General features: G+C 42.8%; 1 protein-coding gene across 1 annotated transcript; it reads left to right on the top strand.

The window, feature by feature from the left end:
- Positions 1-16,872: 16,872 nt before the first annotated feature.
- Positions 16,873-59,789, top strand: ALDH1A3 (aldehyde dehydrogenase 1 family member A3). Its single transcript, XM_004717459.2, has 13 exons — positions 16,873-16,990; positions 22,022-22,126; positions 26,014-26,154; positions 30,811-30,940; positions 31,257-31,318; positions 34,683-34,811; positions 37,228-37,341; positions 38,918-39,020; positions 41,347-41,531; positions 46,457-46,621; positions 49,065-49,222; positions 50,023-50,097; positions 58,578-59,789. Exons 1-13 carry the CDS (start codon positions 16,892-16,894, stop codon positions 58,648-58,650), a joined length of 1,539 nt encoding a protein of 512 aa, XP_004717516.1. The 5' UTR covers positions 16,873-16,891; the 3' UTR covers positions 58,651-59,789.
- Positions 59,790-67,707: the final 7,918 nt, after the last annotated feature.

Here is a 67,707-nt window from a genome sequence, read left to right as displayed (position 1 = left end):
TGGGGCAACTCTTAAAATCAACTTTGGATGGGAACTTTGCTATAAGTTAGTGCCCTTTAATTTGTGTCCAAACATATAAGCGAGATACTACATAATAACAGCCAAAGTTGCACTTACTTGGGGTACCCTCAGTGAGGCTTTCTGCTCTTGTAAAGATTTAAAACATTAGAAACCCAAAAGGGCATTAAATAAAGATTATTTTATTGGGGGATCTTATAGCTCTTAGACCAATCCATACATCAACTGTATCAAGCATATTGTATCAGACCTATGGGCCTGAATTCCTCTGGACCTGACTCAGCCACAACTAACTATATCTCTGGGCAATGGCATTTGTCCCCTGGTCCAGGGTTTATTCACCTGTGAAATACATAGGTTTTGATCTGTGAGGAATTAAACAACATACTGGTACTGAATTAGGAAAGTCTGTAGCAAAGGACCTATTTAAAGTGCTATGAAACAAAAACACCACTTTGATAACTAAGGTAGATGATTTGAGCCCTGATCTTTTTAATTGTCTTGTTAGAATGTTAAAGATGAATGGCAGTGCCTAGTCCTGAACCATCCTCAAGATCACTAGTATGCTGGAATCCATGCTTGGGTCCACTTGTGTATTCTGAGTGTCTTCTAACCTAAAGGATTCACTCTTCAGCATTATACCAGATGCTCTGTTGTGATCTACAGAGTTTTTGCTGGCTAATGTTCAGAAGTAGATTTCTAGGTTTTCTTCTGTATTAGAGCATAAATTCTGTGCATGAGGACTGTGGAAACTCTAAATCCATTTTTGAGTATCCACATTCAGCCTCTATTGAGTTCTTTCACATTGTCCAGCAATGTGAAAAGCATTGCCTTCAGGTAGAGTGTGTTTCTAAGTGAATTATTACTATTCCCCTAGCTGGTTCAGGGAGGGACCTTCACTCTCAGGGATTTGCTTGGGTGTGCACTTGATGGAAACTGAGGTGCTAGGGTCATAAATCATGAGTCACACCCTGATTGCCTTGGTCAGAGGTCCCTAAATCAATCTTGTAAGCGTTTCTAATCTACAATAGTGTATATATCCCAGTCATGGTCCTTTCCCCACTTACTGTGATGAATTGATTTGCTGCCGATCATGATTTTGTGACAATTTCCTTTGATCTCCATGTCGTTTTTTAAGTGGCTGTGTGACAGGGAATCCTTGGACACCATATGGTCTTGTGTTGATAGTTTCCTGTGTCTAGACAATTTTTGTCCTATTTAGGACTTAATATCATAGTCTTATGTCCTCATAGTATATAGCTTATAAAGTGATTATGTCAGTTTGTGAGACTGTGGTAGCTTGCCTGTTGCTGTGATACTGGAAATTATGTCAAATTCACTGCTGACGCATAGCTGCCCTATAGGACCGGACAGAACTGCCCCCCTGTGAGTTTCTGAGACTAACTCTTCAGGGGAATAGAGAGCCCCATCTTTCTCCCAAGGATTGGCTAGTAGTTTCAAACTGTTAATCATATTATTAGCAGCCCAACTTGTCACCACTATCCCACCAGGGCTCCTGGAAGCTATGTCACTGGAGCCAAAACATGGTCTTGAGTATTTCCCACCTGAATTTCAAGAACTTCTCAAGAACAGATTTGATGCATTGAACACTAATAACAGAAGACCTGAAGAAAGCAAAAGGTCATTTAAAAGATGGGGGAAAAGATAGAGAAAGAAAAGATCAAAATGGATATCTGAAGAGATTTTGAAACTTGCTCATAATAATAGAATACTAAAGGCAAATGGAAGAAATGATGAAATCAAAGAGCTGAACAGAAAATTTCAAAAGGTAGCTTGAGAAGACAAAATAAAGTATAATAAAATGTGTGAAGACCTAGAAGTAGAAAACCGAAAAGGAAGAACACATGCAACATATCTTAAACTGAAAGAACTCAAGGAAAAGAAATCAAGCCCGATGTTGCAAGATTGAGAGATTCTATGGACAAAACTAGTCAACATGCCACCATTTCAAAAGGTAGCATATGAGCAAGAACCAATGGTACTGAAGGATGAAGTTCAAGCTACAGTGAAAGCAGTAGCTAAAAACAAGGCACCAGAAATTGAAGGGATTTCAATCGAAATGTTTCAACAAGCTGATGAAACACCAGAAGCACTCATCTATGTCAGGAAATGTGGAAGACAGCCACTTGGCCAGCTGACTGGAAGAGATCTTTATTTGCACATGTTCTGAAGAAAGGTGACTCAATGAAGATCATCCAACAATGGCTGCGGCCATACATTGACAGAGAGCTGCCAGAGATTTAGGCCACATTCAGAAGTGGAGGAGGAACAGGGGATATCTTGCTGATGCCAATGGGTCTTGGCTGAAAGCAGAACATACCAGAAAGTTGCTTACTTATGTTTAATTGGCTATGCCAGAGCATTCAACTGTGTGGATCATAACAAACTATGGATAGCCTGTAGAAGAATGGGAATTCCAGAACACTTCATTGTGTTCATGCAGAAGTTGTACATGGATCAAGAAGCAGTTGTACAAATAAGAGCAAAGGAATACCATAAGGTTTAAAATCAGGAAAGGTACATGGAAGGGCTATATGCTCATACCATACTTATTCAACCCTTATGATGAGCAAATAATTAGAGATGCTGGATTATATGAACAAAAATAGGGCCAACAAGCAGGAAGGTGAAGACCAAGAGAGAGAGGTTGGCTCCAGAGAGCTATATAGCTTGGTCGTACCTCTAAGTGAGGCCATCAGATTGCAACCTGATTGACAGGCTAAACTCCACCCCAACACTTTTATATATCTTCAGGTTGACATGGAATTATGTAAGTGCCACAATGTGCCTGACCCAAGCCATGGTATTTTCAGTTACCCCATAGGCATGTGAAAGCTGGACATTGATTAAAGAATCAATGCATTTGAATTATGGTGCTGATGAAGAATATTGAAAATACCCAGGGCTGCCAAAAGAACAAGCAAATTGATCTTGGAAAAAGTAAAACCAAAATGCTCCTTAGAGGAAAGGACGGTGAGAATTCATCTTACATACTTTGGACATGTTTTCAGAAAAGACCAGTCTTTGGAGAGGGACATCATACTTGGTAAAGTAGAAGGGCATTGAAAAAGAGAAAGGGCCTCAACAAGATGGATTGAAAAAGTAGCTGCAACAATGGGCTCAAGCACAGGAATAATTATAAGCAAGGTACAGGGCTGGGCAGTGTTTCTGTTGTGCATAGGGTCGCTATGGGTTGGAAACGACTCAATGGTACCTAACAACAACAAGGCCTTAATACATGCGACTCTGTAAATTATATTTGAGTTTGGGATCTCTTCTTCCCCTAGAATACTTCCCAATTTCTCTTAGTCGGGAAGCTCTACTGAAACCTGTCCACCATTGGTGATGGTATTTAAAATACCAGGAGCACAGGAGCATAATTTCAGCATCTCAGCCACCACAACAGACAAATTGGCAGGTGGGTAGTAGAAATTAAAACTCCTCCTAATAATAGTGCACTCATGTTTCTGAGATTTGATCTTATAAAACTGTGTTGATTAAGATCTTTAAAGGCATTCCTTTACAGTAGGTAGCTAGCTATCAGTAGCTGAGTGTGGGGAGTTGGGACTATGGGTGGGACACGGATTGGATTTGCCTTGGGCTCATGGGGAAATGTGATATTCTCTCCTTTTTTAAATAAATAGAGATTTAGAAAGAGAAGGACTTGTTTCCCGCATCCTGAAGAGGTGAACCACAGGATAACAATCCCAATGAGCAGAAGGCCATCCTTTCACTAAAGTCAAGGAAGAGACAGACTAGAGTCGGGAGGCCCTTCTTACTGGAATCACTGAGGGCTCTGATTAGTTGTGAGGTGGGGTGGGAACTGAGAGTCTGCGTGCCTGACAAGTTTCCAGGAAATCTGACACTGCCAGTCTGGGGACTACACTTAGAGAGTAGCTTATTGGAAGTTCAGAATCTCCCTTCCTTGGCCCTATGAATTGAATCTGTAGGTTCACAAGATCTCCGGTGATATCTGTGTACATTACAGTGTGAGAACTGCTGGTTTGGGGGCTTCCTTCTACCCCATCTACCACTAGTCCATTATTTTGTTGTGCTGTGGTAGACTGAACCATCCTATAGGGCCAGAGCTATGCAACTAGCATTTCAAATACCAGTAGGGTTACCATAGTGGACAGCTTTCATCTAAACTTTCAGACTAAGACAAATGAAGAAGAAAAGCCTAGTGATCTACTTCTGAAACTTAGCCAATGAAAATCTCATGAAGCACAAGAGAACATTGTCTGACTCTCCTACATTGAACACAATGTCATCCGAAGGGATCAACCACTGGAGAAAGGCATCATGTTTGGTGAAGTAAAGATTCAGCAAGAGCAAGAAAGACTGTGAGGTGGAAGTATACAGCAATGGACTTGAACATGTCAGTAATGTGAGAACAGACATCATTTCCTTCTGATGTACACAGGGTTGCCATGACTTGATGGGCAGCTATCTACCTATCTGCATTTCATGTCTACAACTGACATAATGAATTCACAGCATGAGTCTACGAGGATCAAGACCCTTCTCTATCCAATGCTACCACAGGCCCAGACAATCTCCCTGGAGAACGGAGAAGTCAGTCAGCCCTGATACATGACTATGAAACAGAGAGACAAGTCAAGCAAAGTAAACTTTTGGGAGCCCAAATCCAGAAATATTTTTAGCAGAAATCTAGGAAATATCTATGATACCAGATGAAGGATTTTAGGAGAGTGGGGCCTATAGTGAGTGAAAGTAGGATCTCTCTTTCTACTAGCTCAGAGTTGCTGGATTTCCCGTGTATCACAAACCAATAAGAAAAGAAAGAAACAGGTTCCAGAAGGCCTGCGGAACTGCCCATAAAGGCTGGAAGTTTGGGGCCGTGCTGAAGTCCTGTGTGTATAGGCAGGGACTGTACTTGGTTCAGCAAGTCTCACTCAAGTTTCTCAGCCAAGAGGAAATTGTTGTCAGTTGGTGCTGTCACCCAGTCAGCACTCCCTCATGGTGACCCCACACATAATGGCATAAAACAGGGACCAGTCCTATGCCACCCCCGTGATGAATTGCAAATCAGACCTTGGTGCTTTTCAGAAGCAGATCTCCAGCCATTTCTTCCTAGTCCATCTTAATCTGGAAGGTCTGCTGAAACCTATACAATGCTATCCACTGACAGACGAGTGGCCACTACTAGGACTTAAACCTGTCTCTTGTATAGAAGGTGAGCATTTTATCACTGAACCACCACATCCCTCAGGGACATCCCAGCCCCTTTATAAAGATGAGGAAGCTGAGGCCAACCAAACAAAACCTACTACTACTGAGTTGATCCTCATAGTTACCCCACAGGGAATAACTGCCACAGAGAGTTTGAAAGCCTGTAAATCTTTACAGAAGCAGATGGCTACATCTTTCTCCCACAGCAGGCTGGTGGTTAAACCACTGACCTTGGACTAGCAGATGAGTACTTTAACCAATGCACCACCAGTAAGCCAAAACTAAATTATCATCCCATCTTCTTCTTTTTAAAAAAATCATTTTATTGGGGGCTCATACAACTCTTATCACAATCCATACATATATCCATGTATGTCAAGCCATTTGTACATTTATTGCCCTCATCAGTCTCAAAACATTTGCTTTCTACTTGAGCCCTTGGTATTAGCTCCTCATTATTTCCCCCTCCCTCATGAACCCTTGATGATTTATAAATTATTATTTTGTCATATCTTATACAGTCCGATGTCTCCCTTCACCCACTTTTCTGTTGTCCCTCCCCCATGGATGAGGTTGTATGTAGATCTTGTAATCAGCTCCCCCTTTCTACCTCACTTTCCCTCCACCTTCCTGGTATTGCCACTCTCACCACTGGTCCTGAGGGGATCATCTGTCCTGGATTCCCTGTGTTTCCATTTCCTATCTGTACCAGTGTACACCCTATGATCTAGCTGGATTTGCAATATCATCCCATTTTCATCATGGCAATTTTAACTCATAGAAATCCTATAGGACAGAGTAGAATTGCCTCATAGGGTTTCTGAGGCTATAAATCATTATGGAAGCAGACAACTATACCTTTCTCCCTCAGAGAGGCTAATGGTTCAGAACCACCCACCTTTTGGTTAACAGCTGAGTAGTTTAACCCCTACATCATCAGGACTCTTTTTTTTTTTAATCATTTTATTGGGGGCTCTTACAGCTCTTATCACAATCCATATATACATCCTGTGTCAAGCACATTTGTACATATGTTGCCAGCATCATTTTCAAAACATTTTCTTTCTACTTGATCCCTTGGTATCAGCTCATTTTCCCCTCTCCGACCCTCCCTTTTTCATGAACCATTAATAAGTTTTATATATATATATATATTTTTTTTTTTCATGTCTTACACCAACTGCTGTCTCCATTCACCCACTTTTCTGTTGTCTGTCCCCTGGTACCAGTTTATATGATCTGGTCTAGCTGGATTTGTAAGGTAGAATTAGGGTCATGACAGTGGGAGGGAGGAAGCATTAAAGAACTATAGGAAAGTTGTATGTTTCTTCAGTGCTATGCTGCACCCTGACTGTCTTGTCTCTCCCTTGTGACTCTTCTGTAAGGGGATGTCCAATTGTCTACAGATGGGCTTTGGGTCTCCACTTCACCTTCCATCATGACTCTTAAATTAAGCCAAAACCAAAAAAAACACAAAACAAACCATGGCTATCTAGTGTATTCTGACTCATAGCTACCCTATTTAAGATGTCCAAGATTATAAATTTTTAAAAAGCAATCTTTCTTTTGCGAAGGGACTGATGGATTTGATCCGCTGACCTTGTGCTCAGCAGCCAAGCACCTAACCCACAGGGTCATCAGTTGTTGCTGTTAGGTGCTGTTGAATAGGTTCTGTGGTAGTTACATAATACTTTGTCAACTGGAAGATGTAAAAGTGTAGGGGTGGTGTCTAGGCTGTCAATCAGGTCACAGCCGGATGGTGCCTTCTTGTGCGTGTGGCCTTCTCATAAGGAGGCTCCAGGGAACTTCCCCTTTCTCTCTGCCTTCACCTTCCTGCTGTTGAATCACTGGGAGAGCTGCCAGAGCTCTGTGATGCTTCCACCACCATTGTAGCCACAAGACTTTGTACCACCTGGCCTATGGTCTTCCTGATTCTGGATCATTGTATGTGGCTGTGTGAGTCTGAAGAGGAATTTATGGACTAGTATCAGACTTATGGAGTAGTAGTAGACTCATGGATTTGATCTGGACTGGGCTGGGATGTTTTCTTGAGATACAATTATTTCTTACTATAAAATTCTTTCCTACACATATATGAGTGTCACTGAATTTGTTTCTCTAGTCTAGCCAGCCTAACACAGAGTTCAACACAAAACAACCTTAAGTACAACAGAACAAAATATCACCTGCCCTGTGCCATCCTTTTTTTAAAAAAAATCTTTGAGCCCATTGTTATAGCCACTGTGTTCATCTATCTCATCGAGGGTTTTCCTTTTTTTTCTCTGCACCTCCACTTTACCAAATATGATATCCTTCTCCAGGGACTGGTCTTTTCTGATAACATGTCCAAAACATGTGAAAAGGAAGTCTTGCCATCCTGTCTTCTCAGGAGCATTCTGATTGTACTGCTGCCAGGACAGGCTTGTTTGTTCTTTGGCAGTAGTCTGGTACTTTTCTTATTCTTTGTCAGCACCATAATTCAAAGGCATCAATTCTTTTTCAGTCTTCCTTATTCAGTGTCTAATTTCACATGTATATGAAGTGGTTGAAAACATCAGGTGCACCTTATTCCTCAAAGTAGCATCCTTGCTGTTCAACACTTTAACGCTGTCTTGTGCAGCAGATCTGCCTTTATCTGGGCACCTGCTAAGCTAAGTCAAGGGAGTTTGACTCAGACTACTAAATAGTGAAGCTGGATCCCTGCCTGGTCTCCCGACAAGTCTGACCCCCTAAGCTCATACAAGAGAGCTTTAAAAAAATTTTAGAGAAATTTCATTATCTTTTAATTCCATTTTCCATTCTTCCATTTGTTCATTTAAGAAAAAAACAAACAAACCTATTTCCTGAAGTCCCTTGACAAAATGTCATGAGGAGGTCCTCGGCTGTCTTGCCTGTGTGAGGGGACAAGAGGATTAGCGCCCATATGGGCACCCAGAGAGCAAGTGAGCATGTTGGCCATGCTGTGCCAGTGGCCCAAGGTAGCAGGTCAGGGCACCAGATGAGGCTTTCAGCCAAGCTAATCAGAACAGAATGTCTGGCAGCCCTGGTTTTATCTTCTGTTTTGTTGAAAATGTGTTTGGCATATACCTGTGACTTGTCAGATCTTGTTGGGCAGAAACCATTGCTCCTGTTTTCTGAAGAAGAAACAGAGGGTGACAAAGGTCAAACTCTCACTGAGCTGAGATTCACACTTCAATCTGTCTGATTAAAATGCTCAATTCACTTGAGGCTCATTATGAAGTGAATGGGATTTTGTGAGCTCATCTGGGCACTAGACATCAATTTAAGAATTGCGTCTATGATAAAACTAAGTTTGGAGGAAATCTGCTGTCACCTATCTTTACACCACCATTTATTTGTAAGTTAGGGAAGGCCTGTCTTGCCAGTTTTCCACAGTGGCAACTTCCTACTCAGTTTTGTCCACGACATCTAGTGGCCCACCGCAGAAGTACAACTTACAGGTACAAACACCAGTATTTCTCTGGATTTAAAAACTGGAAAAAAATTAAAAATAACTGAAGTATTTATGGACTGTATGATATGTGTATCTTGGCTATTTAAGATCTATAATCCTTTGTTTTCCTCCTAATTATCCATACTGATTTACTGATAATGGTTGAAAATATACCATATTCAATCTACATTTGCTACAATGCAATATATAAGGCGATATAATTACAATATAAACTCAATGCTTACAGATGTGCTTAATAATTAAAGGCATCATAAATTTGAAAAGGCAAGAGTTAAATGATTAATTCATGCCCTGAGGTAATAAAATGTTTTGGGGTCACCATACTACCATATTAAAAACTAGATGAAAGTATACATAATAGTCTTACTATATGTTCAGTCCGAACATAGGATAGGTCATGGTGAACTTTAGAGCCTTTCTGATGATGGGAAAACCTCATGGATGCTGCCTGAGTAACTTTCACACCACAAAGGCCCAAATACAAGATGAACCCCAAACAAGCTCACGAGAACACAGATCTTAACCACTTTTCATCCCTAGAATTCAAATAATGGCAAAAATCCAAGACTCGTCAGTGATTGAAGCTCATTTACAGGGAGTCTGGGCTGGAAGGTAAGAGGGGCTTCTTGATGCTGTTGGACTAGGAAGATGAGCCCAGGAGTGAGTCATCAAATTTTAACACATTCAACTTATAGTTCAAAACATTTTGGGTTTGTCAAAATGCATCTTGCTAAGACCCTTTCCTGATATTTTTTATGCCCATGTAGATTTCAAGGGACATTTAATACATATGTTTCTGATTCACGTAGGCTTAACTCAGCTCAATTGTTTAGTGAGATACACTCTGCGTCCAAAAATATCCCAGAACTTTTTCTATTATAAACTTCTTTAAATGATTTGCCTTCAAACCAGTGAGTGTGTTTTGCTTGTGTAAATTGAACTCAAACCCCCCATATATTCTAGTTTTATTCAAAATTCAGAATCCCTGAATTTTAAAGAGGCATGGAAAGTTTGAAAATAATTTCTCCTGAATGTCCTGTGGCAATATTGAGAAGTGTGCAGCCATAGGAACAAGAAGTAATGATTATATGGGGTGAAGTTTTATATGCATTCAAATAGGAAGCCTGACCTTACTGACTGAATCAAGCTCATCTTTTAGTCTGGTCCGCTCAGGAAACTGCAGTGGTATCAGGTTTCTTTCCTGCATGGATTTGAGGGTCTATCCCACAACTAACACTCACAGGTACCATGGGATGGGGATGGCCTGCCTGGCCCCAAGGTCATCTTTGCCCCAAAGGAACCCTCTGTCTTGAGTAGGGCCTCACCATCCACTGAGGCAAGGAATGCTGTGGATAAATCAATAAGCTGGCTGCATTTATTCTACCATAGGGTGAGTTTTTGTCTTTATTTGCTATAAAATTAGCATAATGTGTCCTGAGCACTCAATTATGTTCAAAATACTAGAAATAATAATAAGAACATATTTGTAAATGGTGCTGTTCTTTAGATACAAAAATGACATAATTATTCCACTTACATTTAGAATCCACCTCAACAGTACCTGTCACTCCACTTAATAGTCAAGCAAACTACGGTTGGGCCCTATGCCAGTAGTCACCTAAGAGTGGAAGGAGGGGGTGAGAAGCACCCTGAAAGAACTTCACGATGAGCCCGAATCCTGCCCTCATCTGGCTCTGGGAGAGCTGAGAGGCCTGGGGCAAGGAGATTTGAAGGGCCCTGGGCTAGTCCTGCTCTGCAGAATTAGTTCAGAAGGTCTGAAGTTCTGCAGCTCTCCTCTCTACCAGGCTGAGGTACTGAACTCGAATTGAGTAAAACGAAATGGGGTGTTTGTTATCACCATTGTAGTTAGTATTGTCTGTACTTGCTAGATAATGAAAACCAAAATCCTCTTAATTGGACCAATGGGTAACATGATAAACGGGGAAAAGATTGAAGTTGTCAAGGACTTCATCTTGCTTAGGATCCACAATCAATGCTCATGGAAGCAGCAGTCAAGAGATCAACGATGTGCTGCATTGGGTAAATCTTCTGTAGAAGACCTCTTTGGAGCGTTGAGAAGCAGGGGGGATACTTGAAGAAATAAATCTGTCTTGGAGGAAGTACAGCCAGAACACTGCTGAGAAGAAAGGAGGTTGAGGCTTCCTCTGATGTCCTTTGGGCACGTTATCAGGGGAGACCAGTCCCTGGGAAAAAGGACATCATGCTCAGTACAGAAGATGGGACGTGAGGATGACCCTTGACCAGATGGATTGAAACAGCGGCTGCTACAATGGGCTCCATCAACACTTGTGATGATGGTGCAGGACGTGGCAGCATTTCATTCTGTTGTGCATATGGTCGCTTATGAGTCAGACCTGACGGAACAGCACCTAACAACAACGACAACAGGCTGAGAATCTCTTACAAATGTCTGCGGCTTTAGATCTGGAACGAGTTTGAGCTTGACTTCTACTGTAGCTCAGTTTTTTATTTGTGCTTACTTCTACAACTTGAACACAGATCATTTTAACTCAGAGCATTAAACATGCCAAGAAGTAAAATGACAGGAAATGGTAATACCATAGAGCTAAATATGAAGTAAAACATTTTTTCACAATGAACTCAGCATAGGGACTGCTGAATAGGGGCACTCCCAGGAATAAGAAAGCCAGCAAACTCACTGGGGGACTAGTCTCCAGGAGCAAGAGGACAGTTAGCTGGCATTTAGCGTTTGCAAGGCATTCTTTCATACCGTTTTTTGTTTTTTTTTTGCTATAGCCTCTCAGAATTAAAGTTCAACGAAACCAAGTGTGCAACCCCAGGGCACAAAGCTGGTCAAGAATCTGTCACCTTGGATACTCGGACAACTACCCTCACCCCTGCTTATCAGGCAGCCAGCAACCCATTATGGTTCCTATCCCTTCTCCCAGCCCTGTGGCCACCACCTCTGAGACCTGGACTGCAGATTTGAGTCCCATGAGTGGTACAACCAGGAGGGACACTGCCACCACTTGGCACCTGTGAAGTCCTTGGTACCTTTACTGTGTTCTAGGATGGTCCGGTTACATGAGAACTCAGGATCCCTTGGTAAGGTAGGATGCATAGGAAGGTGAAGAGAAATAGTTCCTCCCACACCTGGTACCACCTCCCCTCACACCATCTGCCCTTGGTTCCTCTACTGACAGTGCTGTGTAGGGCAAGTACCAGCTTGCCTCTGTTTACTCACCTGAAAATGGGGAGAATAGCATCTTGCCATTATTCCTCCCAGTGAGCAAGGGCAGCAGAGATAGCCTACTGGTCTGAACAAGCCTGGAGCCAGACCCAGGCTGCTGAGCTGCCCTCAAGGAGTGTCCTACTATGACAAGGCCCATGGCTGAGTGTCCTCAGATCTCAGGCTCCCAGGATCATGTGAATGTCAACAGAAGGAGCTCCTTGAGAGGCAGTCCGTGTCCCAGAGGCAGCCAGCCCTCAGGCCAGAAGCCAAGGGTCATGAGGGTGTCTACAGTTGTGAGGCAAGGTGGCCTCCAATTCTGCCTTCAGCAAGGTGCTTCACTCTCTTACCACAAAAGATCAGAGTCCTAAGCCCCCACCTTGTTTTCCTCCCATCAACCCATCAATTATTTAATTAAATGTAAGTTGAACTATCCCAGATTAACTCTTGAGATGAGTTCAGTTTGGGAAGCTTCTCTAGTTTCAGGCTCGTGATACTAGGAGTGCCCACCAGCTTTAGGTCCCTGGCCCCCTGTACAGGGCAATAAAGCTGCAGTCAGAGCCCGAGTGTGCCATCCATACACAGATCCAAACAGTGGCCTTGAGGTGATATATTTGCTCAGATGGTTCCAGGAGACCTAAGTGGGCAAAGAACCCTGGGGCCTTCAGGCAGCACTTGGGAAGTGGTGGTATCAGGACAGACACCCATGTTAGTGGGGTTGACACAGATGAGGAACTCACTGATCAAAAAGTCCACTGTCCTCTTTCCTCTGAGTCCTGGTGCATCCCAGTACAGGAAAGCATTGTCTTCCAAAGTAGGTGACCTGGTGAGATGTTTCCAAAAGCTTACCCCATTTACCCAGTGTACTCCACAGCACCACAGTAAGGAAAAAGCAAGGAGGGAGAAACAGCAATGCCTTCAAAACCTCAGAAACATAAGGCGTGTTCCCCAATCAACCATTAGTTGTTGTGGTAGGTATGGTATGTGCCCTGGGTGCCCCTTAAAGGGGATACCACTGTGCCATTCCCATCACCAACTGTGAGAGACCATTCAGAAAGTTAAAACTAGCAGTTTTGTGTTTAAGGGCCTCCATGGATCAAGGCAGGCTGTGGGTTGCTTCCCTCTCTCTAAAATGTATCTCCAAATTGTCTGGTGTGAAGGGGTAGGAGGTTGTTGGGTGGGCAGAGAAATGTATGTCTTGCTTTGTTTTTGTTCTAGCCCAGGTCTGTGTAATCGGTTCCAATGAGCTGAAGAGATTTGGAAAAGCAGCCCCACGGAGGCCAGCCATTTTGCAATCCCACTGTTCATCCCTCAAGACTCTAGAGAAAGTGTTTCCCAAAGTAGGTGATACTGCCCGCCCATGGGGAGGGGTGGGGGGGATATTGGAATGATCTAGAATTGGAGGGGGAGGGTGGGGATAACACAGAAACAGATACCTACACTTTATCTTGGATTATGGGCTATAGTACAAAAGTAGTTAATTGCCAAAGGGGCACTGAGTAATTTTTTTGAGGAGGCAGTAGACCACATACATTTGGGAGCCTAAGCTCAAGAGTCTGCCATTCTCCCTGTTCTCCCCCTTTGAAGTGGCTTCAAGACAGGGTGGTCTCAAAGGCCACATGGCCCCCTTCTCCCTGTGCTCTGAAATACTCCGCTCCTTCCCAAGCCTAAGATGATTGCTAGGTGGGGTGGGTAGTGGGCACAGATTCGGCCATATCTAAGGCACGTTGCTCCCTGGATGTACTTCAAAATCCAGAACTACTTGTGCCAAGAAGGTCCAGGGTCCAGGGTGTTGTGCTGAGTGTAGAAAGAGAAGGAACTGGAGAGAAACGCCTGACTTTGTGTACACTGTAGATCCATTTTCATCAGTGGAAGAAACAGTGTCGTTGCACTTTTTATGTAGTGTCAAAATGTAAGTAATAGATTAATAAGCTTGACTTGGGTTTTTGAGCTGATATTATAGCAAAGTTATCTAAAAGATGGGTATCAGATGCTTGGGCAGGGACACAATTTCAGAGCTTGCCATAGTTGCTGTTTTTCACAGAAACTCCTTTGTCCCCACTGTCCATCAGAGAGAGGCCCTGGTGGTACAATGGCTGCTTGGCTGTTGGCTAAAAGGTGGGCAGTTGGAACCCCCAGCCACACTGAGGCAGAAAAGGCTTGGTGATCTGTCCCTTCAATGACACCCTAGGAAACCCTGAGCGGTAGTTCTAGTCTGTCTGCCAGGGCCATCATGAGTCAGAATTGACTCCACAGGACACAACCACAAGGAAATGACGCCTATTGGAGATTAGACAATGGTGAGATTCAGCCCATTCACACCTGTTCAGCAGAACAGATAGTGAATTTTTTGTTGTGTTTGGAGAAGTGGTTGTTATAATGGTACTTGTAATCAGGGTTCTCTCTAAGAGGGATAGCTGGGCAGGCGCCCATTATGGAAATTACAAATTCACATTCCCTTTTTTTTCCTGAACATTCATCCTTGTGAAAGTATATTCTAAGTGTCATTATTATTAATGTTCATTCCATCTCTAGGTATAAAAACATTAGCTGAAACTGTGCTCGCAATATTTATTCATTTCATAAAATTTGTTATACTTTTGATGAAATACTACATTTTTATTCCCTTGCATTTCTTACTTCAGTAAACAAATATAGACTGTAAAGAGAAAAAGTGCCAAACAACCAGAGGGTGACATGCTGTCATTTGTGTCAGCTTTGTGTTATCCCCCAAATTCCCACAAGATCTTATGAGTGAATTATGAACGTGTTCAAAAAGCTAAAAATATTGTCAGAACCATTGCTGTAGGTTCAACAGAAGTGGGAAGGGGATTTTCAAAGAGAAGAGAAGTCACCTGTTTCTAATGTATCAAACATAATGAGCACAATGAAATAACTATGGTCTAATTGGCCTACTTCTAAAAGATTGGGATCCTACTCCTACGGTGAAAGATGGTTGGGGATAAATCACACAGCCAATGGTACTTGGATAAAAGCAAATACCAATGAGGATGTCAATCAAGAAGGAAAATGGTAATATCTTCAATACTTTTATGGGGTTTTGTCAGGTATTATTTAATATATTATCATTAATATTTTAAATCTTATAGCAATCTAGTTTTCTATACTTCTTTTATTGTTCTTCTTTAAGTATTAACTGTATGGAATAATTAACTACCTCACAGTACATCTTGTTTTATACTTAGAACAGTCATTAGGGCAGCCAACCAGTTGCTAAATTATTTAAATCCTCCCACTGGTTTCAGCCATTATTTTTGTCAGAGTTCAAGTCCCAATCATTGTCCCAGTGTCCTGAGAAATGCCCTGCAAAAAATGAACAGACTTCCATGTCTCAGGACCAGGGGCAAATCCCTGGGCTTGGTGGAGCCTATGTTTCCTAAATGGCGAAACACAAAGAGTTGATCACGCCTGTATTTCCCTGAACAGCCATGAATAACTCACTGGGCAAGAGTTTCAACTCTTAAAAACTTAGCTACAAAGATCTGTGATAGTCCCTGAGAAATGAATGAACTTGATTCCTTAAGTATGTCTCCAATTCAAATGTATACATAAATTAGAACAGGATATAGAGTTTGACCTAGTCCTGATGGCAATGGTGCGTAGGAGTACTAACTACAAGGTTGACAGTTCAAACATTCTAGCCAATATTCCAGAAAAAGAGGATGCAATTTGCTCCTGTTGAGATTTACAGACTCAGAAACTTTATGTAGGTTCACTCTGAGTCAGAATTGACTCAATGGCAATGTTTTGTTGGTTTTTTTTAAATCTGTTGTTTGTTTTAGTGCATGAAAAGACTCCATGCTTTTCAATGATTTATTAGCTGCATGTGCACTAAATGAAGGTTTTTGTCTGGGTTGGTACAAACATTCCCGAGTGAGGCCAACCTGACATAACAGCAGAGGGCACATACCAGTTGTCTCTAAGTCTAAGTGTTGCTATGAGTCGGAAACAGTTCGTTTGCTTCAATGAGTTAGATAAGGAGCTCTAGTGGCCTTGTGAGTTCTGTGCTGGGCTGCTCACCACAAACCCAGCCGTTCAGCCCCTCACCCACTGGTGGCTCCAGTAAAGGTCAACAGTCTCCAAAACCCAATGGGACAGTTCTACTCTGTCTTACAGGATCACTGTGAGTTGGACATTGCAGTGCTGTAAGTCAGGTCTAAGTCGGGTGTTCATAACTTGGGGAATGCCTGCACACGCGCGCGCACACACACACACATGCCCTTTTTTATAACAGAGACAGAATGTATGCATTTTCAAATCAAAATAATTGTATTTCAGGGGTCAGGGCTGAAAGGAAGGCGTGCAGCCAAGGTGGGTCAAACGCTTACCTTGTCTTTCTTCCCAGCACTGCGCGCAGCGATTCCGAGCCTGTCGGCCTCAGGACACGACTGTCCAAGGTCTTGAGCTTGGACCAAGGGTGGCTGCACTGAGCCTGTCCCGTCCGCTGGCAGTCTGGAAAGAGACACAGAGGCTGCGACTTTGGGGCGCCCTCGGGAGCCTTGATCCCAGGGGAGGGAGCGTGCGGGTGCGCTGAGCTGTGGTGAGCAGGGACTTGCAAGTGCTGAGGACAAATCTGCCTGATGGAGCACCCCACCTCCGTGGCCCGGCCGCACTCCAAGCCCAGAGCTTTCCGGGCAGCGCGGCAGGGAGCTCGTCCTTCGGGTCAGGGCGTCGCGGGGACGGAGGAGGCCTCAGCAGTGGCCCGGGCCGCGGCCGGGGTAGGCGGGATCCCGCGGGGGCTGCGGGCGGGCGGGGTGGGGTGAGATGAGGGCCGGCCCCCTTCTCGCGCCCGCCCCCCCGCCGCGGAGTCCTTCAGCCAATGAGACGCCCCCTCGGCCCGGGGGGCGTGGGGCCGCTACTTAAAGCCGTGCGTGGCTGTCACCGGCGAGTCGGCGGCGCACCCACCAGGCCTGAGCCGCAGGACCGTCAACAAACTCGGAGCGCCCGGAGTCATGGCCACCACCAACGGGACCGTAGAGAACGGGCAGCCAGACAAGAAAACTTCCGCCTTGCCGCGCCCCATCCGCAACCTGGAGGTCAAGTTCACCAAGGTGAGGCGGTCGCCCGTGGCCCGCGGGGAGGCCCGTTCTGCCCCGCGTCGGCCGTGCAGCGTGGGGAGCCGGGGTCTCGAGCTGGGGAGCGTGAGGGCACCAGCCGGCAGCCGCCGCGGCTCCACCCCCGAGGGGGTCAGGAGGTGGGAGCGCTTGCGGGGCGCCGAGAACTTGGCGGGACGCGTCCCCACGGAGCGGAGCCTCGCCAAGCACCCCAGACGGGAGTCCGCGCTCAGCGCGCGGACCGGCTCCTAGGACCGGCGCTGCCACCCGCCGGGGAAGCGGTGCGCGACGACGCACCCGTCGTGGAAGCGGGCGAGCGCGCGGCGCCCACACTCCGGGGCTGCGCCGCTTGGGACGGAGCGGAAGTGCTCAGCCCGGCACGCGGTGGCCCCTTAGCAGACCCCGGCGGGTAGCTGCCCAGGCCCCACCCATGCCAAGAGCAGTGCTGGGAGAGAGGATGGACCCGTCGGATCGGAGCTGTAGCGCGGAGACTGAGGGCGCATGCCCTCGGGAACTCCGGAGACACATCGGGCACCTTCTGGTTAGCCTCTACCCACCCAAGTAACCTGGAGAGCTAGGGGAAGTGGGAAGGTGCCCCGACGGAGGACACTGCCCAGCTGTCGAGGTCTTAGAGTTCTCAGACTGGGCGTCATGCCCTGCCGCTGGAAAGGTCGGGGCACTAAGGCCCATCTCACCTTGCAGCCCTGGCTTCTTTACGCTGCTGGAGGGGCCGGGTGGCACGACTGGGAGAGGAGAGGGGAAGGGGAGGAGGCTGAAGCAGCCAGGGAGCAAGGTCATCACTTGCCTGGGACAGAAAGGAAGGTGGTAAGGCTCCTTCCTGGAAAGCTGGGTAAGCGGCTTTAAGTCCTGTAGAGAGTGGGGTTCAATACCTCAAGTAGTTTGGGGGCTCAGTGTTCAGTTTTCCCCTTCGCCTGGGCATGGGATCTTTGAAGAGAGCGATGGCCGAAAGCTGCTGTAAGAGGCTCTCTCCCCAAACGTGTGCCGATTTGGTTTTATACCATCTCCCTTTCTCTCAACTCCAGCTGACACAGCACTTAGAAAATTCTCCGGTCAATTTTACTTTCAAAAGTAGCAATTATGTCTCTCAGATAATTTTAATCAAGCGGAGGAATCGTCGGCCCACTACGTGTGGCCTTCAGATTTTGGTTTCTTGGCACTTAATTCCCAATGTCGGCCTTGCCTCTGATCACATGACGCTTAAATTAAGTGTTTTCAGCGGGAACTGTAATTAACTGAGACAAGTTACAGTAAATGCTGGTAGGTCCTTTAGGAGTATTAGCTTCAGAGTAAAACTTCCAATACAGTGTCTAGGAATTGTGAGAACATCACCTTTTGCAGACCCCAAGGAAAGGTTATTGTTGGCATGCCCCCCTCCCACACACACACACACCCCTTCAGATTACGAAAACTACACAGAGACCAGAAAGTAATTGTGCAAGTTATTTATTGTCTTTTAGTCTCCTCCACCCCCTAATAAAATCACAAAAATATTAAAGATTAGAGTTTAAAAGAATGAAAAAGGCAACAAGAAACATTTTGTGGATGTTTGGGAGGGATAGGATTTGGGACGGAAGACCTATGGCAGGCAGCTAGGAGGAACAAAGTATATAAGTGTGTTATTTTTCAAAATTGACTCATGATGGAGGACACACCAGAGATGCTCCGGCCTTGGTCCAGCCCTTTCTGAGGGGTACTGCTTCCAGAAGGAGGACTTGGTTAGATCTCCTGTATTGGTCTTCACAGTTTCACCCTGTACTCTTGTGGTTCGGGTGTGTGTGGTGCGGGGAGGGGCATCCATGTCTCTCAGAGGTAGCAACCTCTTTTCCTTTATGGAGCCTCTTCCTTTCCCTATACAATTTCTTTTAATAGAAGAGATTCTCTTTGAGTTTTTCTGATTCTTTGAAACAACTTTTCTTCCTCTTATGAAAAGTAAAGTTACCTAAGACATTTCTATAAATACCCTGAAAGCATCCTTGCTTTTGCGTTTAGCTGAGTATCCTGGCCTTGCATTGGGAGCAGAATGGACTTGTATAATGGCCATCGCTTAACTTCCTCCTCAGACAGCTCTGGTGTTCCAGCCCAGCCTGGTTCCATGTCATTCTGTCCCTTCTGTAAAATTTGAATTCCCTCGACAGCTCAGCATAACTTTAGTTTTGTACTTGTAGAAGGCTTATTTCATACAGACTTGCACATTGGGGCAGAGGGGTGGTGGCAATCCTTCACCAGACCTTTTACGCTGGCTCAGGGTTAAAAAATATATAGTAGAGTTGAAAGACCACAGTCACTCACCTACCTCCTAATTTGTGTTTTTGTTTTGTTTTAGAGAGAAAATCAACAGCAGAAACCACTTATGGGACTGCTGTTTTAGTATATATTTAAAAACTCCTAAATTGGAAACATTATAATAGGCAAATATAGTAAGAGTCAGGCAGTCTGAGTTTCTTTGTAAAGTTACTAGTTAGAAAAGATTTAAAAATCAATGTAAGGAATACCTAGATAAGGTGTTTTATAGAGGCACATTCTTGGAAATGGAGTGCAACAGATAATTGCACTGGTTTCCATTCACCTCATTTATATTCTCTTCTATCACCTTCTCACTTTCCTTCCCCTTGGAACTGATACCAGGAAGGACCTAGAATCAGCAGTTTTCACTGACAGCCTATTATCTAGCCCACGAAATTTCATCTTCCTCTTGCTGGCTGCACGCTCCTCCCCATGCTAACTGAACTCCTCTTTTCCACTTACTGCTTCTTGCTGGTACTGAGTAATTACTTGCTGGATGGCAAAAGTGAACGCTTGGATTTGGTTTCAGCTGAAAGAATAAACCTGTAATTGTAGCCTGGCCTTTCCCTCAGCGCCTGGCCTCGCATGGAAGGTGCTGAGCTTTAAGGAGTCAGGTGGACATATCCCACCTGGTCAGCTCTGAATCCCAAGCTGGGAGAAGGTGACTTTGCCCATTTAGTTAGCCAGACCCTACCTTCTATGTTCTGCCTATTGGGCACAGATTTCTATGGTGATTTAATAAGGTGGGGCTCACCAGCAGCTTCCAGATGGGGCTTCCTTCCTGATGCGCTGCAGAGTCCATACCAGGACGACAGTTACAAAGAACAAAACCAGCCAGACAATCGACGAAATGGTCCCCGCTCTCATCTCACAGTGTTGGGGGTCAAGTGTTCCTACTGAACACATGTCACCAGAATTGAAGTGAATCCTTCCAATGACACAATTTAAAGAGAGGCACAGAGAAATGGGATCTGATGAGCTCGTTCTATATTTACAAAGAGCAGTATTTTACTCGATGGAAGTACTGCTGCTTTTCTACATGTAATGTTTCATGACAATATATAGGGAACAAATCTACTTAGTCCCAGTTCTTAAATATATGATCAATGATACTGGTTACATTTTTCACATTGTGTCAACATTCATTATTTCTCTTCTACTTCACATTTATTGTACTTAATCTCCTTGCTCTCAACCTTCTCATCTATTGCTTTAAAAGTGTCATTGATCCTTTGGTTACACACACACACACTTTCACATTCACACGGGGGCTCCAAAAATTTGAGGGAAATGAGTTAAAACGAGTAGAATTTTTCTACAATCTACATAGCCACACATATATACATCCATATGTGTATATATTTGATGTAATAGCAAGGGTGAGAATTTTTACTCTGGCAAAAATGCTACTTAGCTTAAAGGTAACTCCTGGGGATAGTTTCAAGATCTGAACTTTCTTTTCTCCATCTCTTAATATGACCTGACCATGTTGCAGCCACAATATTTTTTTGTCTTTCAAAACTGAAGTCCACTTTGCTTAATTAAACCTAATATACACATAGACATTTTAAAGATAGGAGGCAATTCTGATGGAGATGAATGAAGACAAAAGGATTATGATAACTCCAACTTTGGAGGGTGTTGGAAAATTTTCTAAATTATCTTCCCATAACTGGTGTCTTTCTGAATGGGCTTTGAGACCAAGGTGCAGCATGGCTATCTTCTTAGCCGCTGAAATCTCCATAGTGTTGGAATGTATTTTATATATTGTCTGTCACCTCTGTTCCTAATTCTTTTCCCAAAACTCATTTCTCTTCTCATGTAATTCTTCTAATGCCATTAGACTTTAGAATTAAGTAAAAGTAAATACATTTCATACATTGCAGCATGTGGATTTTATGAAGTCCTGTGATATGACATCTTTTTACTATGCTTGATCTTAGCCAAAAGGCCAAGTATGACATCTTTTTAAAATTATTATTATTAATGTTCTCATCCTTAGCTGTGTTCTGACTACTATTCTGATTAACTCTTGGTTCTAAATATAAGTGGTTGTTTTCTACATGCCTTATTATAACCTGAACATTTTGCAGCACAGATATTTATCTTTGTCTTTCAAAACTGAGCTCTACCTTGCTTAAATAAGCCCAGTATAAGCACAGACATTTTAAAGAGAAGTGGGGAGAGTTTTGATGGAGATTAATGAAGACCTTTTTAAAAGTGAGTTCTTCTGCAATCTCTTTGGGGCAGTGGAAGTGGACGTGAGGTGAGACAACAGCCAATGGGGCATGCCCCTCCAGGGCAGGCAAATTGTTTGCATGTATATACATCTCCATATATGATTAAAGGGGTTCATGTGCCCTCCTCCCCAAAACTCTACAAGGATGTGGAATTCAATTTATAACCATTATCAAATTCAATTATGTCTCTACAAATCCATGTTATTATTTTTTTTAAAGAAATGGAAATTTTTAGGAATAAAGTCTTAATTAGGTGAATTTTATTATGGTAAAAGTGAATTCTCTGAAAATTTTAATTTGTTTCAGGAGACATGGATTCAAATTCTAAGGTCTCTCCTGCTTAGTCATCTTATTCTCAGTGTTGGGAGATAGTGAGGAGGAAGTGGGGTAGGGTCAGATAACACATTACCTAAGGTTCTTCACATGTTAAAATAATATGATTTTGATTTAAACCTAATGCATTGCAACCTTCCTTTCTGGTTAGATATTTATCAACAATGAATGGCACGAATCCAAAAGTGGAAAGAAGTTTGCCACATATAACCCTTCAAATGTAGAGAAAATATGTGAAGTGGAAGAAGGAGATAAGGTGGGTGCTTTTTATTTTTTCTAAGTAATTCAATTATGGATAAGTAAAGGATAAGGAAACGATTTGGCTCAGCTATAAGGTAGAACTGGCACACATGGTGGGTTGGGGTTTGAGCTAGTTGCACTCAACCCACACAGGATCCAAACTGGGATCAATTAAAATGTCCTGCTGCAAACCTCAGCCCCTCTCCTATGATAGATGGCTCTTCATCTATGAGTTTGACCTCAGCTATCCATGCCACATGGCTCAAAGAAAAGTTTTTATCAATTATTTGAACCTGGAGGCATTAAAGAATATTTCCAGAAAGCATTTCCTGCTGGTGTGTTTTATAAAATGCAGTATTCTAACAGACCCTTAAAAAATAGACTTGAAGAAGGAGAAAATATTTATTGACCAGGTGATGTGAGTGATAGCATCATATAACTGCCAAATTTCTTTTCTACCTGAAACATAACATGTTTATGTAAAGTAACTCTATTTCACATTATAGAGCATACACTATAACATAGAAGCTAAAGGACTTGTGGGTGTGTCTTTTATATATTTCAAGATCATAAAGTATAATTTGCATATTACTATTGTTGTAAGGCAGCTTAAAGGTGAAGCTTTTCTAAGGGTACACAACTCCTCTCGTGTTCCTTTGGCATTCTTGGTGAATGTACTGCTAATGTTTAACATGGATAGGGTGAATGATAAATGTAAAATAGGCCTGAATTTTATCCCACCTGTGGTAGTGTTACCAGGGTTCCTTGTGCAGTGAACTTCTTATGTACAGCACCTCCATTTATGTGCTAAACTCTATTTACAGAGATATGAGGGGATAGGAGCAGATGGGGTGGAGTTGGGCAGTATGATGCTGACTGGGAGATCTTGAAGTGCATGGGGCTTCCTAGGTGTTGGGGAGGAGAATGAACCCAGTCCCCATGCTCCTCTTTTCTCTTGGTTGAGTTGGCTGCTCTGAGTACACAGAAAGAGGTCCTCCGTCCACTATAGCTGGAGAGGTTCTGGAAAACCTGGCCTTAACGCCACAGCCCAGACAAAGAGTTCAAAGCCTCAACGTTTTTGCTAACCCCCTGAAAGCTTTGGAGAACTGGGGCAGGGGTTGGAAAAATTCCTTAGCCATTTTAATTTTTATTAATTATTAGTTATAAATTATTGAGTTTGGTCATGTCTCTAATAATTGTGAAAAGGAAAAAAAAATTGGAATGAGGTCTTGGGGGTGTCAATCCTGACTGTCCATTATCAGTGGGAGAGACACATAGAAGGCCTGGGAGATAAGCTCAGGTCCATCATCAACCAAACAAAATTAAAAGCAACATGAGTGAGGTTACTTGAAAAAGTTCTTAGGAAATATTCTCAGTCTGGTTGTGCAGTGGGTTAGGCATTGGACTGCAGAAGAAAGATGAGGCTGTCCATTCCTGTAAAGATTTATAGCCTTGGCTAATCTGGCCTACTTTCTATCCAACCTTTGATGACTCATGTCATGTGCTATGTACTACGGTGACCTTAGACCCTGTCCTTTTGGGGCACACCAGAAGGACTCAATGTGGAAATCCCACTGAATGAACTGGACTTTACCTCAAAATTACCCGCAGCCCTTGGACTCAAGACTGAAACTCCCTGATGTGAGAAGAAACAGATGACTGCCACCCCAAGGCTGTAGCATTGGTCATCATTGGACCTTGGTTGGGATCCCTTGCTTTGTGGGTGGCTGATGAAAGGTGGCCCAGAACCATCATATATTTACTATATTAATGCCCTGCTTGATTTACTATGACATATTAATATGGAAGGCAAGGTTCTGCCCTTGTAAATGTATGTTATTGGAAATTTTCCCCAATCACAAACCTCTATGGTCACTGTAAATATAGCCCGATCATTTAAGAGTTCAATTTGTACAAAGCACTAATTCGTGGATTGTAGTTTGGAGCTGGTGTATAACTATTTGGTTTCCTTTTCTCAACAGTATGTTAAATTCAATGCCATTGGCTGCATTGACACAATCAATATATTCCCAATGTATATTGGGGTATATACATACTTTATACTACCTTATATCCCCACTACCTTATAGCCAAGGGGATGATTGATAATGTTCTTTGTCACAGAATGATAATGAGGTTTCTATAGTAAACCAGAGATAGACACAATCCATAAACAAGTGAATGAATTTTGGACTCCCATTTAATTCCAGCCCCAATCCAAGAACAATTAGTTCTCATGGCATGGCCCTACTTGATGCTTACCCTCATGAAGAGATCACTGAAGATATGGTGCTACAGCAAAGTGTGGTGAAGAAAGTATATGGTGCCCAGCTATCAAAAAGAATAACTTCTGAGGTCTTAAAGGCTTCTATTCAAACAAGCATCAGTTGACCCCCATGAGTGAGCTGAGGCTGAAGTGGAAAGGCATAAGCAATACAACATGCACTTATCTGCCAACTTTTCCCGCCCATCCAGTTCTTATATCTAGAGAAAGCCTATTTCTCTAATCTTTCTATACAGACACAGTTCTCAGCAAGAATAAAAAGTAAAGCTAGACATGATGGTGTTCAAGAAGTTTATGGAAAAACTTTATCTTTTTTTTTTTCATTCAATTATCTTTTCATTTTTCCATGAGCTTTTTGAAGTCCTTTCATATTTTCCATTTAATTTGTGAGCTGTGTTCAAGTCTAATAAGTGAAAAACTTTTTTATGTGGGTCATCAAGCAAAATACTTAAGAGATTTTATATTATTTTAATAAGTATTTTAAAGTATTATAGTATACTTAAAAAGTAGTCCCTGACTTATGGCAGGTTTCCCTTTCTACACCTCTATAAGTTTGTTCTGATATAAGTTGAATACCACCACCACCCCATGATTTTCCTTTTTATATTTAGTATCTTTAAAAATTTGAAATTTATTCACAGTTGGGGATTTGAGATATTACATATAAACTTACAGATGTGGTGACATCAGCAAATTACATGTATGTTGTATGTAGTGTGTGTATGTGTGTATGTATGTATTACTAATGATATGTAAAAAATGAAAATGTAAAGGACAGTTGTAAGTGCTCATATGTGTCATCCATCCTAACTAGAATACATCATAAATTGAGAACTACCTATTGAAGGCAATATTATATAATATGAAACATACTATATTAAAATATCTATTAAAATATAAACTAATAGTATACATAATATACCTATTATAAGGAGCCCTGATGAAGCAGTGGTTTAAGTGCTGGCTTGGCTGCTAACTGACAGGTTGGTAGTTCAAACCCATGAGCCACTCTGTAGGAAGAAAAGACCTGGCCAGGTACTCCTGTCAAGATTATACCCTAAGGACCCCATGTGGCAGTTACTCTCTTCTGTAGGGTCACTGTGAGCTAGAATTGACTCTGTAGCACAAGAAACAATAGCATACTTATTGTAATATGTATAATGTTCTTTATAATGGTATCATGCATATTTTTGTGTATTGCTTATATTTTACAAAGGGGTTTTAAAATTGTGTAGAAATATTTCATCATCTCTTAATTCCATTCTTCCATGAACTTTTTGAAGGCCTCTCATATGAAGTTATATAAGAAAGGCATTTTACATTATTTGAAAAGCTTTCCTAATCAGAAGGAGCCCTTGTAGTGCTATTGGTTAAGAGTTACATCTTGGAAACCTATGGAGCAGTTCTCTAGGACTAGTTGGCAGCTTGGTTCCTAATCAAGAAAAAATAATGGTATTTCTTAGGACTGTAGAAATTAACAAATGGCTGCACTCTCCACAGACCTACTTGGCCTCCTTGTTGCCTGGTGAAAGCACAACTCTGTGTCTTTTGTGCCTTACCGCACAGCCTTTCCAAACAGTAGTGCCAACAAAGGTGACACCCACTCTCTGGCTCCACAGCCTGACGTGGACAAGGCAGTGGAGGCTGCTCAAGCTGCTTTCCAACGAGGCTCACCATGGCGCCGGATGGATGCCCTCAGCCGGGGCAGGCTGCTGCATCAGCTGGCTGACCTTGTGGAGAGGGACCGTACTCTTCTGGCCGTGAGTGCACATGCCCCTCCCCACCTCACCCTCCCTCACCTCACCCTATCCCGCACAATGACAGGTCAGCTGTCTCTGAGGGCTGGGAAGGGAACTTGGTGGAAGTGCTGGTTTTGTATGGCAGTGGATTTATTTGGTCTTTTGTGGGCGTAGCCCTCTGGCCATATCTTGGTACTACCAGTACATTTGTGTACTTAACATTCGTCTTTATAGGAACTCCCTTTTAAACTTAAATCTAACCCCATTATAAGTTATCCTATTCAGGAAACCACGGGCTTAATGTGCTCATTGTATTCTCCCAAGTGGAGGAGCTCTGGGGGTGTCATAGGCTATGCATTGGGTTGCTAACCAGAGGGTCGGCAATTTGAGACTACCACCTAGTAAGATAAATGCCACCACTTAACCAGAGCCAGTTGTCCAAATGTCAGCTAAGACAATCCCCTGTTTCCCTCCTGAACTGGGTACTGGTAAGTGTGGATGGAGGAGTAGTAAGAGTAGGATATCCTGGTTTAGGAAACCTCAAAATGTGAAAGACCTGGGTTCAAATCCCAGCTCTGCCACTTACTTATTCTGTGACATTGCACAAGTTGCTTAACCTCTCTATGTAAAGTATCACTAATAGAGGTATCTAAGTGTTGTGAGAGTAATACATTTCAAGTTCTTAGGAGATTTAATAAGCATATAATAAGTTCTAAATTGGTGATGGCTATTGTTAATAATAATAGTAATAATAATGCTATCTTAAGTTCTAATTCTGCCTACATATCATCCTGACCAGTAATTTCCAGATACCTTAATTCCTCAGTTATAAGATAGGGAGATTACTTTATATCACCCCATGAGGTTGGGTCATATAAGTTGTAAATGTGTAATTTAAAAGGATTCTCAGACTTTCCTTCCTCTTGAAGTGGGTGACCAGAGGTGACCTCAGGCCTTTGAAACCTGCCTATCTAGCTCTGTTATGGCTCAGAGTCCTGCTTAACACTTTTTTCTAACCTTCAGACCCAATTCTTAGAGAGGAAATCTCCTGTGTGGCCTCCAGTGTGTGGAAACCTAGTTCTTTCTTTTCTAGATTCAATCTTGAGGATGAGCAGTTCAGTGAGCACACCATTAAAGGCCCCAACAAGGCAACGGACGTGGCTTTTGCTCCAGGAGCTTGTTTCTTTGGGAGTGAGAGTTGAGGAGCTCTGCTCTTGGGTGCCATTGCTTTGCAGGGCATCCGCTCAGAAACCCAAACAATGCTTTCTTCCCACTTTGCCAACCCTGCGTGGAAAACTCCCCCCAGGCCAGGTGAGAAGAGCAGCCCTGTAGAGTGAGTGCTCCTCTCGGGGAAGCCCTGGCTTCTCCCTGCAATGAACGCCAGTCCCAGTTCTCAAGCTGTCAAACTGGCTCTTTCGAAAACATTTCTGTGTTCTCCCAGCATGAGCTCATCTGCCTGCAATGTCCATGTGGACTAATAACAGACGGGAGAGGATATGCCCTGGGCACCCTCCCCACCCTGGCCTCGGTGTCAGGATCACCTTGGGAAACAGTGCCTGAGCCACCTTCCTTCCACTGTGCTTTGAAAGTGGGCACTGGAAAAATGCAGGACTCCAGAATCTCTGAAGTCAGACCCGGCTCTCTGTCATACATGAAAGGGACAAGAGAATGCTGGGAACTATGGTTTTGAAAGCCTGGATCACATCTTAGGGCAGTGCACCTCATTCCCCACCTCAATAGAGTTTCCTGCATTTTCACACAGGAAAGCACCTGTTTGGTCATGTTCTCATGCTGGGCCAGTGTTTCCCACAAAACTGGGCCTTATTCCATGTCCAGTGCTTGGAAACAAACATGGAGAGATCAGTGGACTCCCCCGCTTGCCGAGGCACCTGGCCGCAGACCTGGGCACTTAGGTTATCATTCGGGTTCTCCCAAACAGGGTCCTCACTGTGTCCCCTCTGACATGAACCCTGTTCGGAGGCTTGCATCTTACACATGTGCATGCAGTGGTCAGGTTTCCACAAATCCCCCTCATTTTTTAGAATCTCAGGCCTACGGTAAATAACTTTTTTTCTCTCCCTAAAATGTCAAAGGAAATAAAGTAGGACTGGCTGTGATTTAATTTTGGTTGAGCCATGGTGGCATTTACAGAAGTGACTGCTCCAAATAGTAGCTGACACCTGGTTTTCCAGGTTCAGCCTCATATATTCCTGCATTTTTTAAAGAAGAATTACCTTTCTAAATCTCTCATGTCACAAGTTTTGCTTTAACATATTCCATAAATCTAATCTGGCAAATTCATGTTGTCACTCCAGTAAGCAAACATGCCCAAGTTGATGATAAAACATAACCAGTGCTTACATGTGTCAGACCTGATGTAGACACTTGCCTATAGTTTTTATTATCCCGCTTCACGCATAAGAGAACTGAAGCTCAGAGAAGATTGCTTGCGCAGTGACAGGTGCTGAACTAGGATTGGGGACAGCACTTGGCTCCATGTCCTGGACTTACCCACCGAGCTGCCTTCTAGCCCTCTGCCCTCAGCTCCCTTGTTCCATCCATAAAGGGGGCAGAAAGCAACTTTGGGGTTTGTAAACAGATACACAGACAGCACCTGAAGTGGCTCAGTCTGGGATAAGTTATTGACTTATTTGCAGTTGTTAGGTTTCTCTTGAGAAAATGAAAGTTCAAACTTGGACTGGAAATCAGCAGGAGTCCAAAACACAGTGTCCCGGATGTCAAATTGGACTGACCTGGCCCCAAGTGGCACCCCAGAGGGTGGCATGCATCATGGACTCAGGTCAGCCTTTCATCTTCAGCAGCTCATAGCCCTCTTGCTTGGTGTCCCCATATGAGGACTGCCAAGTATGTACAAGGTGCCTAAAGGGAACATGATAATAATTAGCATAACTATTATTTTAACTTTTAACGGTTTCATAGAACTTATGGTGGGCAGGCACTGTCATTATTTCTTTAAGAACATGAACTCATTTGGCCAATCCCTATTGAGTCGTTTTAAACTCACTGAGGTCCTTTGAGTCAGAGTGGAACTCTTCTCCACGTTTCCAACAACTGATTTTTCTGAAGTGGATTGCTATGCTTTTCTTACAAGGCACTTTGGATGCATTAAAAACTCACACCCTTTCACCTAGCGGCTAAATATGTTAGCCATTTGCACTACCCAGGGACTCCTCAATCATTATTATTGTTTTCCGCAATTTACAGATGAGGAAATTGAAGAAGGTCCAAGTATGCTCAGCTATGGCCCATCACCACTTCCTGTCTTATGTTTAGAGAATACTTAGACTCAAAGAAACCCAACACTTATTGTTGGCATTGGGGGACCTCCCCAGTTGAAAATTTGGGGTGATAGCTGCCCATAGGGTGGAACTAAGCTGGTTAGAAGGTGAAGGTCCAGTCTCAGGCCCAGCCATGTCACTGACTCACAGAGCAACCGTGGATAAGTCACCAGGCTCCATTGGTTTGGGTTCCCTACTTTAAAATAGGGATCGGCATGGAGCCTGGGCAAGCATGAATTGAGATGGATCTGCGTGCACTGTGAATTAAAACTTTGCCTGCGTAGTGGCCTTTCCTCTGTGTAAGCCATCCACCCATTCCATTGATGCTGCTGCAAGAATCCAGCCCCGGGCTATGTACCAGGACAGCCTCTTCCTGCTACAAGGGGTGACTGGCAGGTTCAGTGCTGGGTGCCCTGGGGCTGCAAAGACAAAGAAAGGCATTCCCTTAAAGCTGAGCTGGACATGGAAAAGAATCCTGCCATTGAGTTCCCTGGGTAATTATCTCTTCTCATAACAGAGAAACTTGATTCAGTCCTGATAGTATGTCCAGCCTTTGTAGTGGTCAGGGGTAGATCCCAGTGCTGGCAGGGTAGCCCCTCTAGGCTCTGTCACATTTTCCATGGCAGCCCAGTGGAGAAGAGGGAGCTCTTACCCTTCTCTGTCACTGTGATGAGGTGATGGTTCTGAGAAGCCCTCATTTTAGCCACCCCACAGCCAAGTAAGCCTCGGGTATTCCTGGGAAAGCACAAGTGACAATGGCATCAGGGCACCTAGCTGAGTGAATTCTCCCAATGGAAAATCAAATGCTATAGGGTTTTATTTCTAGATAGCTTCTAATCAGGCCTGCATCTAAGTGGTTCCCAGGAAACCGGTCCTAGGTGCCTGTACCCTGCTGGTTGCCCAGCTTTGGGTGTTTTGAGATCCAAACCATCTTTGGTAATCTGGGGGAGAACTTATTGATGGTTCCTGGTTAGTTGCCATTGAGTCAGCTCCCATAGATGTAACAGAACAAACAGTTTCCTGGTTCTTCCCCGTCTTTCTGATCATCTGTATATTGAAGCCCATTGTTGTGGCTATTTTATCCATGCATCTTATGAAATAACCTTCTCTTTTTTTTTTTTGGCTGACCCTCTACTTTACCAGCCGTGATGTAGCGGTTGGTCTTTTCTTCTGGTATGTCCAAAGTAAGTGAGCAGACTCACCATCCTCAGTTCTAAGTTTCGTGTCTTGCTTTCTGAAGAGCTACACAGGACTGTGGGGTCCACACAGCAGTGTTCAATGACTATGTTTTCTCTCCTCTCCATCCCTGCCTTTGACAGTGTGGCAACTAAAAGGAAAATGGTGACTGAGAGGGTGGGTTGTCCTATTGTTATTGCAGACCCTAGAAACGATGGACACTGGGAAGCCCTTCCTTCACGCCTATTTCATCGACCTGGAGGGCTGCATAAAAACCCTCCGGTACTTTGCAGGGTGGGCGGACAAGATACAGGGCAGGACCATCCCTACAGGTAAGCCACAGTAGGTAGGACTCAGCCTCACTGGATCACTCTTTGGGACTCTGCCTTCCCCTTCATTCTGGGGCATCCTTCCCCACCCTATATAGACATGCACTGGCCTGGTTTCTTCTCCCGAAGCAGTTTTAGTCTTGCATTTGAGTTAAAATGACTTCTTTGTGTCATGGACTGGACATAGCATTGACACCCTTATGGGCCTCTCGGTTTCTTTCTTGTTCTTTTACTACAGTTTACTGTACTGTGGTTTACTGCAGTTCGTCACCTAGGCTAATTTGAGTGTGCTGTTCTCCCTGTTGAACCTTCCTTGCAGATGACAACGTTGTGTGTTTCACCAGGCATGAACCCATCGGTGTGTGCGGAGCCATCACTCCTGTGAGTATGGCAACTTTCCTGAACTAATTCCAAATGATCTGTTCCCCTCTCCTGTGGAGCTGGGAACCACTTTCTGCATTTAATTCCACTGTCCCAGAATTAGTGACCAGTTTCTTTGTGGCATGAAGCTTGGCACTTGAAGGACGCAGCTGACTTTGACTTTGGCCTGCTCGTAAGGGGCCAGTTCTGGAAGTACAACAGAATGGGAATTGGGGAGGAAGTGAGTGCCCCAATTCAATCCTAAAATCATTCCTGATGTCGTTTAGCAGAACCCTGGACCCCTGAGAATAAGGCCCTTGTCTGAACCCATCTGAAGGGGTCAGGACGGCTAGTGACCTTAGAGAGCTGGTCTCTTCACTGGGCCTTGGTGGATAATAAAGACATGCTCCACAGGAAACACGGTTTGTCGGGCAGCAGGAGTGGTCTGAGGAATGAGTACATGTGTCTGAGTGAGTGGGAAGGGATGGCAGATAATGTGAGTAGGATAGAAAAATAATGGGACGGCCTGTGCCACGGGGTGTGACCAGGGCCGCGGAGGGCTGGAACTTTGCCCTCTTGGTAGGGGAAGCCATGCAGAGAGAAGGCCGAGATGCTGCTGTGAGCTTGGGGCAGAGGCCGGTAAGCTGGCTACAGGAAGAATGGACTGGAAAAGAGCTCTGTGGGGGATGAAGACTGTGGCCTTCCACAGTTGTGTGTGAGCACCCCATGTGCCAGGCATGGTGTTAGCGGTCTGAGGTTAACTGAAAGGAAAGAGGCCACATTTGTCCCTAGGCAGCTTGCAGGTCAGTTAGGAGGTTAAGGTGGAATCCACACTAGGAGAGAGAATAAGCCAGAAACCGATTAGGGACAAGCAGGGGTATGGGTTTGAAGACTTCTTACTTGGTAGATTTTTAAGGGTTCAGTGGCTAATCAGGTGATGCGGGGTGGGGACTGGGGGTGGGGGGCAGAGCTAATCCTGATTGCAATTGGATGGGTGCATTGCAGATTCGTGAAATGAGGAGACAGACCAGGGCAGGGTAACAAGGAAGGTGAAAATAATGCTGGGTTGGTAAGGTTGAGGGACCAGTGGAATCACCAAGCAGATGATCTTAACTTATAAATGTATCGCCACATGGCATCTGTCTCCATGTCTATTAGCCCCTCTTATAAGCCACCACAAAGAATGGATCAAGACTACATCTTGTTATTTAACTGATCACAAAATAAAAACCCTGTTTCCAAACAAGGTCACATTTACCACTATGGGGTGCTAGCAGGTCAGCATTTAAAAAAAATTTTTTTTTTTTTTAGCAGTGGGTATACTTTAAGCTATAATAGAATTCCATTCAACATTTGGGTCTAGGACTTGTGAGAGAGAGGGTAAGTCTGGAGCTACACATTGACAATGACCAGCCCAGGGCTGTCTACTAGGTGGGTGAGGCAGTTGAGTTGGTGGGATTGCTCATGGAAGGATGTAGATTATGTAAGCCCTACATTGTAGGGAGAGAAAGAGAGGAACAAAAAAACCATCAAGCATCAGCAGCATCCCAGTAGATAGAATTTATTGCTAGCAAAAGACTGTAGTCCATGGGGTCCAATCTAAGACAGAAAGTAAATAAAAGAAGGACTGAAGAAGTCTTACTCGCTCAGTGAGAGCACTTCTAAGGGAGATTCAGGGGCCCTGAGACAGGTGGGTATCATCAGTCTTCTAAGAAGTTAAGGTGAGAAAGAGGGAAGGGAATTTCTAGAAGAGTTTAAGGCCAAGGGAAAGTTTTGTGTTAACTCGTAGGATAGGAGACGATGATATTCATGAGCTAAGGAGTTGGGAGAAAGAAAAGACCTAATACCATCCAGGTGATTGAACTTAAAAGGTTTCTGAGAATATAAATCTTTAAGGAGTAGAGAGCCTCATATTTCTCCTGAGGAGTAGCTGGTGGGTTTGAACTGTGGCTTATCAGCCCAACCAATACCTAACCCACTACACCACCAAACTCCTTCAAGCCCTAGTAGGAAACCGTAACAGAATTACTGATACTTTATAACAGTGAAACCCTCGGTGGTTCAGATAGTTAGGTTTGCTAGGTGCTAACGGGAAGGTTGGAGGTTGTAATCCACCCAGAGATCTCAGACAGAAGGTCTGGAAATCTCCCCACCCCCCGCCTACACCCAAAAAATCAACCACTGAAAACCCTATGGAGCATATTTCTAGCAACTGATCAATTACTGGTTACATCTAAGAGCGCATACAGGCTGTTGTGAACAGGGTTCTCATCTTTGTTGTCTTGGGCTGGGAATTGTAAGCAAGGTTGATTGGCGAAGGAGACATCCAAGTGAGGGGCTACCAACTGTCCCATAAGGAGGCCATGTCCAGTTGGCCTGTTGGGGTGAGTTTATGGATTAGCATCTCTGTTTGGCCTCCTTGAGCATAAGAAGACCGATTCCTTTGGAGAGGATGAGGAAAAATTAGAATCCAGCAAACTCTTACTCTACGATATTCTGTGCTTCATTCTGGCCCATCAAAGTCTACTAGCTTGAGTCCTGGCTTGACTACCTGCATGCCACCTTGTGACCATGAGCACATGACCTCATCTTTCTATAGCTTAGTTCCCTCATCTGTAAGTGAGCATGGTAATGTTACTACCCCCTAAAGGCTTGTAGGGGTAAAGGGGATTAATATTTTTTAGCATCTTAGAATAGTAAATGCCATATAGTGAACACTGGGGAAGTGTCAAGACTAGTACTACTTAATGCCATGATGACTTCAGAATCCTTGCTTCTAAAATTGAAGGATAAGATAGGCATTTCTGAAGTGCATTTCACCAAACACCATTCACTGGGTCTCAGTATGTATTTCATCAGGAGTGAAAATGACCCCGTGACATCTAAGTTTAATTAATTCCTGCAAGACTGTTCAGAGCCTTTAGTATTGTGATACTGTTAGTATTATAAACCTCCAAGAGGGAAGGTAGTGTGCGTGCTGCAGAATCCTCTTTGCAAAGACACTCTTTAATATCTCCCCTTGGGCTGTGATCTGCAAGGTCAGCAGTTCGAAACCACCAGCCGCTTTTTGGGAGAAAGGGCTTCCTAGTCCCCTAAAGAGCTACAATCTCATAAATTCACAGGGGCAGTTCTCCCTACCCAACTGAAAGGGTCACTGTAAGTGGGTGCTGACTTGATGGCAGCGAGTTTAGAGTTTTAGGATTTAGAATGTCGTTTAGGAAGTGCTAAGCAGCGATGAGACCGTTCTAATTATTGTACGCTCTTTAGAGTGTACTCCAGACCAAGACCATGAAAGCACCCTCCACAGGGTTAGTGTGAGCATTGAGTGCCTGTGACTGCGTGGGGCAGATCCAGACCACCAAGGCTTCAATGCTTTCTGTTGCAGTGGAACTTCCCCCTGTTGATGCTGATATGGAAGCTGGCGCCCGCCCTCTGCTGTGGGAACACCGTGGTTGTGAAGCCAGCTGAGCAGACTCCCCTCACTGCCCTGTATCTTGGCTCTCTGATCAAAGAGGTAAGATGTTCAAAAAGAAAATATTATGTGTTCTTGACCACAGTCTCACTCCCAAGAAGCAGGCCACTGCTGCACGATAAAGCTGTCCGGTTGAACTAGTGCGCAGCCCTGCCAGCCTGTTCGTGGTTGAGTGGGAGGAGCATAGCTCCTATGTTTTGCTTGGCAGCTGCAGTATTGTTCTCCTGCCGAGGGTCACTGAACTAGAAGAAACTCCACTCATGCCCATGAGCCTAATGAGAAAACTTAACTTTTATTATGGGGTTCAACCTAGGGTTTAAGTAAGACCAAATGTTTTTCCCAGAACATTTCTGGGAAGGTCACTCCAGAAGAAACCGCATATTTTGGAACTTACTTGGGCTTTGCATTTGTGGGACATAAAATGGACGCTTTTGCTTCTACAGTTGCACCTGGTCACCGTGGTGCCTCCTCCCCAGTGCTGTCTTTTGCAGTCTTCTCCCCTAGAATTCTCATGGACAGGGCAAGCAAGCAGCTGAAAAGGACATGTCCTCTTAGACACACATGGAAGCATATTTTAATTATCCGATCTCCAGCTTGACTTATATGTGGCAAAGATATAGAAACAGATGAAAAGAAGGATGGGAGAAAAGATGCGTTCATTTCTGGTCTCAGCTGGGTTAGTGCACCCGGGGATTTTTAGTCCTTTATTGCATAAATGCAAGTATGGACCAGACAACCATTGACCAGCCTCTCTTTACTGGTACTGTGGGACATGACTAAGTCACAGTGATTTGAATGATAACTTTTTTGTTTTGATTATTTGAAAGCAGGATGTGTGTCACAAAAGATTTGAAGTCGGTTTGATTTTACTTTTCCTCCTTCTAGAAGGTCCGATGGGTAAGGAATCTGGAGGATTGTTAAAGCTGTCTCTCTCACTTGCTCACTCCCTTTTTTAAAATTTTAAGTTTATTCATTAATTTCCTTCTATTTTGTGGAATACAACATATACAAAGAAAAATATACTCTATCTAATGCACAGCTCATCTCCTCAAAACAATGACAGTATCCCAGTAAACACCAACCTCCCATATGGGGTTCTGTATACTTAGGTTTTTAATCCATTTTGTGTCTGCTTTTGTATATGGTGTGAGATATGGGTCCTGTTTCTTTCTTTTGCAGATCCAATTTTTCCAGCACCATTTACTGGAAAGTGATTTACAACTTAAAAAATCATGAAAGCTAAAATGAAGTGTTTAGAAAAACAAAACACTCAAGAAACACATCTTAAAAGTTTGTTCTGTTTTAGAAAAGTATATATATACACAAGTCACTGAAAATTTGAGAAATGGCAACATCCCCAAGTGAAGCTTGTTCATTTTTTGGTGTACTTAATTAATAGAGGCCTCGTGTGTATAAGGCACAAGATCATGAATGTGAAAATCAACAAGATAGGACTACATATCTTCTGGAAGAAGTCCCTGGTAGTGCCGACAGATAATGCACTTGGCTAACTGAAGAGTAGGAGGTTTTAATCTACCCAAATACCCCAGAAGAAAGGCTGGCATTTTACTTCTGAAAAGTCAACTTTGAAACTTCTGTGAAACCTACACACATGGGGTTACTATGAGTCCAAGTTAACTGGTACTGGTACCTTCTATTCAGACCAGTGTTAGTGTGTCATGGATGAAAAAGTGAAGACATTTGAGAAGGTAATAGTGTCCGTGACCACTTAGAACAACCAATAGAGTAAATTAAAAATGGGGAAAATAATAAAATAAAATAAAAATGGAAGTGTGGGAAGGTCATATTTCAGTGCTTTTGAGAGTTGATAGAGCCCAGTGGTTTAGTGGTTATGTGTTGGGCTGCTAATCACAAGGTCAGTCATTCTAAACCACCATCCACTCTGTAAGAGAAAGAGGAGACTTTCTACTTCTGTAAATAGTTACAGTCTCAGAAACTCACAGGGTTTCTATCCTATAGGGTCACTATGAGTCGGAATCAGCTCAATGGTGGTGGTGTATTGTTTGTTTTCTTTGAGCGTTGGGAGCTGTGACTCAAGGTTCTTCTTGCTGCCCTACAATGGTGTTCCGTTTTGGGAGGTGTCCTGCCATCTTGTGACCTTCCTACATACCTGTTTGTACATACTTCGTGGGTTTGAAACACTCCCTGGGAGCAAGGCAGGTGCTTTCCTTTGGTTCAGCTGGCACACAGGGATTTGGGCAGAAAGAGGCAAGCCCTTCAGGAGACCCTAGCCAGCACAGCTTCACATGACTCTACCTGGTCAGAGTCAGGATTCACAAGCTGGGATCACAAGGTGGGTGTATGGCCCATGTCCAGGCTTCCTGTGTGGAGTGCTGCTCTGGTCAGTGATATGCAAAGTCTGCTCAGTGGCTCATACAGCCTATGGCCAATATTCATCAGTTTTCTTCCTGTGACGACAATCTCTATTTCTTCCCAGGTCGGGTTTCCTCCAGGTGTGGTGAACATCGTGACAGGTTTTGGGCCCACAGTGGGAGCTGCAATTTCTTCTCACCCTCAGATCGACAAGCTAGCATTCACTGGGTCCACAGAGGTAACTCTTCATAGGCTGTTGACAAAAGTATTAGTCACCAGTGACTTGAAACTCATGAACTTTTCCTTCCAGAAGCTAAAATATCATTCCTTTACTTAAATTAGACTACTGTTAAATACATAATAACTAGTCTAAAAAACCACTCATTTAGTTTTCAAATTAAATAAATATTTACTAGAACTCAGAAGCCTCACAAGAAAAGATTGGCTGATAGGATAAAATTAAACTGTAAGACTTCCTATGGCAAACAACATCATAAAAGATGTTGTTTTTCTCCCAGCTTGGTACTTATGGGAGAAAAGCAGTCATAATCTATGCATCTCTCCAAAGTATAATGCCTTAGGTGTGAAGCATTTCTACTAATCAGTGAAAGAATGACAATTCAATGGTGGGAAATGGACAACCCACGAAGAGAAATACCAAATGTTCTCCTTGGAGACAAACATTGGTACTTTGGATTTACTCCAGCCTCATTTAGGCCATTACTCATGAGCTTCCTAAGCTCTAATAGCATTTTTTTAAACTTTAATAAGCATTTGCACCTACTCATCAGTTGTCATTAGTGGACTCTAACTCACGGCCACCCATACGGGTTAGAGTAGGGTTTTCAATGGCTGATGTTTAAGAAGTAAATCACCAGGTTTTTCTCCCAAGGCATCTGGGTGGACTCAAACCTACCACCTTTTTGTTAGCAACTGAGCATGTTAACTGTTTGTGCCAGCAAGGAACTCCAAACTCATACCTTAGTGCTGCATAAAGAGCATCAAACTTAGAATAGTCTAGTTCTTCTTCTTGCTAGATTTCAACTCTAGCCTCCATGTCCACATCTGTAGGAGAAGAGGATTTGAGAGGTCATTTCCAAGACACCTTTTAGCTCTAGAGTTCCTGGCTCCTGACTTTACTTTTGCACAAGACTAATTAGAGCAGCATCTTGGCCAACCTCCCATCTTGAGATGCTTCCAGTTATGAGGCCCTGTGGCTACATTCGGGAGGTGCATCATTACAGTTTGGTGAGCAGTACTTCTGCTACTTCATTGGGTCCTAACCAGCTCCCTCCCTCTTTTGTGTTCCCAAAGAATTCCCTTTAATACTTGGAGGTTCCTTTAGACTACACCAAAAAGCCACACAGGCAGGCCTATCTTCAGTACTGAGCTGTTCGAATCTTCATATTAGAATGGCAATGTTATTTGCAAGAAGTGAAGGAAATACCCCTTGGTATCCTCAAACCCTATATTGCAACCAGTTTGCTGAGCTCATAGGGACAGGTGGTTAGGACAGGTGATTCTGAGTTCAGGAGCTTTTGGGGCAGAGACTGGTGTGCAGCCTGCGCCAAATCACCTGGCCTTCCGAGGCTCCCATCTCACACTTGTAAGATGGAGTGGACAGAACCAAGAAGTCCAGAAAAGTAAGGTCTAATTTGTGATCAGATGTAGGAAGAGGCCTGGAAAGTGGGAGCCTTGTGATGTGGGGTGGCCCTGCGTACATAGCTCTGTCACCAGCTTGCTCAGAGCAGTCATAAATAGGAACATTTGAGCCAAGGTCAAGATTTAAGCTTGTTCATCTTTTTATCCTAAAGGTTGGGAAGCTAGTTAAAGAAGCTGCTTCTCGAAGCAATCTGAAGAGAGTAACACTGGAACTTGGAGGCAAAAACCCATGTATCGTGTGTGCGGATGCTGACCGTGAGTCTCTCTCTCAGCTCTGCTGGGGCTCAGGGGTCCCTACAGAAGGGGGATGCTTTGCCACCTGGGGTAATCTTGTCTACCATCATCCAGCCTGCATAACTACACAGCCTACATAGCTAAAGCTGAAAATGCCAGCTCTATAGTTGATTCAGAGCTGCTCTGTGGGAGGGCACGACTTAGTCTGAGGGCTGCCTGCTTCTGTCCCTCATGACTAAGTTTACCTCATGATACTTGAGAAGCAAGCCCAATTTCTTCACCAGACTTCCCTGGTGTAGTAGGGATTGGGGCAGGAGTACATCAGTGGGAGAAGGGCAGGTGCTCCTAGCTAATAAGCATGAACCTAGTCTTTCCTCCAAATGTATAAGTCCAATAGTGTCATTTTTAGGTGCTCTAGAGCGTTGAGAGGGTTTCTCCTTCTTCTAAAACCAGTGGGCATAGTGGAGTCAGTGCCAACTCGAGGTAGCCCATGTGTGTCAGAGTACAGCTGTGCTCCACAGGCTTTAAACCATGGCTTTTTCTGATACTAGACCTTCCTTCGCAGGCATCTTTGAATGGACTTGAACTACCCATGGGAAAATGTTAACATTTATAACGTCCTTCCTCCTCCTTTCTCTCAACTCCCAAGTCAGAGGTGGACAGTAGAAATACCCCCTGTCTTCAGTACTATCCTCTCCACCCCCCACAACTCTTCCCTGAAGAAATAGTCCAGCGTGGCAAGTTGAGGGCAGCTGGTGCCTCGTTAGAGTTACATGACACGATATTAAAATATGTGCTATTTTTGGCTGCCACTCCCCGAAGAGAGAAAGAGGGGTCATCCTGGGCATTCACGGATCTGCTGACAGAATCCACTATTCAGGGATGTGACCTCCAGAGTACAGGAAATACTTTGCCTTAAAAATGGCCTCCTCTGATAATGTCAGAACAAGGCCTTCTTTCTAATGCCATATTCAGATAAAGTTGGAATTCCAAATCTTCCTGAGAAAAATGACAAGTTCTCACTAAGATGTAAATGAATGATACAAATTGCTTTCTTTGAAGCAGGCTTTCAAATGAGAGAGTATTTTGAGAGAGGTGACAAGTTGATGCTGACTCATTGTGACCCTGTAGGTCAGGGCAGAACTGCCCCTGTGAGTTTCCGAGACTGTCATTCTTTAAGGGAAGTAGAAAGCCCAGTCATTCTCCCACAGAACGGGTAGTAGTTTCAAACTGCTGACCTTGCAGTTAGCAGCCCAAAGTGTAACCAGTATGCAAACAGGGCTCCAGATATTAAGAAGGCTCTGAGAAAGGAGAGCTGTGCTCAGAATGGACACTGGGCTGCAGAGAGGGTGGGGAAGTGCTTAGGGTGGACACAATAAAGTCATGGTGCTTCCTTGTTGTCACAGCATCTTACATACATCTTGCAGTAGGGTCCCTTGTTTTTGCTCCATTTCTCAAGCAAGCAAGGAGGGGTGGAGAGTGGAGGAATGGTACAGGGCTGAAAAGCCAATGATGGGATTGCACAAGGTCCCTCTGTAAATGTAAGTGACATGTAGGTGCCATTCCTACATCTTCAGATATATAGAGATAGAGATATGTATCTTCATAGATCTTTCTTAATAAGCAACCTTCCATCTTCAGTTTAGCAACTGGTTTTAATTAAATTCTCACCCTATAATTTGTACTCAGCTCTGCTAAGCCTCAATAAGTGCTTTAGCTTTTTTTTCTAGCTCTTCAAAGTCACACATGGTGCTATGTTATTTAATAAAAAAATGTTCTTTCTCTTAAGATGGGAGCTTTTTGGCTCCTTTTAAAGTTATATTCAATTGGCCTATATCAGTTCTTACAAAGTTTGTTCTAAAAAGTATTCTTGTTAGTGGCCCCAACTCATGGTGAGCCTATGCACAATGGGATTAGGTCATTGTGATCGATAGGAATTTAATTGTGTACTTTTTTGGTGTATATATAGCACCAGCCTTTCTTCCTAGTCTGTCTTAGTCTAGGATTTGTGCTGAATCCCATTTAACATCATAGTGATACACAAGTCTCCACTGACAGATGGGTGGTGAGTGTGCATGAGGTGCATTGGCCAGGGTCTCATGCATGGAGGGTTAGACCCCTACCAGAATCATTACTGCATTTGTTCTGCAAATCAAGGAGGGGCCTTCCAGGGGCAAGTACATTAGGGACTGCTACAGCTATGAGTACTGATTAACACAGTAGATATACTAACTAGTCCTGCATCGAGGGATGTAAGCCCAAACTTGGTTGACCTTTTGTAAGCAATTAAAGTTGCCCCTGTCACCTGTCCTGCTTTAATGACTCACCTGCTTCCTCCCACCTGCAGTGGACTTGGCTGTGGAGTGCGCCCATCAGGGTGTGTTCTTTAACCAGGGCCAGTGCTGCACAGCAGCCTCCAGGGTGTTCGTGGAGGAGCAGATCTATGCTGAGTTTGTCCAGCGAAGCGTGGAGTACACCAAGAAGCGCCCTGTCGGAGACCCCTTCGATGCCAGGACTGAGCAGGGGCCACAGGTAACCGACTGATGGGTCTGGTCCCAAGGTGCCTGGCTAGGAGCTCAGTAGACCCGTTCTTCTAACTGCTTCTGCAGACCTTGTGTACTACTGTGGTTGTATGGCACTTTGAAGGGCAGGAGCATTGGCTCTCCCGAGCACTAAGACACAATTTAGATGCTTATCAAGTGTGCAGGCCTTCCGGTGCCAGTGGCATCAGTGGGAGAGGGTTGGGTGCATGCTCAGCTCTCTACAGCAGATGTGTACCATACATGCTCCCTGGCAGAGGCAGAACCCTAGATCATAGAACCATCTGCTCCCACCTCATGCTGTCTTAGAGTGCCTCCCTTCTGCTGGCCCATCCCCACCCCCAGCAGAAAACGACTGTTCTGTCTGACTTACCAGAATGACCTCCTTTCAGAAAGGTAGTTAAGAGGCTCCTTAGCCAGGAAGGGCGCTCATGGCTGGCCTACAGTGCCGCAGGTCTAAAAAGTCAGATCGCAGGCAGCTTTCCACCTGGAGGCACTGGACTTCATGAGCATTGTCGAAGAAGGTGAGGCTGAAAAAAGTTTCCTAGATGTCCTAGAGGCCAGGATGCATAGCTGAGCCTTAGGAACATATCTCTGGAGGCCTGGCTTGGAGAACTAAGGGCAGGACGAACATGATCATAACCACCCGAATCACCTCTCTAAAAAGGCACCCCCTTTATCACTTTCTTGCTAATTTTAAAGGGAAGTAGATGGATAAATACTTGAAAGAGGGCAGCCTGACCAGCCACATGTTCAAGAGTCCTTGAGGAGATTTTGCCCCTTGACCACTGCCTCTGCATGGAAATCTGACTCTGATTGTAGAGCTGACTGACGTTTTGTAATCTGAGAAACCTTCCTAAGCCTTAGTTTTCTTATCTGGAAATTGGAGATAATATGTGAATATTGTGAGTTTCATGACACTTATTAGCTACTCAATACAGAGTAGTTTTTATTTTTTAAATAGGAGGATATAAATGCCCAAGGCCCTCTGATCTACATAGTGGTAAATGATCACACATGACTTCAGGACTAGTCTTGCTTAACTGTCTTGTGGGTATGCTGGAGCTGGTAGAGCATGGAGGACCATGTGGAAGAGGCCTGCATTTCTGGTGGGAGTGACTGCCCTCTCCCCATCCCTATACCCTGAGTCTCTGATGCCTCGTGACCCCATAGGAAAGCACCTCCACTGTATCAATCAGTCCTCCCTCGAGTCGCTGCCTACCCTCTACCTCCATTCCAAACCCAGTGGCCATGGATTTTAATTCCAAATACAACCATAGTCATTATCAAATTCACCATGATTTTGAGGCTAATCTGGAGTTGATGAGAAATATGTAAGCTGATGCAGTTCTAAGGAAACCCTTTCCCCCATCATTATTTGGCAAGTCTCTTCCCAAAGCTCCAGTGTAAAATGTTAAAGCCACATCCACAGATTGCTTCCTAAAGAGGAGAGCCAAGCAGAATAGGTGCTGATTTCATCAGTGCTTTTAAAACTGCTGCTGGAAAGCCTTGTGAAAACTCACATAAGCTATCTAACCTCAGAATATTGTTTTAGGACACAGTTGGGTGTCATTCCTTCCAAAGTACCTTTTTTTTAGTCAATGGTAAGAAGATTTTGCTTCGGCACACGTACAGCTGTCTAAATAGCCCTGTGTGTCTCATGCCTATAAAACAACTAACTGACCTAGATCTGTGTCCACTAGAGGTGAGCTTTTCTTTCAAACATGCCAAAGTTATTCCGGTTTATTTGGCAACTGAGCAATAAGATGCATAAATATTATTCAAACCACCTGCCCAGGGCTGAGTCTGGTATCCACTCTGTCTAGCTTAGAGCATGGCCCTCAGAACCTTGTCCCTAGGGGACCATATTTCTTGGTTTCTGGGGCTGGGCTCTGCCTTGTCACCTCATGTTTGGCAGCTTCCTCTTCCTGTACAGAAGACATCAGCGGAAACTTAATGGAGGGTCCTAGATTTAAACAATATGTTCACAGAATTCCTAGGGAGAGTGTATTTAGGATGTGTAGGTTTTACACAGGGGGCTTACACTGCTGGAAGAACAGATGGACTCTGTAGTCTGTTTGTGCAAGGGAAACATGGTCAGCAGGGTCCCAGAACACATCATCTGTAGTTTGATGGAGGCCTCAAACTCTTCTGCCTTCAGGGAAGAGGAGGTGGCTCAGCAACACCTGGAAATTTTAATTCAAGACTGGGTTCACCCAGGGGGATGTAAAGAGAGCTTTGGGACATTACTGGCTTTTTACCTATTACAATAGCTTTATCTATATCTATCTATTTATCTAATTCTTTGAATGGAAGTTACATTCACTTAGATTTTTTTAAAGGTTTAATACAAATGTAATTTTTTTAAAACTCCTTCTCAGCCCCTATCTCTTACATTGATTCTTATGAGCTATACAAATGTGAATATATATTTCTATTTGTGCATTATTATTACATAAACACACAAACAAACTCATTGTCATTCAGTCAAAGTCAGTGCTGTCATGTAGTAACCTGATAGGACAGGGCAGAATGCTCCCGGTGATTTTCTAAGACTAACTCTTTGTGGTCATAGAAAGTCTAGGCTTTCTCCCTTGGAGCAGCTGGGTTTTGAACTGTTGACCCAGCAGTTAGCATCCCAAAGTGAAATCACTATGGCACCAGAGCTCCCTGTTACATAAAAGATACTCTGATATCTGTACATTTTGCACCATTTTTTCCTTTTTAAGAAAAAATAAATAAAGGTTTTCCATACTCATTCATGGGAATCTTCCTCATTCTTTTCCACGTGTTCATAAGAGTTCCCTAAGTTACTTAAGCAATTACCTTCTGAAGATATGTGGGGGGGTGCTATCACACACCATCCACAGTGAGTATATCACGTCACAATGTACAAAAAATATCCAAACACAAAGTCTCCAAAGTGGGATTGCTGAGTGGAAACAGGGTTGTGATTTCTGCAAACAATGCCAAATTATCCTCCTCCCAGGATGAGCTAACGTTCCTGCAACAACGTCCTAGGTGACTCTTTGGAAAGCAGGCTTTCCAACATGATATGTTGTCAACCTTTTGGGTTTTTGCCCATCTGATCATTAAAAGTGGTGTGTCACTTAGTTTTAAGATGATGTATCTCTTACAGTGAGGAAGATGGAAAACTTTATCATACATTGAAAGACTATTTACAGTTCCTTGTCTATTTACTGGACACTTTCTTTGCATACATTGCAGGTAATTTTTCTTGTCAATTCTAAAAATAGATGTCTAGGTCTGTATTAGAGTAATTAGCTCTACTACTATAATAGGGCTTGACAATCATTTCCCCAAAATGTTTGTGTTGCCCTTTGGCCTTGCTTATGTTGTTTGTGCCATTTTTCTTATTTTTCATAATCAAATATATCAACTTTTCCTCTTTTATCTTCTAAAGTTTGAGTCATGTAAGAGTCAACGGCACTCCAAGTTTGTAGAGCCACTCTCCAACAGGAGAAAACTTGAAATGGTTTTCACAGATTTTTTTCTATATCTAGAATTTATCTTGGTATAAATTGTGAGGTAGCAATTCAGCTCAGTTTAAGAGAGCTTCAAGAAGTTCGTGGAAAAATCCATTATCTTTTCACTTCACTTTTCCACACATTTTCTGAAGCACCCTCATAATTATTAAACTAGAACTACAATGTTTGAGGTAACTGTCAGCTCCTCGGGGCAAGCAGTTATCCAAATGTACCATTGAGTTTTTGTTTTTCTGTAATACTATTTAAATGAAACCAATTTTTCTATCTAAAGTCTTTGTTCCAATAAGCTTTTTCAAGCTCTGGCTCTCCTAGCCAAAGAGGAGGGGACTTTAACAGGGTCTTGGTAAAGAACAGAGACCCCACGAATTTCAGGAGGAAGAATCCATGAGGGAGGGTGGTTGTCAGGAAGAGCACGTGTCCCTTTGAAGAATTTCCTAAGAGTACCTAACGAGGTGCCCTTTCAACAACAGCTTGGGTACCATGTCCACTGGGCCAGTGACAGAGAGAAAACTCCAGCCAGAGATTCCCATGGACAAGGTGACAAAAGATGGACCCTTTCTGATGCACTCCTTTCACACTAGCAAGGAGTATCCACAGGCCCATTCCACTCTGCTTCCCTCCCATTGTGCCTCTGCCAATTCCAGTAACTGTTACCCTAATCCAGCATTTTCCACAGTAGGCAATACCACACCTTGGGGGTGCTGGAACAATTCAGGGGGCCTGCAAAGGCAGATACCTATACTTTATCCTGGACTATAAGCTATGCTAAAAATGCTTTAATTGCTAAAGTAGAGGCTGGGGGTGGGGGCACTGAGTAATTTTTTTTTTCCTGAAAAGGGGGGTTGTAGACCAAGTAAATTTGGGAACCTACATCCTAACTCCTGGTGCTATGTGAACAAGATAAAGGGGTGCCAGTCAGAATACAGGACTCCCACTTCTATTTGAATTTCAAATGTACAACAAAATATACTTTATGAATATTGCATAGGACATACTTATGCTAAAAGTAGTTTGGGAATCTGAAATTCAAATTTAGCACAGCATTCTGCAATTTTACTTGCTGAATCTGGAGACATTTGCTGGTGGCAAATAGTCTGAAAAGCAGAGAATGTGATCAGTTAGATTCATGTCACCCAGGGGCTGGATTAGCAGGGAGAAAGCACATCAGATGTATGAATAAACCATAGACCTCAAGAGGTTGAGAATAGTACCTTTCCCCATCCCTCCCTTTTCCCAAGAGCCTGGATCTGGGCATCAGATGGATATTTGCAGCCAAGGTGCGTATGGTCTTGCAAAGGTCGTCACAATTATCAGCTGTCCTATGTGACTGTTCTTGCCAAATCAGTACAGAATGTCCACCACCACCCTGAAGGAAGCCTGGACTCTACTTCCTGTTTATGTTTTGCAGATTGATCAGAAGCAATTTGACAAAATCATCGATCTAATTGAGAGTGGGAAGAAGGAAGGTGCCAAGCTGGAATGTGGGGGATCAGCTATGGAAGACAGAGGGCTTTTCATCAAACCCACTGTCTTCTCCGAAGTGACTGACAGCATGCGGATTGCCAAAGAGGAGGTACGTGGGATCTTCAGAAAAAGCCGCTGGTAGTGGGGCAGATGGCTGAACTGGGGTTGGACCTTTCCAAATGGAGTTTTTCTTTAGAGCTCTAGGATCCCAGAACTGCACCTGAAGAGAGGATTTTTCCTTTATCTTGTAGCCTTTACCACCTCCTTCGGGAGACTTAGGGAAGCCATCTTGCCCTCCTTCCCCTGACAAACCCTGAGGACCGTATGGCAGGTAGAGAGTCTGCCAGGCCCCCCACCCTAGTTTCCATATACCAGTCTTTGTCTGGGGAGCGATCCCTGAGTTAGTCATGCTGGCTGGAGGTAGGGAGTACTGTGGCTACCCGTGAAGTCTGTCAGGAATCAAGACGTGGATTCGCTGCCAAAGTGGCTTCATTTTCCCAAGACCTAACCAAGTATTCATTTAAAGAACAGGCCATGGGTAAAGTCCTCATTGAAGTTTAACATCACAAACAAGTTAAAACAATTATCATCAAATAAATTCCAACTCGTGGCAACCCTACATGTGCCAGAGGAGAGCTGTGCTCCATAAGGTTTTTCATGGCTGATCTTTTCACAACTCTTCTCAACCCGTACCTCAAACGACCCTTTCACAGGGGTCACCTAAGACCAGCGAAAACACATATTTCTGATGGTCTTAGGAACCAAGACACCCCTCCTCTATCCGTCTCCAAGCAGGTCTGCCCACATATGAGTATCCGGTGTGAAGACTGTTACCCATACTACACCATGCTTCAAGACAAAATTTCATTTATTTTTAATTAGAAATAAATATTTCACAATATAGAATTACATATTGCTTTTGTGATTAATCACCCTGATTTAATTATGTTCAATTTGTAACAATGAAAATACATCCTATATATCAGATATTTTTATTACAATTCATAACAATACTTATGAAGTAGCAAGGAAAATAATTTTATGGTTGGGGTCACCACAACATGAGGAACTGTATTCAAGGGTCGCGGCATTAGGAAGGTTGAGAACCACTGTTTTAGTAGATTTCCAGGTCTTTCTTCTAAGGCACCCCTGGGTGAACTGGAACCTCTAACCTTTGGGTTAGCAGCTGAGTGGGTTGACTCTATGCCATCCAGCAACTCCTTTTCATCAGAGGTATCCTTAACATGATGGAAATGAAGGATGCTTCCATAAGAAGATAAATCTAACTTTGCTTTGAAGTCCACCGCTAAACTACATGCAGAGTGGTTCCTGCCCAGCATTCATGGAGGGCGAGGGCCTGTTTCTGAGTAGTTAGAGCTGCGAGGTAGCCTTTTCAGACTTGCGAGGAAGTCAATTACTGGCAAGGGCTTCTTGGTGCAAAGACTTCATCGACTTTCTTTGAGGACTTTTGAGTTATCAACTGTAGTGGCATGAAGTTCTGCTCTTTATGTATCACTGTAACAGAGTGTTCTCAGGAAACCTGTGAAAATGTCATTAGGCTGGACACCAGCCTGAGGCGCTACAGACTCACTTGTATTGAATTGAATCAATTAAAAGCTTGCTTCAAAATTACTTAAAACTTTTCAACTGTTTACTTTCTCCTTTCCTTTTCTTTGCCGTGGGGAAGGCTGGAATGAACAGTCTTATTCCTCACCTGGGAGGCATAGAACATATCAGGGTGTCTTTATTGGTAAAAAATTAAAATAAAGAGAGCGGGGCATTCAACATCACAACTGTGCTCTATAACCCAAAACTGTTGAGTGAATTCCAATTCCTAGCAGTCTTATAAAACAGAATTGACTTGTTCGATGGTATTCTGAAATGGTGACTCTTTCGGGAAGCAGACTGCCTCATTCTTTTCTTGAGGAACAGCTGGTGGGTTTGAGCCACTGACTTTGCAGGTAACAACCCACCTCTTAACCCATGGGCCACCAGGGTTTTGAGACTCTTGCCTCTTTTACACATATAAAAAGTACATGTATAAAAAAATTATTGTCTAGGGGAGAAAGGACTTCTAAAATCCTAATAGCAGTATGATTGTTGAAATCCGAAGGGAGGATTAAAATGAGACAAAAGTAAACTGAGCAATAACCAAAAAAACCTCTGAAGAGTATAAGATCTCTCATTGCACAGGTTCCCCCGTCTTCCAGTGAGTTTTGTTTGTGAAAATGTGGCGGTAGGCCAAAAAACTTTGGAAACCTATGTGTTACAGAGTTAGAACTGCTTGGTAGGGTTTTCTTAGTTGTGTTCTTTATGAACACAGATCCCAAGCCTTCTGGGACAGTGCTGGGTAGGTTTGAGGTACCAACTTTTTGGCAAGTAGATAACCACAAACCATTTGCACCAGCCAGGGCTCTTTCTACCAAACACCCAATAGGAGTTTCCAAATTTGTGTGTCTTCTGCACATTCTGACATGACAAGCATGAATCTCAAAGCATAAATTTCCCATTGGAACATACCTCTCACTGCCATTCTTGCCCATTAATGATAGATTTTTGGACCAGTCCAACCAATACTGAAGTTCAAGAATATTGAAGAAGTGATCACAAGAGCGAATAGTACTGAATATGGACTCACAGCAGCTGTGTTCACTAAGAATCTCGACAAGGCCCTGAAGCTGGCATCAGCACTAGAATCTGGGACCGTGTGGTAAGTTGGTTTGTGGTGTTTCTGCTTTCCTTTGCTGTTCGTTTGCTAGTTTCATGATACCTCAAATTAATAGGCAGCTTCAAATCTAATATTTGGGGGGTAAGTCTTGTTCTAAGTACTTTGCTCAATCCTAATGGCCGCGTCTGAGATAGGCATCATTATTAGCTCCATTTTACGGACAAGGAAATAGAGTCATTGATGATCAATGAATGACTTGCCCAGGGTGTAGTAGGACAGACAAAAGCAAATGCCATAAGGCTCCAACACTATTGCTTTTGACCCTCATACTGTACTGTCTTAGAACTTCACTCCTGGCTTTTATTTTGGTTCTGATTGCAAAAAAATATGTACTACAAAGTATGGATAATCATCACTGCCTCACTAATATTCTGCAGATTACATTGTATTATCTTTACTGTGTAAAATAAATGGAATGGGGAAAATCTCAAGCCCAAAACTATACAGTTTGGAAGCAGGAGAGCTTTGGGGTCAGGTCTGCCTAATTTCAAAGCTAATTCTTATTCTCTTCTTTCTTTCTCTTTCTCTCTCTCTATGCCCCTCTCTCTCTGTCTACCCTCTTCACATTCCATTCCTATCCCTGTATACACGAGCATTATTTTCTCATGAGAAGAGTGTAATGGCAGAAGTTAAAAACATTGTGTTTGAATTATTGAAACATTTACAAAAGGTAATTCATTAGGCAATGCTCTGCTTCCAGTATCTTCCAGCTGATTCATGAGGAAGTCATCCAGTTGGGTCTCATCCAGGAAATTAAGAACATCTTTATTTTTTTTCTCTAGGATCAACTGCTACAATGCCATCTATGCACAGGCTCCGTTTGGCGGCTTTAAAATGTCTGGGAATGGCAGAGAATTGTAAGTGTTGTACCAATCTCAGCCTGCAGGTGGGGTACATAATGAAGTGTATTTGCAGAGTGGTGACCTTCCACCCTCCACCTGTGTTTGGGTCAGCAGTGCCAGGAAAGCAGTTGTCTTTTCCCCCCTCGGGCTTTTCTGGATCCATCCATTCCTCTTCTCTTCCCCCACTTCCCACTCTGGTTTTCTACCCTGCTCCTCTCAACTTCCCTCAGGCCCCAAGATCCACCCCAGCTGGAACGACCAAGGTTATCATTGCCAGCCTGAACCCAAATCCAGCCAGCTGCCTGACCCAAATCCAGCTCTGTCCTGACCCACAGCCACCCTGTAGGAGAGAGTGGACCCTCCCCACAGGGTTCATCAGGCTGTCATCGCTACAGAAGCAGACTGGCACGTCTTGCTGCCTTGAAGTGTCTTGTGGATTCGAACTGCTGACCTTGTTTTTTGAGCATACACTATACCTGAGATATGCAGAAGAGACTTAACACCTGCTCAGTAGATGAGGACACACAGAACTGAAAGTAGTGCTATTTTTGCCGGATCTCAAACTTACTGCCTTGACGTCGCTCCCAACTCATAGCTCCCCCCAAGACAAGGTAGATCTGCCCTTGTGAGTTTCCTTGACAGGAATTGAAAGCCTGGTCTTTTCCCCAGAGGAGCTGGTGGTTTCCAACTGCTGATACTACAGTTAGTAGCCTAACACATAATCATACTTCTGCATGTTTCCTGACGGCATAATAGTGATGCAGGAGTAAGACAAGGCATTCTATTCCCATAGAGCAGCGGTTCTCAACCTGTGGGGCGCAACCCCTTTGGGGGTCAAACAACCCTTTCACAGGGGTTGCCCAATTCATAACAGTAGCAAAATGACAGTGATGAGGTAACAACAAAAATAATTTAGTGGTTGTAGGGGTCACCACAACATGAGGAACTGTATTTAAGGGTCACGGCATTAGAAAGGTTGAGAACCACTGCCATAGAGAATTACAGTCTTAGAACCCAAAAGGGAAGTTCTACCTTGCCTTTTAGGGTCACTATGAGTCAGAATTCCAACTCAATGGCAGTGTATTTGGTTGCTGGATGTAAGATATAATTTTTGAATAATATATGGATTTAAGCCCTGATATAGATCCTGGCTCTCAACAAGGAATATAGAGCATCTCTGCCTCTCTGGCCCAGCTTCTTTAGCCGAGCAGAGGTCCTCAGAATGTCAGGGGAGACTCTGGATCCTTGTTACCCTGTCAAGAGGCATATTATAGAACTTCCTGATAGACTTGTGTGGGTCCATCATTGTGTTCCACCTATCTCATACCCCTACACCTTCCTATCTAATAGGAAAATTAGTTTTGTAGGTTTATGCTCACAGATCATCTTGTATTAGGCCCAGGATGAAAGGCATTGGATACAGGGCTGGTTAGTGTGATGTTAGGATAGATGCGCAGTGGTCTACAGCCAGATGCCATCTTCTTTCACCTACTTGCTTTTTGGTGGGCCACAGGGTTTGAACATGCTTTGTAGACAAATAACTCATGGATTACTCTTTCCATGAAGCCATCTATGAAAATATCCCTAGGATCTTTCCTGGGACATCACTAATGGTTCAGAGTTCTTCCCTTCATTTGAACTGTTTGTATTATGTGTATACACATGCATTGCCTTGTACTTGCTTGTACAAAGGTAACAGACCCAGAGGCTTCCCCTTGGTTTGACTGCTCTGTGCTAGACCATACTGGGGGCCTTCAGAAAGCTTAACTTTCAGATTTTCAATAAAGATACTAAAGCAAAATAGGCTGGCATTCATTTCTAAGCAAATATTCTTGGCCAGTTCCCTTCCTTCAACTTGGTCTTTCTTTCTAATCCATTTCTGACTCAAGACAGAACAGCTCTATAACAGTTGAATATCTGAGTAAAGTGTGTCCACTGATATTCCCCTATTCTCATTCTTGGCTCTCCCTTAGCAGGGGTATAATCTCTGAAGGTTCTCAGGGTAGGAGGGGAGCAGTGGGGTTGGTGAGGGGACACATCTTTCCCTTCTCTTTCTGATAGCCCCAGGTATTTCATGTGTTCTCAGCATTCTTTAACTTGTAGCTGCATCTCCATATGGTGGCTTCCCTCTGTTTGTCTCTGTGTCTCTTTTCTTGTATCAAACCTGACTCATGTTAGAAGGAGCCCTGGTGGTATAGTGAGTCACACTCCACAGGACAAAGAGGAGGCCTCAGCGGAAACCCAGAGTGGCAGTTCTACTCTGTTCCTTAGGGTCACTGTCAGTCAGAATCCATGCCAGTTTGTGAGAGTTTGACTCATATTGGATTAGGACCCACCTTATTCCAGTATGAACACATAACTGAAGACCCTTTATTCAAATAAGGTTGCATTCACAAGTATTATGGATTAGGACATCAACATATCTTAGGGGGGACACAATTCAATTCATAATAGTCCCCAAAGCAAATATCCCGAGATGGAGAAGCCACCAAAATGATGTGTGGGGCCAACTTGATTTCTAGTTTGGAGTAATTTTACTGATTATTTGCCTTCCTCACATGAGTCACTTTCTCCCCGCTCCCAAACACACTGGTGGTGCTTCCATCTCTTTGACGCCCCCTGGCCTAGCGCACAAGAACTCTGTGGGGCAGTGGGTTAAGGTTTGGGCTGCTGCTCACGGGTTCAAACCTATCAGCCACTCCTCAAAAGAACGATGAGGCTTTCTACTCCTGTAAAGATTTACAGCCTTGGAAACCCTGTGGAGCAGGTCTACTTTGCCTTCATAGTGATAAGGTCACTATGAGTTGGCATTAACTCGATGGCAGTGATGGGTGCCTGGCAGATTTCAGACTTTTTTCATATGGGTTGAACATGTCCAACGTGTAATCTTGCCAGTTAGTCACAACTTGGAGTTCAAAAACAAAACAAAACAAAAACGCTTTATGGTGAGTTGGGTGAAGATTTGCAGAGCAGATCATAGTTTTACATTCAACACTTCATATACATTATGAGTTAACTCATCCATTGCCAGTCCCTCATGCACCATCACTTATCCCACTTCTTTCCTGTGTCTCCTGTTTCCGCTCCTGTCTTCTTTCCCAGCCTCTGAACCTTGTCCTTGGGTAAATGCTGCTCCTTCAGTCCTAAATGTGGGTTATTTTGACATAGAGGTGAGTTCAGTTCCAGATCTGAACGGTGAGAGCCATAATCTTGATATGCTACTAGTCTCCACCCAACCAGTACACTGATTTATCTTATGATTTTTTTCTGTTCCATAATTTTATCCCCTACTACCCAAGACCTTCCTTTCACAGCAGCTGGTAGTGGTCCCCAGGGACTTTGGGTCTCAGGCGGTAGAAACTGATGTTTGTGTAGTCCATTAGTCCACTGGACTAATTGTTCCCATGTGTCTTTCGATTTTTTCTGTTCTGAATGGTGAGGGACAACTAGATGAGCTTTTAAGATCCTAGTCACTGCTTACCATAGAAGAAGGTAGAACATTGTCTTTGTGAACTATTTTATGCAATTGGCACTTTAAAAACGATCTTGCTTTTTGACCCTTGCACATGTTTTACCAAGATTTTTGGTAAAGTATTTAAAATAATTCACAAGGAGCTCAGAAACTGATCTTACAACACATATCTGTTTCAGTTATCTCTAAACGATGTCTCCGTGCTGCAATGCAGTTCCCTTTCTGCATGCTACAGTGCTATGTGGTGCATTCCATGGTTTTCCCCATCCTCAGCTGCCCACTCACAAGCTCCTCTGGGATCCTGTGCAGATCTTGGATTGAGGCCTACAAATTCCCCTTCATCCTGTTCACCCAGTTTCCTAGTTGTTTGTTCTGTGCTAGAGTAAAAGTAATCATTATAGGAACAGAATTTCCCTGCAGTAGGCATGTAGAGAGTTGAATTCTCCCTCCCTTGGTCCTCAGTTCAGTCCCATTTGTTAGAAGTAGCCACTTTTCAACCATTCATTTTAATCATTCATTTGACAAATATTTAGTGAGTACCTCTGATATGCCAAACTTGCCTAGGCTTTGAGGATACACAGCAATGATCAACATAGACATACCGACTCATATACTCCTACTGCTGGCATACATCAGGGACATGCCGCAGGAGAAAGTCAAGGTTAATCGACGGCCTTCACCAGCAGCAGAGCAGAAAAGGCTGCAGTGAGTCCAGGCTGAGCCCTAAGAGTTAGGCGAGGACAGTGACTGTGAGATAGCAGGGATGAGGATTTGATATAATTAATCTTACCGAAATTATGTCCAACTACATTTATTAATGTGCTAATTTAACATTTCTCATCATTCTGTTCTCCTTTTTTTTTAAAATGCCAGTTCATATCATGTCAATTCTGACCCCTCGTCATCTCACGTGTGCTACTTAGAGTTTTCAGTGACTGGTTTTCCAGAAGTAGACCACCAGGCCTTTCTTCCAAAGTGCTTCTAGGTGGAATCAAGGGTTAGGATTCAACATCTTTGTGGGAGATCCAATTAAATCCATGTCCTTTGCTGTTCCATTCATGTCTTTTAAAAATTGTTTCCCCCATTCAAGTTGATACATTTACTATTGCTTGTAAGAGGTCTTTATATGTGAGGGGGCTTCCAAGGTTTGTGAAAAATGAAGTTGAAAGGTAATGGACTTTTGTCCATGAACTTTTTGTGAGCCCAGCACTCTTTCATTAAAAAAACAAAAGGAAGACCCACTGCCACCAAGTTAATTCCAACTCATAACAACCCTAAAGAACATATTGGAACTGCTCCCTAGGGTAAGGTGACCAGATTTTACCATTGGTAAAGCAGGACACCATTGATAAAACTCATATCCTGGCAAAATAGCCACATGGCAGCCAAAAACCATGTCGTGCATTCTTTCAAAAAATCGGGACTTTTTAAAAATGATGCAGGATGCGGGAAAAATTGTTAAAAATCAGGATTGTCCCTCCAAAAGCGGGATGTCTGGTCACCTTACCCTAGGGTCACTGAGGATGTCTTTTTTAAATTATTTTTTTAATTTTCAAATAGGTTTATTGGCATATAATTCACATATAACACAATTCAATAATTCAATCATATTAAGAAAAGTTGTACAATCATCACTACAGTCAATTTTAGAAAATGTTCTACATTCCTCTTATTAGCTCCCCATTTATTATTAGGTCCCCATTTCTCCCCAACCTCCCCTGCCGTACCCCCAAGAAACTATTAATCCAACAACTGCTTCTGTCTCTAGATTTGCCTATCCTTTTGGAAAAACCAACAGTAACAACAAAGTGAAACAGAAAACCTCAAACTGAAAGAAAGCAGAAAATATGAAAATCTAGAACAGATTTAAAATGGGTCAAGAGGGAGATCAAATGCTAAGAGGTTCAATTTTAACCTAACTGAATCTGCAGTAATCCACTCTCTCATGCAGTCTGCATAGAAACAAGGCTATTCATATCCCTGGTCTGTGGTCAGAGGGGATTCCCTGAAGGCTTCATCCATGTACTTCCCTTCACTTTTTTTTTGTGACTGAAACAACTTTAAAATTGTCAGAAGGGAGATGAATGATAAGGTGTTGCCTTTTAACCTAACATCTGCCATTGACTTTACAATGTTCTCTGTCTGCTGTCCTACCCACATCCCTCTAGTGTGGTCAGAGGGGACTCACTGGAGGCTCAATCCATATGTGACCCTGCAAGTGGATTTTGGGCTTTCACTGTCATCCATAGCTTTCTGAAAACCATGTGTGCTCACAATTTAAGTTCTGAAACTATTCTCTCCTTCAGATTTGGATTTTATTATTTATAATCATTGGATCACACAGGCTGATATGCTTCTTCCATGTGGACTTCATTGACAATTAAATGGCTGCTTATTTGAAAACAAGCCTTTAGGACCCCAGACATTATTCTTTCTGATAGTAGCTGGACTCCAAATAGTTATTCACCATACTTTGCTATAGTATCCATATTTTCAGTGATCTTTGCATAAGGCAAGCATCAAGCAGGGCTATGTTATAAGAACTAATTTTTCTTTGATTGTGGCTAGACTTAAGTGCAAGCCCCAATTCCATTCATATATGTATGCTTTATATATGTCTCTGGTTCACTTTAGAGACATCATTACCACTTTATGTTAAAGAACATTATCAATCATCCCCCCCAGGGCATAAGGTAATTCTCTTAATAACTCACTGCCATTGAGTAGAAACTGACTCATAGCGACTTTAGAGACCAGGGTAGAACTGCCACACTGGGTTTCTGAGACTGTAACTGTTTATGGGAATAGAAAGTCCTGTCTTTCTCCGGGAGAATAGCTCGTGGTTTTGAACTGTTGACCGTGTAGATCACAGCCCAACGCATAACCATTCAACCACCAGGGCTCCTCTATTCTATTGATAGTGTCATTAACTTAGCTAATGGTGTAGAATTTAAAATGCTGTTGAGAAAAGGAAACTATACAAGTGTAGGTTGGCTATGAACCACAGAGGGTAAATCTTTATGAGAACAGGCAGCCTCATCTTTCTCCCATGCAGCCCATGAGCTTGCAGTTAGCAGCCCAACATACAACATGCTAGGGCGCCTTACAGGGTTAAAAATGAACACATTTATATTTGGTTTGTTTTGTTTCTCATTTGTCGTTTGGTTTGAGGGAGTAGTTGTTTTTGAGTTTCTAGTGTATAGAAGTTGGCTTTAACATTATGTTATGACTTTATATTTTGTGTTATATTTACAAAAATTACAAATAATTTTCCCCTTAAGTATCATGGATTCTTAAACACTTTTTTGGCAAATTGTCAAAATAGCATAAAGGCATATAAATAATAAGACAGCAATATTTTCTACCATTCATTTTTTTACCTGTTGCTTTGTGGATGGTCTCCATGAATCATCTTGAATAGTTTTAACTTCATGGAGATGAGGGCATTCCTATTTTAGGCTTAGAGATGGAGTTTAGGCTTAGAGATGATGCAGAACTTTCCTGCATTATATAGTTCTAAGCTAGTGGTTCTGCAACTTGAGGATGTGTTAGAATCACCTTGGGGGCGGGGAGGGGTGGGAGAGGAGATTGATAAGCCCTACCTGTAGAGTTTCTGATTCAGTGGGAGTATTAGGGTTTTATTACTGCTATTAAAAATTGGCACAAAAATTAGTTGCTTTACACAAATGTATAATCATATAATTCTGTAAAACAGAACCTGACTCTCACTGAACTAAACTCAAGGGTCTGGTATGACTGTGTTCCTCTCCATAGCCTCTGATAGAGAATCATTCCCTTGCCTTTTCTAGCTTCTAGAGTCTGCCTATATTTTCGACTCATAGTCTTGTCTTCCAACTCAGCAGAAACACATCTCTTTTACCATTCTTTCTTAGTCCATTTCTTTCTGACCCTAGTCTTCTGTTTCTCTCTTCCACTGTTAAGGACCCTTGTGATTACATTGTGCCCACTCAGATATTGCAGAATAACCTCACTATTTTAAAGTTTTCAGACTAGCGATCCTAATTCTATTTGCTATCTTAATTCCCCTTTGCTTTGTAACTTAACATGTCCACGGTGTCCATAGATAAGGACAAAAATATCTTTGGGGGACCATTATTCTGCCTAATATAATAGGTCTGGCTGGGGCCCAAGAATCTGTATCCCTAGCAAGTTCTCAGTTGAGATGCTTCTTCTGGTCTGGGTACCACACATTGAGAAACAGGCATCTAAAATATGGAATGGGCGTAGTCTGATAGCTAAAGAGTACAAAGGTACTCAAATAGCCATCTCTACTCAACTCTTCTGCTTAATCTGCATACATTTTGATTGATTTACCATTAAAGCAAGTGCTATAGAGGCATTTAGTCTATCCCATTCTGGGAATGAGAGCTGGTCCAGATGCCTAAGAAGGATTATGAAGACTCTGAAACTTAGAGAGAGGAGACATACTAGGATGCTAACCGAAAGGACTGTGGTCTCCCTTGCTTTGATCTGTGTTAACTTCTCTCCTCACTGCCCTGGGCTGGCATCAACTGGTTCCCACCTGTTGGAACCAAAGCCAATGTCAGGCCCTTAATGTCCCTGCTGCTCCCAAGTTCTATAGCCAGAGGCTTAGATCACTGCCTCTTCTACCTCTCCAAGTGGCTCCAAATTGTGATATAAAAATTATAAACCGTGTATAACTTCTGTTCCCAGCTCCCTTTGATGTCTTTCAGCAGGCCCTCTCTTCTTGCCCTCTGCCCTGCATTTCCTACCTTGGGAATCTCTCTCTTTAATCCCCTTCATTCTTCAAAGGGAAACCAACTCCTCTGGACTATTTAGAAAGCAACACACACTAAAATCTTTGATATGCAAACTTAAAGTTACATAACCAATTACTTTAAATAATGATGTGATAGTTCTGACTGTTACTCTATGAAGGCATCACATTTTGGCCTTTTGCATAAATTCCACTTGGCCCAGTAGAATCACAAGAGAGCATTAGACACAATTTCCAGTTTGAATCTCTTTTCTATGTTCACAGAGGTGAATATGCTCTGAGCGAATATACAGAAGTGAAGACCATCACCATCAAACTCGACGACAAGAACCACTGAAGGGAGGATGACGGGCTCTTTCCCCCAACATGTGACAATTGAATGGTGGATTATACTTTCCAAAGAAAAAAAATGACATTCATGGGACACTTTCATCTAGAAACTTTTAGGCTCCTGGATTTGCGTGACTTTATTCTACTCTTACTTTCATGTTTTATTGATTGCTCATGTTGTGGATGGCCATAATGGAGCCTTTGGCCATTTCCATGGGACAGTAAAGATGCTCAAGGCATTGTTAATAGGAAATGGAATTTGTAGTATCCAGCAACTACTTAAAAATGCTTTGCTGAATCTGATGCTTATAATACTTAGAAGAACTCCCTGCATGTTCCCAGCACCTATGGTCTTCTACGTTTCCCCTGTGCATAACACAAGGGGGTAGGGCTGGAAGTATCATTTGCCAGGAACAGCATAACACTAAATTGAAAAAAAAAAAAGAATTTTTTTCTTAAGGATAAAAAGATATAATGTAGGGAGTCTTGGGGGCCTAAGGTGTGTCTGGGTGTGAGGGCCTTTAAGAACTTCATTTTTACCAAGACCACAGGAATCAGCTTGTGAAAGCAATATTGTCCTGAGGCTATGACTGAATCAACAGCCTAAAGCACTTACTCTAAAACTATGTCATTGTCTCTCTTAACCAAAGCGCTTTCTTAAGCAAAAAAAAAAATACATAGTTTGTATTACATTAGCTGTTTAAAAGTCAATGCTCTATTATGGCAGCAGAGTAAATCCTCTGAATTTTATAAACACACCAAAGCAATATTTAATTTGCTTTTACAAATTATGCACTCTACCATATTCTTAATGATTTATGATATCCTATATACTAACCCTTGTCCAAGTTCTATTACCCAGTTTAGATTAGCAAAAGATATGGCTATAAAGACTGGTGTCATAATATAGACTTGTTTTTTAAAGTCCTGTTTGGTGTGATTTCTGACTAATTAACAAATAGGAAATGAATTCCATTGAGGAACCGGGTCACTCCTTCTAAGTCCAAGTGGACTGAGTATAACAGGCTGTGAAAGGTTCCTGTCCTCTTTGTGTCTCCAAGGGATGTGCAATTCCATCGACTTTGACTTGGAAAACTGGATGTGTTTCCATATAGCTTAAAAAAATAAAACCAAATTTAAATTGTGTTATACAGATACTTTTTAAAACAAAAATCTTAGAACTCTGTATTTTAAAAAAATATCAAAAATGGAGTTATTGGTCCTCTCTATATCCTTCAAGGTCTACACATATTCAGATGACTTTGATGCTACTAGCTAGTCCTTTTTACATTGGAGAAATAATGCTTAGGTTTGAGAATTAATGGTGGAGAGCAATAATATGTAGCTCAATGTTAACGCTCGTGTATATAAAGTACATTTCATAGGAAATGGGTTAAAAACTTTGTCAGAAATATGCATTTCACCTTCTTTTTATTAGCACATACTATTTGTTAAATCAGGATTTGATTTCAAAAACTGAATTGTCAGAATTTTATCATAAGTTATGATAGACACTAACCTTAGAGGATACATTAAAAAACAAAAAACAAAAAAAACCCTTCACATCATAGAGTCAATTCCAACTCATAGTGATCCTGTAGGACAGGGTAGAACTGCCCCTGTGGGTTTCTGAGACTGTAAATCTTTACAGGAGTAGGATGCCCCATCTTTCACCCAAAGAGTGGGTGGTGATTTCAAACTGCTGACCTTGCAGGTTAGCAGCCCAAAGCATAACCATTATGCCTTCCTTTGGTATAATTAATGTATCTTTTTTTAGCTGTGAGTACACAGAGGTAGTATAGGTAACCTTCTATAATTTACTATTTAGAAATGGAAATATATTTTGCTTCTTTAAAGGTTTACCATTGTGGTATAGTTTAAAAATCAATCAGCCTGGGAATTCTGGTCCTAAACTCAGATTGAGTTTGACAATGCAATAATGATTAAATAAGTTTAGCTAATTGAGAAAGTTGGGCGGGGCGGGGGTTGTTTTGAATTTTTTCAATTTGATGAGCAAACCATTGTAATTCTGTGTCTGCCTTTTCTCTTTCCTAGACCTTACATTAAAAAGGCCTTGTAGGAAAATAGGTGCAATCACTTAAGAATAAAATTACATTTGTTCAATTGATCAGGCTTAATGCTGTGCCTGAGTGTGAAACCCATTCCTATGAGTTTAGGGGTCACCGGGCAGGGAAGTTTTGGTGGCTCAGTACCTTAGTGAACTAAATTTAGATTTGTCACCTATGATCCCTTCTTCTTATAAAGTGATGATGACATTTGCCATGAGTGGTAAGGAGGATCACAAGAGAATTGAAGGAAGACATCATGTCCTTAACTGTGTCTAAATGTCTGTTTTTGTCACTTTATGATGTTCTAAGACTTCTGACCAAGAAGTCGTGATCATTAGCAGGCATCAAAGAACAAAAAATCATATCATTGTGTGCTCACCTCCATGATAAGATCGCTGAAGACAAATGGGTGCAAAAGCAAATGTGGTGAAGAGAGCTGATGGTGCCCGGCTATCAAAAGATATAGTATCGGGGTTCTTAAAGGCTTGAAGGTAAACAAGCGGCCATCTAGCGCAAAAGCAACAAAGCCCACATGGAAGAAGCACACCAACCTGTGTGATTACGAAGTGTTGAAGGGATCAGTATCAGGCATCAAAGAACAAAAAATCATATCATTGTGAATGAGGGCGGAGTGGGGACCCAAAGCCCATCTATAGGCAACTGGACATCCCCTTACGGAAGGGTTGGGAGGAGAAGAGTCAGTCAGTGCAGTGTAGCAATGATGAAACATACAACTTTCCTGTGGTTCTTAAATGCTTCCTCCCCACCCCCAGCCCCCAATATCCCAATTCTACCTTACAAATCTGACTAGACCAGAGGATGTACAATGGTACAGATATGAACTGGAAACACAGGAATCCAGGATGGATGATTCCTTCAGGACCAGTGGTGAGAGTGGCGATACTGGGAGGGTGGAGGGAGAGTGGAGTGAAAAGGGGGAACCAATTATAGGGATCTACATATAACCTCCTCCCTTGGGAACGTGCAACAGAAAATTGGGTAAAGGGAGACGTCAGACAAAATAATTTATAAATTATCAAGGGTTCATGGGGGCGGCTGGTGAGGGAGGGGAAAAATCAGGAGCTGATGCCAATGGCTTAAGTGGAGACCAAATGTTTTGAGAATGATGAGGACAGCAAATGTACAAATATGCTTTACACAACTGATGTATGTATGGATTGTGATAAGAGTTGTATGATCCCCCAATAAAATGATTTTTTTTAAAAAGTCTTGATCATCAAGACTTGAAATGACACTAGGTGGGATCAAGAATATTCCATGTACTTGGTGAGATCTCCAAACTTGGCCAGTATATTCAATGTTGAAAATCCAAATTCCTCTTGGCATGTGTTTACAAAGTATAGCTCCTTTAAGAGAAAACTTGAATCTTATCCTTCTTAAAATACATAAGAGCTGTGTATTTAGAAATATACCATTTCTCAATCCAGATGTGAACAGAAAATTATAGGAAAATGACATTTACTTCATTGTGGTTTATTCGTGTATTTCTCTTTGAAGAGAAGTGTTCTGGGGATAATAGATGGTCCATGGTTGTGTGTGTGTTTTGGGGTGGGTAATGTGGTATGTGGTGTGGTGTGGTGTGATGTGTGTGTGAGAGAGAGAAATAGAGGTGGGTGGGGTGGGCACATTCTTTTAGCCTCTTTGGAGTACCCTCGCGCCTCCTGATGGCAACCAAAGGATTTTGACTGTTTTTGCCCCTATCCATGTCGCTGAATTGAATTGAAGGTGGCCAGGACCGTGAAGGACATTAAAAAAAAAATGTTCGTGGAGAAACACCTGAAGAAACTGACTACCACAGTGAAGAAGGCATGCAAGCAGTGGCTTAATACCGTGTCTTTAGAAGGCAGAAACAGAAGTTTCTGGAGACAACTTCTGGCCTTTGGCAGCGTCATTCCAATCTGAGGTGCTGAAACTGAGTAGGGTATCAAGCAAAAGCTGGAGAACAAGGGCCAGCAGGTGAAAAAGGCTGAAAGGAATCAACTGACCTGCTAACAGCTTTCCGTAGGAAACTATGACTCATTCCTAATGCATAGAATTCAATGCTGGGATATAAATTAATGGAGTCAGTTGGTTCTCAACAGTTTGGTACTGGCTCTCACCTGATTTTTTTGTGGAGTTAGGCAAACCAGTTGTGAAAATGCACTTGTAGTCTGGGTTCTCTCTGAGGTGGGTGGCTAGGCAGCTCCCCAACGTGGAAATCACACATTCCTTACTCTTTTTTAACATTCATTTGTAAAACAGTGTATTCTAAGCACCCGTAGTAATGTTCATTCCATCCATATGTATAAAGAAATTGGACAAAATTATGCTTGTAATATTTATTCATTTCATAAAACTCATACTTTTGATGAAATACATTTTTCTTCGCTTTGGTGGTTAATTCAGTAAACAAATATATAATGTAAAGAGAAAAAGCACCAAACAACCAGTGTGCAATGCTGTCATTCATTTCAGCTTTATGTTACATCCCAAATTCCCATGAGATAACATGAGTGTATTGGGCAATTCCTGAAAGTGTTCAAAGAAGTAAAAATATTGTCAGAATAATTGCTGTAAGTTCAGCAGAAGTAGAAAAAGGCTTTTTAGAGAAAAGTCACCTAATTGTTTCAAATATATCAAACACAGTGACTATTATCTAATTGGCTTACCTCTAAAGTAATGGGATCCTATTCCTCCAGTGAAAAAATGGTTAGAGATAAATTAGACAATGATGATGCTCGGGTAAAAGTGAAGATGCAAGTGAGGATGCCAATCAAGAAGCAATATGGCAAATATCTTAAATAAAGGTTTTATTGTTTTGTCAGGTATTATTTAATACTTCCTTCATATTTTAAAACTTTCTTAGAATCTAGTTTTGTGTACCTATTTTATCTTTTCAAAGTATTAACTGTATGAAATAATAAACTACCTTTAGGTATATCTTCTTTTCTACTTATAATTGGTCACAGAGTGGCAAACTGATTGCTGCATTATTTGAATCCCACTCCTGATATGACCGGCTCAAAGTAGGATATCTGTCTCTTGAGGAGTCCTGCTGCTTTTCATGTTGATACTTTTTCTAGCGTTTTCAAGTTCATTTAACTGTGAAGTTCAATTGACCACTTTGGTGTGTTGGCCCCTCCCCAGCAGTGTAGGTTGATTTGAGGAGAGCTCTTTTGCCCTGTGTTGCTAGATGGCCAGGCTACACGCAGGGGAGGTGCAGCTCAAGGACCATTTGGCTCAAGCAATGTGGTGCATCCCACATCCTGTAAATTATTAGGGACATTTTGGTCACAGTAATACTGCTGACTAAGCACACTGATACCCGGACACTGTGCTAGGCCTGGTTGACTAGAGAAACAAATCCAGAGATACTAATAAAGCAAGAAAGAGCTTTATAGCAAAGATAATTTGTATGTTAAGAAAACATCCCAGCCCAGTCCAAATCAAGTCCATAAGTCCGATATTAGTCCATAAGTACAATACTAGTCCATAAATCCTTCTTCAGACTCATGCAGTCACATGCAATGAAGCAAAATGCAGGAAGACCACAGGCCAGTGGGTGCAAAGTCTTGTGGTGGTGAAAGCATCTCAGCCCTGGCGTGGGTCTCCACGTGGCTCCTCTAGCTCTCCGAGTGTGGCTCTTCAATAGGAAGGTGAAACAGAGAGAGAGAGAGAGAGGAACTTCCCAAAATCTCCATGAGAAGGCCATACCCACAAAGAGGCATCATCAGGATGGGACCTGATTGACAGGCTAGACTCCACCCCTACACTTATTTATCAAGTTGACATGAAATTGTGTAACTACCACAGACACTGTTGGTAGCAATAGAATTGCCAATTCAAAAGGTCTCTGCGTGGCCAAAAGTTCCAAAGGAGCGAAACAAAGCTACCCCAACCAGAAGCCCACTAGCCAAAGCTCCAAGTGTCTACAACATTGTGCCTGGGTCTTATGTTTGCTCCAGTTTCTGGCCACCATGCACTTTGTGCTAAATCCTGGGAGTGTTCCTATTGTCTGCCTACCCTACACCCAAGAAGGGCCCCTCTAGTTCTGGTCCTATCAAGATATCCAATGAGAGGTTTTTTCTAATGGGTCTTTCCCCAATTGGCACACCCACAAGAGCCTGATCTGAAGCCTGCAGGCATCCAGAGCAAATACTTCTTTGATTTGCATATTAGTCTCAATGATCTGATACACATCCTTACATTAGTAAATGTTGAAACATAATTTCCCCGTATTCCACTATGTCTTAACTACAAAGTGGCAGACAATTTTAAATGATTCATCCAAGATACATTGAAGATACATTATTTTGGCACATATTCATAATTAAGTTTAATTCATATAGGAAAAGTACAGTTTGTAAAATATTGAATCTTAAGCAACATTATTTTGGCTCTGTAGAAGGGTTATTGTTAAGTGCTATCCAGTCAGTTCTAACTGATCTTATGCACAACGTAATAGAAACACTGGCTGGCCCAGCCCCGCCCCATCTTCACAACTGCTGTTATATTTGAACCCATTGTTGTAGCTACTGTAGCCATTCTCATTGGACTAAATGGTCGTCCTCTATTTCCCTGACCCTCTACCACTAAGGATGTCCTTCCCATGGACTGGTTTCTCCTGATAGAATGTCCAAAGTATGTGAGACCATTTCTTACCATTCTCATTTCTGAAGTACAATCTGGTGGTATTTCTTTCAAAACAAATTAGTTTGTTCTTCTGGCAACTCATGGTACTGTCACTATTCTTCACTAACACCATAAACCAAGTGCATTGATAATTCTCATTTTCCTATTCACCATCCAGCGTTCACATGCATTGGATGCAACTGAAAAATACCATGGCTCGGGATACTAGCCTTTTAAGAGTACTTTAAAAAAAAAATCATTTTGTTGGATGCTCTTACAACTCTTATCACAATCCATACATCCATCCATTGTCTCAAGCACATTTGTACATATGTTGCCATTATCGTTTTCAAAGCAAGAGTACTTTCAATAGGTGTTGTGCTGCAGATATACCCAATATTTTGTTTGAATTCTTGGCTGCTGCTTCCATGAGCCTTAATTGTGGATCTAAGCAAAATGAAATCCTTGATAACTGCAATCTTCTCTGTTTATCAGGGTGTTTATTGGTCCAGTTGTGAGAATTTTTGTTTAATGTACATTGAATTGTAACCCATATCAAGCTATACGAGTAGGTACCACCACCACCCCCAAAATGGGATTTTTTTTCGTAGCTATGTATTTAAATTTAGTTTTACAAAACAACCTTATCATCTTCAAAGTACTCTCCATTACACTTAGTACATTTGTCAAATCTGCGATTTCATTCTTGGGAACATTTTTCAAATTCATCTGTTTGGATGGCTGACTGCACCTCCCTCGTTTTTTTCTTCACCACTTCTAAGTCATCAAATCACTGTCCTTTCATGCCCCTGTTCATTCTCAGAAACAAAAGTCATACAGAGCAAGATCAGGTGAGAAAGGCACATGGGGCAAGAGAGGCATGCTGTTTTTTGCCCCAAACTGGTGCACTGAGGTGGCTGCATGAGCAAGTGCATTGTCATGGCAGCAAAACCAATCCCCCATCTCCCACAATTCAGGCCTTTTTTTGTCGCACACTGCTACACAATCTTTTCAGAACCTCTAAATAGAAAGCTTGATTAACAATCTGACCTTTTGGAATGAACTCCCAAACACTATCCCCCTCACATCAAAAACAACAACTAAGCATCATCCTGATCTTTGATGAGTTTTTTTTGGGGGGGCGAGGTGATGAGGACGTCTTCCACTGGTTTGATTGACGTTTACTTTTGGGTTGTAAGAATGGCACTGTGTCTCCTCACCAGTAAATGACCTTAGGAAAAAAGTCTGGGTCACTTCAGAGCTGTTCTTTCAAATCAGGGCATGTTTCCACTTGATGCTCTTTTTCCTGCTCAATCAGAACCCGAGGGCACAAATTTCACAGCAATCCTTCTCATTCCCAAATCTTCTGTTAAAATTTGCTGAACTGAGGTCCAAGATAGTCCAGAGAACTTCCCCATCTCTTCAATGGTCTGGCATCAGTCTTAGAGCACAAGTGCATGACGTTTGTTGACATTTTCCTCCGTTTGAGAAGTTGACTGACATCCAGAATGAGGTTTGCCATCAATCAACATTTCACCTGTTTTGAAATGAGAAAACCACTCCTACACTTGCGTTTTCCCCATAACATAGTCCTTTTAAGCTGTGTTCAACATTACAACGGTTACCGTGGCATATTTCTAGAGCAGGAAACAAAAATTTCACAGCCTTACACTGTTCTCTTAAATCAGCCATCACAAAAAATGAGGTTCGAGCAAAACTTTTCCTGAAAAAAATTCACTGTGCCGAAAAAGAACCTTCCCAAGTGATGTCACTGGGTGCACTAACTCAGAGGGAGTTGCTTGATGCTCCCCTAGTGGGGAAAAATGCTTACTACAAAGCTTTGCTCTGCCCAGCGCAATTCAGTTTTGTTTTAGGTGGGGTACCCCAACTCTGATTGTCAAAGCGAAGTCTCCTTCACTTTCAGCAAGCGTGTGTGTCATCTGCACAGCACAGGCTGTGAATGAGTCTCCAATCCTGAGGCCCTGTTCTTCACGGAGTCCACCTTTTTGCAATATGTGGGTTAATTTCCTGTATTTAAAATGTTTACTGCCGTTTACAAGGGACATGCAAATTAGAGTTGATTCACCGATTTGGGTGCTGAATCGTAAAGAGTTGGGTGAAGCCCTAAACTGTTTGTTTTCTTTCCCCCCGTCCGTGTGTGGGAAGCAGCGAGTCTGGCAACTGGAGGACTTCGCTGCAGCAGGACTGGCAGGGTCCGGTCGTCTCCCAGGAGCAGAGTGCAGGGAAAGGTGACGGATTTGGTCACCTCGGTCTGAAGTCTGGGGAAACGGAGGCAGGGCACCCAGGGGCGCTTTGTCCCCGTTCTAGGAATACTGGCAGCACTGTGACCTGGAGTGAGTGGC

The sequence above is a fragment of the Echinops telfairi genome, unplaced genomic scaffold (genome assembly GCF_000313985.2).
Source record: "Echinops telfairi isolate 266 unplaced genomic scaffold, ASM31398v2 ScPeMD7_7;HRSCAF=31, whole genome shotgun sequence".
NCBI lineage: Eukaryota > Metazoa > Chordata > Mammalia > Afrosoricida > Tenrecidae > Echinops > Echinops telfairi.
Note: the sequence above shows the minus strand (reverse complement) of the source record. Positions and strands in the feature narration are given on the sequence as shown.

Coding starts and splice junctions, on each gene's coding strand:
- ALDH1A3 (XM_004717459.2), top strand. CDS start 16,892: ATGGCCACCACCAACGGGACCGTAGAGAACGGGCAGCCAGACAAGAAA. Junction 16,991..22,021: donor TGGAGGTCAAGTTCACCAAG/GTGAGGCGGTCG, acceptor CTTTCTGGTTAG/ATATTTATCAACAATGAATG. Junction 49,223..50,022: donor CTAGAATCTGGGACCGTGTG/GTAAGTTGGTTT, acceptor TTTTTTCTCTAG/GATCAACTGCTACAATGCCA.